The sequence below is a fragment of the Erpetoichthys calabaricus genome, chromosome 14, assembly GCF_900747795.2.
Source record: "Erpetoichthys calabaricus chromosome 14, fErpCal1.3, whole genome shotgun sequence".
Lineage (NCBI taxonomy): Eukaryota > Metazoa > Chordata > Cladistia > Polypteriformes > Polypteridae > Erpetoichthys > Erpetoichthys calabaricus.
In genome coordinates this window covers 94,348,936-94,421,024 of record NC_041407.2, presented here as the reverse complement: position 1 = coordinate 94,421,024, position 72,089 = coordinate 94,348,936, and the positions used below count along the sequence as shown (strand labels likewise).

At 39.7% G+C, this 72,089-nt stretch overlaps 1 protein-coding gene across 2 annotated transcripts; it reads right to left on the bottom strand.

The window, feature by feature from the left end:
• Positions 1-16,081: 16,081 nt before the first annotated feature.
• On the bottom strand, positions 16,082-66,786 carry LOC114664902 (junction plakoglobin-like). 2 transcript variants are annotated; one of them, XM_028819216.2, is made up of 17 exons: positions 66,621-66,747; positions 39,525-39,585; positions 28,974-29,024; positions 25,312-25,503; positions 24,965-25,218; positions 24,427-24,665; positions 23,335-23,536; positions 22,392-22,536; positions 21,696-21,799; positions 21,274-21,612; positions 21,007-21,156; positions 20,653-20,772; positions 20,375-20,525; positions 20,061-20,182; positions 19,354-19,387; positions 17,997-18,168; positions 16,082-17,766 (listed from the first exon to the last, which is right to left on the bottom strand). In XM_028819216.2, exons 3-16 carry the CDS (start codon positions 28,984-28,986, stop codon positions 18,020-18,022), a joined length of 2,214 nt encoding a protein of 737 aa, XP_028675049.1. In that variant the 5' UTR covers positions 28,987-29,024; positions 39,525-39,585; positions 66,621-66,747; the 3' UTR covers positions 16,082-17,766; positions 17,997-18,019. The 2 variants fall into 2 exon arrangements, with proteins under 2 accessions (XP_028675049.1, XP_028675048.1); XM_028819215.2 differs by lacking the exon at positions 39,525-39,585 and having other exon boundaries at positions 66,621-66,786.
• Positions 66,787-72,089: the final 5,303 nt, after the last annotated feature.

Here is a 72,089-nt window from a genome sequence, read left to right as displayed (position 1 = left end):
GTCACAGAAAGTCGTAAATAGCATCCCCTGACACGCTGGCCGTTTAGCTATTGCTTTCAAGCCTATTAATAAATGATAACTCGGAAGAGGTGTAGGCGGCCGCACGTCCTCTGGGGGCCTGAACGTCTGTTGCTCGGCGCTCTCTTTATTCATTCATTCACGATTAAAAGCTGAATGTGTCTTCCCTGTTCGTTTCCAAATAATCTCCCCCCCCCCCACCCCGATATGAATGTGAGGGTCCGCTGGCACACTCTGCTCTCCACTTGGCAATATGAACAGCTGAGCGCCGCTGCGAACGGATGGCCAGCATTAATCAGCGCCTTTGGTGGTGGAATGAGGACTCGAAAGGAGACAAGTCTCTGAGGGGTGTCACTGGCTCGCTGCTCCAGAGGGTCTCTGCTCCCTGAAGGTGCTGTTTCGTGTTCTCCTTGTATCTGAGTGACTAGTGGCCCTATAACACTTTTGTCTCATAAATGTTAGTTCTGAAGACTTCACGTTGTTGAAGAAAGAAAACCATGCAAGTTGAAAACCAGCAGAATTGTACATTGTGCTCTACAGGATGGAACATTTTCGATAATACTGGACTGGTGGACCTCCAGGGAGACCACACAGGTGAGGTCTGTGCAGCAGCTGAGAAAGGGCACGAAGCTGTGACATTAAAAGGGTCCAGAGTAGTTATCGGGCAGACCCCACGTGAAGAGCAGCTGCTAAGGAGAGACTGTGTGGTTGGAACTGCACTGCTGGATAGTGCCTGACCCTCAAAGCCTCCATCTCTGGAAGTGGCGTCCTCTGTGGCTGTACAAAGAGAACTTGACATGGCAGTTCAACATGCACAGCAGAGCAAGCAAATTAAGCAATCATTAGATGGCTGTAAATTTTTTGAATCTCAATCAGAGTAAGACTGAGGTTATTTGGACCAATGGCTCCTGATGGGGCTGTCAGGGATCAGCTCGGCTCATTAGCTGAGTTTTGCTAGATAGATAGATAGATAGATAGATAGATACTTTATTAATCCCAATGGGAAATTCACATTCTTCAGCAGCAGCATACTGATACAATAAATAATATTAAATTAAAGAATGATAATAATACAGGTGAAAAAAACAGACAATAACTATGTATAATGTTAAATATTAACGTTTACCCCCCCCTGGTGGAATTAAAGAGTCGCATAGTTTGGGGGAGGAACGATCTCCTCAATCTGTCTGTGGAGTAGGACAGTGACAGCAGTCTGTCACTGAAGCTGCTCTTCTGTCTGGAGATGACATTATTTAGTGGATGCAGTGGATTCTTCATAATTGATAGGAGCCTGCTGAGCGCCCTTCGCTCTGCCACAGATGTTAAACTGTCCAGCTCCATGCCAACAATAGAGCCTGCCTTCCTCACCAGTTTGTCCAGGCGTGAGGCGTCTTTCCTCTTAATGCTGCCTCCCCAGCACACCACTGCGTAGAAGAGGGCGATCGCCACAACTGTTTGATAGAACATCTGCAGCATCTTATTGCAGATGTTGAAGGAAGCCAGCCTTCTAAGGAAGTATAACCGGCTCTGTCCTTTCTTGCACAGCGCATCAGTATTGGCAGTCCAGTCCAATTTATCATCCAGCTGCACTCCCAGGTATTTATAGATCTGCACCATCTGCACACAGTCACCTCTGATGATCACTGGGTCTATGAGGGGTCTGGGCCTCCTAAAAAAAATCTTAAATAAATCTTGGGGTTATCCTTCATTCCGACTTTAATAAACAGATCTCATCCATTGTCAAGAGCTGCTTTTTCCAGCTTACGATTGCTTGCTAGAGTCAAACCGTTTCTGGGGCACTCAGATTTGAAGAAGGTACGCCATGCTTTTATTATATCGCACCTCAACTATTGTAATTCAGTAAATCTCTCATCTTTCTCGGCTGCAGATGGTTCAGAATGCTGGCTGCTCGTTTTCTTACTGGTTCTCAGGAAGTTGTGTCCATTACCCCAATTCTGGCCTTGCTTCTTTGGCTCCCAGTTGAATTTAGGATGACTTTTGGTTTTTAAGTCACTGAATGGTGCTGCCCCATCGTATCTGGCCGAGTTGCTGGTCCCGTATACACCCGTCCGCTCCCTACGTTCTTCTCAACAGGAATTGTTGGTTGTGCCAAAGTCTAAGATGAAGACTAGGGGAGATCGTGCCTTTGTAGTTCTAGCACCAGAGTTATGGAATGCTCTGCCAACTGAAATGAGGTCGGCATCATCAACCCGATTGTTGAAATCAAGACTTAAAACGCACCCGTCTACGATTGCCTTTAACTGTATATGCGTAACTCTGCTATCAATCTATTCATTTTCATATTCACTGTTTTTCTGTTAATTGTTTATCTGCTAATTGGTTCCTTTAGCTTGTTTGTTTTAATATTTATGTAATTTGTTTGCTTATTGATTTACTATTGAGATTTTTTGATTTTATTGTACAACACATTGGTTTACATTTATGGTGGTTTTTAAATTGTGCTTTATAAATAAATTTTGATTTGATTTTTTGATTTTGATTAGCAATTACCAGTGTCTCTTCAGTAGTGTCTCCTACCATTGGGTTGTTACATTGTTGGCAAATCGTGAGATAAAAACACAACAACAATACCAAGACAGAGGACTGGTTTAGCAGTAACACTGGCGGACCCCTCGATCACAATCACGGCAGGCGGGGCTGAGCAGGCGCCTCACAACTCCATAATGTTCTGGCGGCCGATGTTTGTATTAAACCTCAAAGAGTTTTCAGAGGAGGAGACACTACAACAAGTTCTGGGTCCAGACCTCAGAGGGACATGCTCCTCTGGTGGCGACCGACAGTCTGGGAAGGTGGGGATACCTGGAGGAGCCAGCGATAAAGCAGCGAGCGAGCAGCAAAGTAAATTGTGTGGACACGGCCATCAGAAGAGCACTTTGATCGGCCGTGTCCTCCTCAGACCGGACCCTACACTTGGGCATTTAGCACAGTCTATAGAGGTGCATCTCAATAAATTAGAATATCATTAAAAAGTTAATGTATCTCAGTAATTCAAAAAGTGAAACTCATATTATATAGATTCATTACACAGAGTGAGATATTTCAAGCGTTCATTTCTTTTTATTTTGCTGATTATGGCCTACAGGAAATGAAAACTCAAAATTCAGTATCTCAGAAAATTAGAATAATACATAAGACCAATAAAAAAGAAATGTTGGCCTACTGAAAAGTCTGTCCATGTATGCATTCGATACTAAGTCAGGGCTCCTTTTGCATGAATTATTGCATCAATGTGGCGTGGCATGGAGGCGATCAGCCTGTGGCACTACTGAGGTGTTATGTAAGCCCAGGATGCTTTGATCGCGGCCTTCAGCTCGTCTGCATTGTTGGCTCTGGTGTCTCTGTGGGGTTCAGGTCAGGCAAGTTTGCTGGCCAGTCAAGCACAGTGATACCATGGTCATTGGTACTTTTGGCAGTGTGGGCAGGTGCCAAGTCCTTCTGGAAAATGAAATCAGCATCTCCATAGAGATCTCCTGGTAGACAGCTATGCCAACTTTAGACTCGATAAAACACAGCGGACCAACACCAGCAGATGATGTGGCTCCCCCAAATCATCACTGACTGTGGAAACTTCACACTGGACCTCAAGCAACTTGGATTCTGTGCCTCTCCACTCTTCATCCAGACTTTGGACCACTGAGCCATTAACAGTCCAGTCCGTTTTCTCCTTTGCTCAGGTGTGGCTTGACACAAGGAATGCTGTGACAGTTGTAGCCCATGTCTTGGATACACACGTCTGTGTGTGGTGTCTCTTGAAGCACCGACTCCAGCTGCAGTCCACCCCTTGGGAATCTCCTCCAAATTCTTGAATGGGCTGTGCAGTTAGTCCTGTTGCTTGTGCACCTTTTTCTGTTGCCCCATTTTTTCCTTCCACTCAACTTTCCATTCATATGCTTGGATACAGCACTCTGAACAGCCAGCCTCTTTAGTGAAGACCCTTTGTGGCTTAGCCTCCTTGTGGAGGGTCTCAGTGATTGTCTTCTGGACAACCGTCAAGTCAGCAGTCTGACTGTGTGGCCTAATGAACCAGACTGAGAGACAACTTAAAGGCTCAGGACCCCTTTGCAGGTGTTTTTGGGTTAATTAGCTGAGTGGATTGGACACCAGGAGTCTACAATATTGAACTTGTTCACAATATTCTGATTTTCTGAGATACTGAATTTTGGGTTTTCTTTTCCTGTAGGCCATAATAAACGCTTGAAATGTATCACTCTGTATGCAATCAATCTTTATAATATACAAGTTTCACTTTTTGAATTACTGAAATAAATTAACTTTACGATGATATTCTAATTTATTGAGATGCACCTGTACATTCATTACTGCAATATTAAACCATAAAATAAAGGGGTTACACAAATACACACACTGCTTTACCCAGTCAACCATCCATCCATCCATTTTCCAACCCGCTGAATCCGAACACAGGGGTCTGCTGGAGCCAATCTCAGCCAACACAGGGCACAAGGCAGGAACCAATCCTGGGCAGGGTGCCAACCCACCACAGGACACACACAAACACACTCACACACCAAGCACACACTAGGGCCAATTTAGAATAGCCAATCCACCTAACCTGCATGTCTTTGGACTGTGGGAGGAAACCGGAGCGCCCGGAAGAAACCCACGCAGACACATGCAAACTCCACGCAGGGAGGACCCGGGAAGCGAACCCAGGTCCCCAGATCTCCCAACTGCGAGGCAGCAGCGCTACCCACTGCACCACCACCGTGCCGCAGTCAACCATCTATTTGAAAACATTACTATTTTTTAATAAAACATTTTCTGTCTACTTTCACTTTTACTTCACTACACTGTCCTGCGACGGACTGGCACCATGACCAGGGTTTGGAATGGATGAGCCGCTCCTTCAAGTGGGGAAAACCTGCTTTGTGCCCTGCGCTAGCTGGGATAGGCTCCAGCATCCCTGTGACCCTGGACTGGATTTATGGGGGTTAGAAAATCACACGACTCAACTACACTTTTAAACACAAATGGATTCTTTTACTCCAATATATTTTGCCGCATACATTAATTATTGCTGCACTAAATGAGAAAATAAAAGGGCAATACAAATAATACTCGTTTCCCCACATTAGGAAAATTCACGTTCCCAAAGCATAGAATCTGCATGGCTGCTACTAACCTGAGATCCACTAGGCCAGGGGTGTTGAACTCCAGGCCTGGTGGGCCGCAGTGGCTGCAGGTTTTCATCCATCCATTCTCCAACCTGCTATATCCTAACACAGGGTCACGGGGGTCTGCTGGAGCCAATCTCAGCCAACACAGGGCACAAGGCAGGAAACAAACCCTGGGTAGGGCACCACTGCAGGGCGCACACGCACACACACACACACAGACCAAGCACACACTAGGGGCCAATGCCCCTAACCTGCGTGACTTTGGACTGTGGGAGGAAACCCACGCAGACACGGGGAGAACATGCAAACTCCAGGTAGGGAGGACCCGGGAAGCGAATCTGGGTCTTCTAACTGCGAGGCAGCAGTGCTACCCACTGTGCCACTGCAGGTTTTTATTTGAACCCTTTTTCCTAATCAGTTTTCACTGTTAATTTTTTCCCTTCATTTTTAACAGCCCTGTTTTTAAGGATCCGGTCCTCTGATTTGATTCCTTTCTTCATTAAATGGCAGCCAAACAGAAATGAGATGTGAAACGAGCCGACAGATGACCAGCTAAACTGGGATTTCAAACTCCAGCCAATCTCTTAATGAAAAGCTGATTCTTGCTGTTAATTAAACCCGTTATTTAATTCAGTGACTTGTTGCTGCTCTCAATCTGCCACAGCAGACATTCCCTAAACTGTTGGTTTTCTGTTTTTTTTTTTTTTTTTTTTTTTAAGAACACCGTCAAGATGTTTTGGTGACCCGAGAGATCAGCCTCACTGAGACCTCCACCTTTCTTTATTTTCAGATATCGTGTGGTGGGCACAGGTGAGCTGGTCATGTGGCGGCGCGTTTTGTGTCTCATTATTATTTGGCTGTTAATTAAGGAAAACAAAACTATGGGGCCTGAGTCACGTCAATTAAAAACAAAAGAAGTTAATTAGCAGAAAAAAAAAAAACTGGTCACTAATGAAGAAGACGGTTAGAATGAAAACCTGCAGCCGCTGTGGCCCACCGGCACTGGAGTTAGACACCCGTGCTCTAGGCAGTCATTTCAGGTTAGGGCCGGATGTTGGCCCCATTATCTCCACAACTCCTGGAAGTGTCATTCACTCGCCGTCCTTAACAGCCGAGCTCGACTGCCAGGCTCCAGTGGGATGAGCTTGTGTGCCATTCAGCTGTGGGTCACTCCCTTATCGCTTATGTAACATCCTGGGCATCACAACTCCAAAACAAACCATGAAACACAGTTGAACAAGTCCAAGAAAATTCAAAAAGGCGATTCCTTTAAATCTGAAACTGGAATGGAATAGAAGTCTAAATAGATTTATTAAACATTTCCTGAATGGGAATGTCTTGTTTGGGCTTGTTGTGATGACTAATTTCATTATTAAGGTGCCAATATTCATGGTGTTATTTGAACAAAAATGACGGCCATTTTGAGGGCTAGGGAACACTAAAAACATTTTCAGTTTAGATGAATTGAATTCCCATGACAAAGCGTTTCTCAGGAATGGGTTAGGAAGGCCTATTAACCATCTGCCCAGTGAATATTGGACACAACCATTAAAAAAATGTCTGCTCATACTGCATGTCCCTGCTTCAAGCTGCACACACTTCACTGATAACTGAGTGACTGCGACTTGACTCGCAACCAAAAGGTGGCCTGACTTATTGCAGGTTTGTTAGAACTTTCCACTAATTTAGGTTTACATTTACTTATTTGGCTGACACCTTTATCCAAGGCATCTTCTTTTGGTTTTCCAATTGGAGTACAGGCAGGTCAAGCGACTTGCTCAGAGTCACACACCGGTGTCAGTAGGATTTGAACTGACAACGTCAGGGATTGAAGCCCAAAGCCTTAATCACTGCACCACACTGCCTGCCTATATATAACTAACACACACACACACACACAATCTCTCTTACAATAAAAAATCCTGAGACAAGACGTAACTTTTTCAGAGATGCACTTCCACATCCCGCAAGATAAGACTTTGTGCCCAGAGATTTAACAACGCCTAAGGCCAGAAATAAAAGACAAAGAGTAGATGACAAAGTAGAACGTCGTAAAGAATTCAAAAACGTTGGTGCGATAAACATGCAGAGCAGGTTAGACATAATGGAAGTACGAAAATTCGAAAGTCTCAAAAAACTGATTGTTTGTACAAACGGAAATTATTACTCGGTGAAATAACGTAACAACGAAAATAGATCGAATATATTGTTCGGATTTAAACTTTAAGTCGGAGACTTGTAGATCATACAATTCGTGTTGCCATCAGGGAAAAGTACTGTTTCTTCCCAATGAAGAGGTGTATCCGCAAGAATTAAAAGATTTGTTGGTTGGTGAAAGTGAAATCCACCTATGCGAGCGGCAGAGATGCGACGTTAGCGAGCAGGGGGCACAGCCCCCTAGTGTACGTATGTATATCCATACTTACATACACAGCTCTATAAGATGATCTATCAGGGGTGTTGAACTCCAGGCCTGCAGGTTTTCATTCTAACCCTTTTCCTAATCAGTGACCAAGTTTCAATGCTAATCAACTTCTTTTCCCTTCACTTTAATAGCCCTGTTTTTAAGGATTCGGTCCTTTAAATTGATTCTTTCCTTCATTAAATAACAGCCAAACAGAAACAAGACGTGAAACGAGCCAACAGATGACCGGCTAAATTGGGGATTTCAAACTCCAACCAGTTTCTTAATGAGAAGCCCATTTTCTTGCTGTTAATTAAACCCGTTATTTAATTGCACAGCTTGTTGCTGCTCTCATTCTGCCTCAGCACTTGATTTTCTGAGAACACCGTCAAGCTGTTTTGGTGACCTGAGAGATCAGCCTCGCTGAGACCTCCACCTTGCTTTATTTTCAGATATCATGTGGTGGGCACAGGTGGGCTGGTCATGTGGTGGCTCGTTTTGTGCCTCATTATTGTCTGGGTACTAATTAAGAAAAAAAGAAACAACTAAGGGGCCTGAGTCAAGTGAATTAAAACTAAAGAAAAAAAAGAAGTTAATTAGCAGCAAAAACTGGTCACTAATGAAGAAGATGGTTAGAATGAAAACCTGCAGCCACTGTGGCCCTCCAGGACCGGAATTTGACATCGGTGATCCATATAGTACTTCCACATAAACTTTAATGATACTGCAAGAAATCAGGTATTACAAATAATATTCAGTACAATCAAGTAAATTAACTTGAACTGTGTCCATAAATACATGTAGAGTGAAATGAACAGGAAACTTAATGCAGTGAACATCCATCCATTTTCCAACCCGCTGAATCCGAACACAGGGTCACGGGGGTCTGCTGGAGCCAACCCCAGCCAACACAGGGCACAAGGCAGGAACCAATCCCGGGCAGGGTGCCAACCTGCAGTGAACAACTTTAAAGATTTCATTTGAAACACTAAACTGAAGTAAACAAGCTGCACAGGTAAGACAGACTGATGCTGGGGCAGTTTAATGCCCTTATCATCCAGCATGTGCTCCAGTAGCCGTCAGCTACCTTTACTTAAATATTTTTTTCCATTGGGTGAGTGTACTGTACATCATTTATTTCAATAACTACTTGTTCAAAAAAAATGTACCTGGCCCTGCACTTAAAACTCCCAGTTAAACCATCTTGTATGGCAGTTGTCACTGTGTATTATTGGTCAAACTGTGTCTTGAAGGATATAATAATTAGTACTGGACCCAAACAACATGCTTGGTGCCTGTTACAAGACCATCATGATGCAACTTACTTGAAAACTGTTGGTGTTTCTAGATGTCATTATTGTTCAGTTTCCACACACACAGACCCCATCCTAAAATCGTGAACCTTTGACCCCATCATCAAACTTCCATTTACATCGACGTAAAACAGACACAGGCAGAGATCCTATATTTATTTGCACTTTGGATATTTAAGTACACTTAATATCAGATACATTTTTTTTTTTATGGTTACTTAAGTCCTTTTCCAAAATGGTAGTTCGACTCTTATTCATGTATGACCGTTAACATAGCACTGTTATGAGCCTTCAAAATGAGGCATGAAGTGTGAGAAAAGGATGTGACGGATAATAAAAACTCCCACCTCGCTCAACACCAAACTTGGCAGCAGATCTGGCTCCGATCACACAAGGTCATTTACACTAAAACTCAAATTAAATGGCAATTCGATGGCTTTGTTTGCACTTCCTGCCTTACCCCATCAGTTTACTTTTAAAACGGCAGACTTGACACTCGATTAGTTAAGGCTGCCACACCTTTTCAAATTTGCTTCACATCAACACAGCGCCAGGTTAAGTGTGACTGATTCATTCAGTCTCTCGACTGAAAAGTTTTATTTTCTCAGTCAGGCAGCAGGGACAATCATACGATCACCACAGCCCAGACAGGAGTTGCTATTTTGATGCAGAAAATGAGCGATTACTCAGCAATCCTAACCAGCTCAAATGGTCTTTAATGTAAAGCGTAATCAAATCCTACAGGGCAGCACCACAGCAGGCAGCTATCGGGACGCTTCAAGTTACCTTTCGTCATACTAACTGGTAGTTGTGGGGAGCACAAGGTCCTCCTGCAGTGGAGGCCTCCAAGTGTTTTTGGAAGGCAGGCAGGATTTCCAATTCACGAACATTCAATTTAGAGGCGAAAAACTGCTTTAATAGTATTGACCCCAACTTTAAAAAGAAATCTTTTCTGATATCCGGAGTCTCTAGGCCAGGAGTCCTGGAGGGTCGCAGTGGCTACGGGTTTTAATTACAACTCAGTCCTGGCTGATAATGAAAGCTGGGGTTTAACTCTATGCCTCGTTCGCGCCTTTATTCACCAAAGACAAATTTTAAGTTACTTTGTAGATCATCCATCCTCCAACCCGCTGAATCCGAACACAGGGTCACGGGGGTCTGCTGGAGCCAATCCCAGCCAACACAGGGCACAAGGCAGGAACCAATCCTAGGCAGGGTGCCAACCCACCGCAGGACACACACAAACACACCCACACACCAAGCACACACTAGGGCCAATTTAGAATCACCAATCCACCTAACCTGCATGTCTTTGGACTGTGGGAGGAAACCGGAGCGCCCAGAGGAAACCCACGCAGACACGGGGAGAACATGCAAACTCCACGCAGGGAGGACCCAGGAAGCGAACCCAGGTCCCCAGGTCTCCCAACTGCGAGGCAGCAGCGCTACCCACTGCGCCACCGTGCCGCCCTTTGTAGATCAGAGGTCCTCAATTACAGTCCTGTAGGTCTGCTTATGGCTTCAGGTTTTCACTTTAACCAATTTCTTAATTAGAACCCCTTTATTTACTACTAAAGCAATACGCCTCTCTTGCCTGTTACCATTCAGAACCCTTAATTGCCTATTTTAGAGTTTAGCAGCTGCATTTAAGTTTTAATTGCTGCCTGTTTTCTTAATCAGACAGTTAATAATGAGATGCAGATAACCAATAAACCAGCAGCTCTCCAGCTAACATGCATACCATTAAGTATCTGTGATAAAAAATGTTTAGAAATGAATGAGAGGACCATTAAGTTTAAATCTGTTCTGATCCTCAAAACACATGGATAATGTTCTCACAGAAGGAAACTCTACAGTGCAAATAAAATTGTTCTTGGATGAATGCAAACATTAGCAAGCTAAATAGTTCAATACCAAGGTTCATTATCAGCAAAGACTGCTTTCTAATTAGGAAACTAGTTGGAATAAAAAAACGTGCAGCCACTGCAGCCCTCCAGGACTGTGATTGAGGACCCCTGCTCTAGGCCAAGGGGTGTCAAACTCTGATCCAGGAGGGCTGAGGTTTTTGTTCCAGCCACTTTAAATTAGTTAATGTAAGTTGACTTTCATTTTACCAGATTCAGGTTTCCTTTAAACAGAAGCCAAACATAAACAGATAATAACTCGGAGGTGTCAAACCGTTCACTCACATCCTTGACCTTTCTCAGTCCAATTAGCCTCCTATTTAGCGGTTACTAAAACTTGCTTAATTCATCGGCTTGTTAATGTTTTCATTCTCCCACACCAGTCATTTCCAAAAATAAACCAGGATCACCTTTAAATGATTAACATTAGTAATTGGTTAATAATGGAGAAAGTGGCTGGAATGAAAACCTGCGACCACTGCGGCCCTCCAAGGACTGACTTTGACTCCCCTGCTCAAGGCCACTCTGTCTGCACACATAACCACTATCAAGATGATGCGATTGGTTTGGTAAAGGTCCTTTTCACCTAAGATTAGGTGTGTATCTGAATTTATCCAAAAGGGTCATAATACCCCTTTAGTACATCAGAAGGGCAAATAGTGTGTATTTAACAGAACAGCAATCTATATTACTAAATGACAGTTAATTTATGCACGGCGGATGCGCCGAAGTGCATGTGCACTGCGGCGCGGCGCCCCAGAGTCAGTTCAAAAACGCAGCGGCTTCGCTTTAGTTCAAATAGGGTTATTGAATTAAATGGACACTTTACCATGCCTACGACCTGTGAACTAAACCCGAGGTAAAGCATGCACACCAGGTTCTACAGCCACCTGGACGCGACCGCCCACACCACCGCATATATGACGACACAGCCATAAAAAAACAAAAATGAGACTGTATGAAGAAAGACAGTAACAGAAGCGCATTGAAATGAACTGTCCCAGGACGCACCCACCCTCCATGATATTTCATCACGCAGCGGCTTCCCACCGAGGCGCATACGTACTGCGTCGTGGCGCACGCCCCAGAGTCAAACGCAGCAGCTTCCCAGAGTCAGTAGGTGGCGCCCATACAACACAACCTGTTCACTACACTTGCTCTAATCCACTGTGCCAGTAATATAGATCACATAACGGTCACAGACTCAAACCCAGCGGCTTCCCAGACTCAGTGGCTGGCACACGAACACCACAACCTGTAAACTGAACTTGCTGTGCTCCACTCTGCCAGCAGTCGGTGTCAGCAAAGGCAACAGAATCACGTCTCCACAAAACGAAACTGCCTTAGTACAGATATGCTTATTTACTTAAATGACATTTCCCCAGACGCACCCACCCTCCATGATGTGTCATCCATCCAAATATCAGATGGAACAGAAACTGATTGCCATTCTTGGATTTACGATTCTCTAGAGAATCGCGGGCTTACTTGTTGTTAGATTTGGTTCAGCTAGACTTCATGTGCTCTTACTCTGTATGTTCACACATCTTACTACTGTACTGCTATGAAGAAGAAAACCTGAAGATTTCAATCAGTCACACATTTGTCAATGCACAGAGACAACTAAGCATGCATGTTACACAGCCTGTTGCTCATCTCCACATATTTTTACTTTCTCATATACATAATACACACAAAGTATAGGAATCATGAAAAAATTTGACCTTGAGATTTTGATGAATCTTGACTTTTTAGACCTTCTGTTGTCCGAAAAATATAATTTTTGAAATGATATATACGATATGTCTGTCTGTATGTGCATGTGAACACTATAACTCAAAATGCTCAGACCTCGGTCAATGGGATTTTGTACACCTGCTTTATATCAAAAATAAGGAATCCTATCAACTTTTGGGCCACTTACGGCGACAGGAAGTGGTACTTTACCTGAACACATTTCAGATTCTTTCTCGTAAACTATGGCTATAAATAAAGATATGATTCAAATGTTATATGGATATTAGAAATGACAAAAAATAAATAGATATAAAATTTGAGAAAAATCACGCAACCAGAAGTGGTACTTTAACTGAATACTTTGCTCAATTTTCAAGTAAACTATGGTTATAATTACAGATATATATACAAAATTTGAATCGTCTATTTATAATAATAAAAAGCAAACAGATATGAAATTTTAGAAAAATTACTCAACCGGAAGTAGTATTTTACTTAAAACAACCATCTGAATTTTTTGTATTATGCAAATGTAAATTATGTACACATTAAAAACTGCATTCAATATAACATTCTTTCAATAACTATTATTAATTTTAAGTTATACATAAGTTTAACAACAACAACATGTAAACATTGAACATGCCATGTAAATACAAAGATGTAATAAGAACAGAGCAATAAGCTGCTACGTCCCTGTCATGTTCCTGGTAATACTGTACATTTAAATTGTATGATTTTTTTTTTTTTTTTTTTTTTTAATTCCCGCCATCATTATCATAATTAAATGTCACTAAATGCAACAAATATTATATAATACTAACACTTTTTCTAGGTTTTTAGGTGACTATAACTCTTTTTACCTTGCATGTAATCGAGGTAATGCATATGTAATCATTAAAAAATTCCACCATCGTTTGACCTCCTTAAGTGCAAAAGTATTTTAATATACAGTTTGATTACAGAGATAAATGATTGTGTATCAATATTATCAATTAGCCATGACAAAGATATTTGAGAAATGCTGCTCAACTGGAAATGGTTCTGATGACCTTTTTCAGTATACAAGAAAGTCGAGGTGAGCGCACTACTGATTTCTATTTAATTAATCATACTGCCAATCAAAAGTTGCTGTTGGGACTTTTCATTCAGTTCTCAAGCTTCATTATTTTTTTGCTTTAACAAGCAAGTGGGTTGAGGATCAAAAATGTATCAAGGGCCTTTTAACCTCTTTGGCATAAACACTAAGCATGGCTCAGAATTCTATGCAATTACAGTTAACCACAAGTCAGACTGGAGGCAACATGTAGTGTAGTGATCTGCTTTACAGTTTTATGCCCAAATAATGCTCGGACAGTATTCTACTGCTATCTAGTGGATGAAATATCATGATGCAAAACGTCGAATATTTCTATGTATTTTGCCACTGTAAGATAACTCATCAATATCCATAAGTGGGGCACAGCCTCCAACTAAAGACAATGGCAAACAATGAGCCATAAAGGCAGTTTTAGAACGAAGAAATGGAACCATTCCATGAAATCAAGCTATAGTAATGACAATGTGAAATGGTTATCAGACATTGACATAGAAAGTGAAGCTGACGAATAACACGGCACTGTATGATCAAACTATCAGGATTTGTCCAGTGAATTTGGTTGTGTGGTGCAACCGTACCTGCATGATAAAAATGCAAAATAAATGAGATCAACTACAAGGACATGAAAGAAGTCAGCCAAAAGAAATGTGGAAGTAACTAAGCCTTTCACTGTGATAGCCTGCGATAACACAAGGGGCACATGAATTGTGCAGGTCAGGCATTGACATTCTACCCTATTTATCAATAGCACCTGATGACCCCGATTCTCTTGATTCACTAACACAATGTCTGACTTGTATTTCAGAATGGATGAATAGTAACTTTCTCAAGCTAAATAAAGAGAAAACTGATATCTTAGTGATTGGCAAAAATGGATACAATGAGGCTATTAGAAATAAACTGGATGCATTAGGATTAAAAGTCAAGACGGAGGTAAAAAGCTTAGGGGTAACTTGACTGTTATCTGAATTTTAAAATCGCATATTACATCACTAGGACAGCATTTTTTCACTTAAGAAACATAGCAAAAGTTAGACCTCTTATATCATTGAAAGATGCTGAGAAATTAGTTCATGTGTTTGTTTTCAGTCGGCTAGATTACTGTAACGCAATCCTCTCAGGACTCCCCAAAAAATTCATCAATCGTGTGCAACTAGTGCAGAATGCAGCTGCTAGAATCCTAACCACAAAAAGAAAATCCGAGCACATTTCTCCAGTTTTGATGTCACTACACTGGTTACCTGTGTCATTCAGGATTGACCTTAAAATTCTGCTTATGGTTTATAAAGCCTTAAATAATCTCGCTCCATCTTATATATCGGAATGTCTGACGTCTTATATTCCAAATTGCAACCTCAGATCCTCAACTGAGTGTCTCCTTAGAATTCCAAGAACAAAACTTAAAAGAAGTGGTGAGGCGGCGTTATGCACCTAAAATCTGGAATAGCCTGCCAATAGGAAAAAAACTGCTGAAAACTCATTACTTTAACATGGCCTTCTCATAACTTCACTGTAATTTAATCCTGATACTCTGTATATCCAATTCATTATAATTATTCATGGTGGCTCTAAAATCTGTACTAACCCCTACTCTCTCTTCCGTTTCCTTTTCCGGTGTCCTTTTGGTGGTATCTACTCAAAGCACCGTGATGTTCCAACAGTGATGGATTAAAAGCCATAAGTTTGTATGACCATCATCATCATCAAGTTCTTCCATGAGAACCCTAACTACAAAGAGGACTATTTCATTTATGTTAGGTAGAATGCCCAGAAGGGGATGGGTGGTCTCGTGGCCTGGAACCCCTACAGATTTTATTTTTTTTCTCCAGCCGTCTGGAGTTTTTTTTTTTTTTTTTTTTTCTGTCCCCCCCTGGTCATCGGACCTTACTCTTTTCTATGTTAATTAATGTTGTCTTATTTTAATTTCTTATTTTGTCTTTTATTTTTCTTTTCTTCATTATGTAAAGCACTTTGAGCTACTTTTTGTATGAAAATGTGCTATATAAATAAATGTTGATGTTATTCATATGCAAGCAACCAAAAACCTTAAGAAAAGCGTGCAAAGAAATGCGCTTCTTCTATCCCAAAAACAACCCTGGGCTGTGCATTGGTGATGGGAGGGAAAAAAAAAAACAAAGTTTTTGCCTCGTTTCTCCTGGAGTAAATAAAGCTAAGGAGGCAACTGAATCTCAATATCCTCCAGTGCAGAGTTGCATCTTGTTCAACACCCCCACCTCTTACAAAGGTTTCACCCTGAAAGGAGGATGACAGCAGCTATAAAATCCCTTAGGTCTTTGCTATATATAAAGAATGAGCCACCCTTCCATGTGAATAAGACTTTCTCAGTGGTGCTTGCTAGTACCTGTAAAGCAAAGTCCCAATATCTGGAAAAGGACAGAGGGTTGACAAGTACAGTGGGGAAAGGAAGATTCAAATTAAGCACTAAGTGACAGTTCAAGGACAGTTAATTTTATTATTTTTTTTTTTGTTTTACAGTTTTTCTATACAAATGAAAAAACATTCTCAAGGTTTCAAATTATTGCAGCTAATCTCACCCTTTCAAAGTAGGAGAGAATGGGTTTGGGAGAGAACTGTGTGTAAATTAGTAGAAATCATCTCTAAAGATGCACCTCTAAACAATCCCACACTGTCTCACAGTGAGACCCCCCTCCCCCCGCCAAAAAATAAAATTGTCAAATTTTGAAAAACCATTCCCCAAACAATCTATACAAAAGAAAAAAAAAAACTCACATAAAAAGCAAAAAGAAAAAAATATCCAACTCTAAAGACCAATCAGTATCAAGGACAGTTCTTCAGTATCCGCTTCATGGGAAGCAGAGGAAAACGAATGAATTAACCAATGGATGAGCAGTTCAGTTTCTAAACTTTGTAAATCATTGATGCCCGATCAAAACCAGCACCATTTGTCTGTATAATTCAAAAGATACTATTCTCTCCATGCACCACTCTAGATCTGCAGAGATCAGGAGCAATCCAACTCTGCGAGATGGGTGGTGCACAATCTCTGTGCAGCAATGGGAGAATGGCAGAAATTTACTGGATGGGCAGAACTTGGAACACACTGGTCATTTACAAATGATCAGGTATCATCTGGAAGTACAACGAATATCTGCATACACTCTACTCAAGACAGGAGTTTCAGAGCTGCACTTCACTTCCCTCAGAGCTTCCCAGTTCACAGTCCTATCTTTTGAAAAATCCTGCCATGACTGGTCTATTTTTTAAACACCTGTACACTTTGTAATTTAAAATTTCTTATTGGCATTAAACAAAAACAAAACACTTTGGAATAATTAATTTTATATATAAAATGCAGTGTAATAAAAAAAATCTCTTTGGAATACCAGGTCAACCATGCACACCACCAAGATCTGTCCTCAATAGAAACCATGACAGCAATTTCGCTCTATATTTAAACAAAAAAAAAAAAAATCTGTGATCAGCAAGATTGAAGTGGCTGATTAAGTCACACCAAGACCACAAATTCCTTTCCAAACACTTCCCGCACATATCTGTCATCTCACATTGCCTGCTGAATGGACTTGGTGCCAACTCAGACCTGCTTTGTGCTAGCTACGCCTAACTATGCTGCACCCTTGTTAATAAACATGGCCATGTTATACATCCAGCACCTCCACCACAAGGCAGATTAAAAAACACACACCCACGCACACACGCATACATACGGACACTCACGCCCAGTCTACAGGTGCTGGAACCTGCTAAAAAATAATTTAAAATGGCAATGCCAAATTTTAAATAGATGGTGTTCCTTTTTTAATATAAAGAGGACAGACAAATGTAGCATACATTTTCCTAAAACAAAACTGTAGATTAGCTGGAACTGAAACTGGATTATTACATTTAAGGATGTACGCTTTTAAAACCATAAAAAAAAATAGGTTTAAACCATATATATATATTTATATTTATATATAGGAAAATTACTTAATCTGCATTAAAATTCTCATGAAACGCAAAAAAATTTTTTTTTTTTTTTAAATAGTTCCCAAAAACTGCTTCTTATTCTGGCAGGCACTTCTCTGGCAAGCCTAATTCCTCAGTGGTCTAGGCAGCTCTTCTAGTTCTTTTGTGTTTGTAGAGAAAAAATCTGCAAGAAAGGGGAGGGAAAACAACTTCAATATACAAATTGTATGAAAACAACTATTATCCATTAATTACACATCTTTAATGGAGATGAGAGGGTTTATAATGACATGGTATATATAGGGGCTTGAAAGATACACAACTATAGTGAATATTCATTTGAACTGAATTGATTCTAATAATATGAACAGGACTTAAGAACCAGTTCTTGTTTCTCATTTTCAATCTGCATACCTGAATCAATGCTGAATTAAGGATTAAGCCATCCGGTGGTCTGGATAGTGCAGGCCATCATACCCATCTTGTGCAAAGTCTACATCTTCAATGTCATGCATATTATTGTCTAGGTGGTCCATACCCATGTCACCTGGGTAGCCATAGTTGACAGGGTATGCCGGATCCATTTCTGCAAGGGGAGGAATACTCATAATTATGTATCTACAGAAGTAAAGCTGGAATAGCCTGCCAGTAGGAATTCGCCAGGCTAATACAGTGGAGCACTTTAAAAAACTACTGAAAACACATTACTTTAACATGGCCTTCTCATAACTTCACTGTAATTTAATCCTGATACTCTGTATATCCAATTCATTATAATAACTATTCATTCAAAATCTGTACTAACCCCTACTCTCTCTTCTGTTTCCTTTTCCGGTGTCCTGTTGGTGGTGGCATGCGCCACCACCATCTACCCAAAGCACCATGATGTTCCAACAATGATGGATGGATTAAAAGCCAGAAGTCTGTATGACCATCAGCATCAAGTGACTCCGTGAAAAACCCGAACTACAAAGAGGACTATTTCATTTATGTTAGGTAGAATGCCCAAAGGGGACTGGGCGGTCTCGTGGCCTGGAACCCCTACAGATTTTATTTTTTTCTCCAGCCTTCTGGAGTTTTTTTTTTGTTTTTTCTGTCCACCCTGGCCATCGGACCTTACTCCTTTCTATGTTAACTAATGTTGTCTTATTTTAATTTCTTATTTTGTCTTTTATTTTTCTTCTCTTCATTATGTAAAGCACTTTGAGCTACTTTTTGTATGAAAATGTGCTATATAAATAAATGTTGTTGTTGTAAAGCAACACTGAGCAACTCTGTTTAAATACAGACAAGAAACATTAAAATAAGCCAGAGACCTTGGATCCTCAGCAGTCAATAAGTAGTGCTGTGTAATTACTGTGATACAGGAGAAAATGGTGCTGTTAAGCACCTGTTATAATTATGCTGGTTTGTCCTAGAGAGTAAGAATGGAATAGCACTCCAATTAATACTTCTCTAAGCCAGCCATCTTATCTGTGTAAAAAAAAAAAAAAAATCTAAAACCAACATCTCCCAGCAGTAATTGGGCCAGTTAGTCACATGAATAGGAAGAGGCGGACATCTTCATTTAAAATGTTCTTGGGAGAATACTGGACTGGAGAGTCGCCCACCTAGTTTTGAGGTAACAACTTTTTGGCAAATCAGACAGATTTTTAGCTAAATTAATAATTCCAAAAAAAAGTTAACACATATCATGAACCCATGATAAGTGTGCACTTAAGACTGTAGAAGGAAGAAATGAATCAAGTAAATTAATGGAGTTGGAACTTACCATCCTGATAATGATCCACATTCATATTGTGAGCCTAAGGGAAATAGAAAAAATCTTTAGTGACAATCTACACGTTTTTAGGATTACACTGAACTGCATACATGAAATCAATGGTGGCAACACACCATACACTACTATTGAAATGAAGAAAACAGTAAACATTTTACATTATGACACCTGTAACTACAGGGAAAAGGATAACCCTTTCTAAAAGGGCCTGATATTTTCTACAGCTGGCATCAAAGCTCTGGTCCAGTGGACTTTCTGTACCTAAGCCTACATGTCAGCCGCATTTTTCATAGTTAATTTGCTACCATGTATTTTAAAAGACAAAACCCTTCCACATTCAGGGATCATCATAATGAAGGTTCAAAATATAATTTTTCCTAAGAGTAGGAAGGCAGGATATTCAGTAGGGTGGTCCCAATGTTTGTCAACTGGAAAACAGCAATTGTACATAAATCGTAACCAAAGCAATTTCACTAACTTCTCATTTAATTGGTGTAAACACCAAGATCTATTAAAATGATAAAGGCCAGGGTTTACATATTACAGGTATACTGAACTCTACAGACAGAGTTTGAAGTTGCAGTAGAATGTGTTGATCTGGAATAACTGCAACACTGTCTATATCAACATGCCTCTTATTTACTTAAAGGGCTCAACAATAAATAAAGGTTTCTCAGAATTTGAAAAGTGTTACTTACTGCTTCCCAAGCAGAAGGATCATGTTTAAACAGAGAGTGGGTCAGCTCTACTGATACTCTCTTTTTGTAGTCCAAATTCTTGTCTTCAGAAATGCGGAAAAGCACAGCAGCAGCATAGGTAGCTATGAAGAAACAAGGAAAGATGCACAGGAAGAGCATTTGAGAGCAACAGGTCTGTTAGTTTAACATATGTTTTATCTTATGCAGAATTACCATGGAGACAACCAGGAGAGCAAGGTTAAAACATTTCACACTCCCCACCCAAATTAACAAACACACACTGATGAGTCCAAATATAAGACTGAAGAACTCACCAATGCCTTCATTGCTGGAATGCAGAAGCTCCATTAGTGGGGCCGAGGCACCTTCACTATCAATAATTTCAGCCGCTTTTTTGTCCAGAGAAAGCTCACAAAGAACCCCAGCAGCCACCCTCTTCACGTTCTCAATCGGAGAGTACAGGAGCTGTGCCACAGGATTCAGTTTAGAGTGGTGCATTTTTTTTTTTTTTTTTTTGTAAACCGTGATTCTTACTCAATTTTCAGGGACAGTGACAAAACAGGCTATAACAACAAGTAAAGAAGTCTCTTACCTGCACAAAAAGGGGAATAGTATTTAGGCTGGCAGTGGCAGTACGGTTGGTGGGATCCCGAGCAAGGATGTGTAATGCACCAGTGGAGCCTTCTACAATCTCTTCCATCCTCACTCCATCCTGCGTAGAAAGCAGCAAGTTAACAATCAACCAATAAGACAAGGCAAATTTCATCTTTTCCAACTGCCCCGAGCTCCTTGGTTCATGACTTTCCTGCAAAGTTCCTAGTTAGAGGACACTTATTTAATACTATGGAAAACAGAAAAGACCCCATTTACACAGGCCCCAATAAACATTTAACCTTGCACACAAAAACCACCAACCTCTGATGAACTGTAACCAAAGTTTTATTACCTGGTATGTCTGCTGTGTGGTGGTGTGACGCATCATATCCTGGTGGGACTTGACCAGCAGCTGAGTAATGTAAGATATTGCTCCAGCCTCTCTGAGTGGAGTTTGGTTAGATGGACACAATGCCAGGTTGCGAACCAGTCCTACGGTTGCCTAGAAACAGTGGGGTAGGGATTTGAGGGGGAAGGAATAAAAAAGTAAACAAGGTTAACAGACTAGCAACTTCTCACACTGCTGAATAAGGACTTGTATTTCACATTAGCATTTTACCTTGATCACTGGCCAATAATTTGGCTGCTGAAGGAGCTGGACAATGGCTGGGATACCATAGTGGATGCGAACAGCATTTTGAGCAATTTCAGCATCAGGATGGCGACTGGTTAGGTGTCGAAGGGCACAAACAGCTGGCTCAACAATATCCTGTTTTGATGAAGCACGCAAGATGGTGTGAATCAGTGCCTCAACTCCATTATACTGGGTAACCAAGGTTTTGTTGCGACTGTTGTTGCAGGTCAAGTTGGAAAGGATGCCCGTGGCACAGGTCAAAACATCCAAGTCACCCTTCTCCAGTTGATTAACCAACATCTGAAGCAAATTATCCAGGCCGTCCTTATAAAGCAAGAGGCAGAGTGATCAGTATGAGTGCACATGAAGAATTTGTGGTGAAACTATCTATATCCATCTTTTTGCACCTGTTTAGTGGCGGCATCAGAGAGATTCCTCATTGTCCACAGGCAGTTCTGTTGCAGTCTGGTCTTTGAATCTGTCACATGTTTCCCAAGAGCCTGCATGCCACCTGAATGATTTGGGTTAGACAAGATATCTTAGGAAAACAGGAACAAGCCTGGAGTTAAATACCTAAAATCCACGCTTCTCTCTAATTTCATACCACATCAGAACCACTTTGATTGTAATATAAATTCCTCCGAGGGGCATTATAACACGGCTGCTGTTTACATCAAGTACTTAATTCTTCTGTCCCATAGACTCTAAAGCAACTATAGCAAAGTCAGGCCACCCACAAGTAGACATTAAAACACATCCATCAATTTTTCTCCAGGAGACTGCTGCAGAGAGCCAGCTTCAATACCAGAATTATCAGGCATGAGGCTAAAACAAGTCAGTACCTTGCAGGACACATAAGGTCCAATTTAGTGTTAGCAGTCTACCTGAAAGAGTAAACTGTGTGGGAAAACAAGTGTCTCTGAAGGAAACACTCTTATGCATGGAATTTTTAGATTTCACACACTTACACGGAACTCTAGCCAAGAATCATTACTGGGTCCAGGCACTGTGAAGCCGTGGAACTGCCTACTGCACCATGTTACTTCTTGTTGAATAAAATGTTTTTCAGTTGACCAAAATAACACCTTTATAAATAGATTTACCAGCTTCAACGATGGCAGGTTTGTTGCTAGGGCACACAGACAACACTTTCAGCACTCTACTAGTTGTCCAGAGAAGCTTTTCATAATCAGAGTTGCGCATGATATGTACCAGGCCTTCAGGGCCTCCATTTGCCAGGATGATCAGCTAAAGAGACAAAGGCAGAAGAATGAAGCATTTATTACTGGTTCCAGGTTGGCAAAAAATGTCCCCCACTACTGAGAACTGTTTCATAATAAACACCTCCAGCAGTGTCTCAATTTTCATACTGCACATATGCTGGTAAACTTGAGGTTTAATGACATATGATCCCTGTCAAAACAAATCTACACCAAGACTTCCCGATCTCCTTAATATCACCACTTGCCTGCATCATTTCTATACATGTGGAAAGTTAAACATTCACCCTTTACACACACCACTCACCCCTATCACTCCAATTCAAAGTTAGCATATTTTACTTTTCTCAAGCATTTCAAAGGACACCTATATCACACAAATGCTACTACTGTTGAGGTTCTTAGTAAGTGACAAAGATGCAGTGGTTTGCTCCACTACCTCATAGCTTTTACGCCTTAGATTCAAATGGTTATCCACAAACTGTCAATGGAGGGTGCCTATGCCTACAAAGGCTTTTTCTAGTTACTCCAGTTTTCTTCCAAACCTCTAAAGCAGGTTACAGTGACATGTGGTCCTAAGATGGTCCTACAAGTGTATCATGTGATGGACTGGTGCCCCATCTAAAACTAGTATCTGCTTTACACCCAACGTAACTACGATGGAACCTAGCAAATCTCCCTACTTCCATCATTTACTGTCAAAATAAATTCAGTGAGGCAGAATTTTATCACAATATTACCCAAATTTATTTAAGACCATCCATTTTTTTTCAGCTTCATTAATCATTTACCCAAATTAAATACTAGATTTTTAACCCAGCCTTACCTTGCTTTCCTGGTTGCCAAAAGACAACAGCTGCAGGCAGTCTGTGGTGATAGCAAGGAATTTTGGATTGTTCTTCCTCAGTAGAGGTACCATCTTTTGGAGACCATCTGCCAAACGAACGGCCATCTTTGCTCCCTCCTGATGTAAAAGCAGGTTGTGTAGGGTAGTGATAGCATAGAAGAGCACCGCTTCAATTGGAGAACTGGTTCATAAAAAGGAAAAGGATGGATCATTAGTTGGACCATTAAATGAGAGTTGATAAAAAAAGGCTGCTTCCAAGGATGTATAACATCTCCTTCAGAAAAGATTAAGGATGCAAAAGAAAAAGCTTTTGTGTGAATGTCATATATGTTTCTGCAAATGCATTTGGTTCTGATGCTCTACATTATGCTACTCAAACTTAAAATACCAACATTAAAAAGCAATTCAGTCTTACTGGTTTTGAACATTACTACCAGAATTTATAGCATAGAAGAGCTATGGTGTAGAAAGTTGGATGCTGAACTTGAAAATCACAAGGTTGCAGATTCAAGTGTCGCTGTGTGATCCTGACTAAGTCACTTCTATGCTTATGCTCCATTATTGTATTGTTTTGAGCATCTCCACTGCACTGGCTTCTTGCTTTCCTGCATCCTGACAGTCTCCTTGTGTTGCACCTTATGCTGTTAGAATAGAATTCAGTTCCTCTAACCCAAAACTGGATTAAGCACATTTCAGAATGCACTTTCCCAAAATTGAGTACAAAAGGTAACAGCTTCTACTAAATAGTTAGTAATATTGTCATATATAGAGAGTTCAGTCATATTTTTTTTACTTTAATATCTAACCAATTCAATATTTTGAGATTTTCAAGCACCATGATAAACTAGAATGTATACTATATAAAATAATTCCAAGGACAAACCAAATTCATGGTGTAGGCATGACCTGTACTAAAACAAAACAGTTTTAAAATTGAGTCATGATAGCACAATAATTTATTGCTACCTAAAACTGACATTATAGACAATTCAGTGCTCAGCAATAGTTTTCCTGTGAGTTGTGAAGTTCTGTTGATATTGCCAGCAAGAAAAAGATTATGGAAAAGCATACCTCAGCATGCGCACAAGTGCAGGGATGCCACCCGATTTGAAAATTGACAGGAGGCCCTCACGATGATGGGAAAGGTTGTGAAGAATGCTTGCAGTGCAGCGAGAAGTCTCCATGTCGCTAGTGTTCTGCATGGTGCGTACCACAGCAGCCACCATCTGAGGGGACTGCATCAAAGCATGTCGTGAAGCTTGTTTCCGTGCTAGCTGATTAACAATCATTGCTGCCTTGTTGACCACCACCTGAAAGGCCAAGAGCAATTTAACTTCAGTCAGTCATACATTTCTGAATTCATAGTGTGCTCCTCCAACAAATGCATCCATCACGTTTGCATGCACAGAAACAGGCATTTGATTCTTGATAGCTTTACCATGTTCTTCCATAGGTTCTAGCCACACATACACGTTTAATAACCTGGATCCTATGCTACTAAAGTTCCACTCCACAAATACAATCTCATGTATAGTCAGGTTTAAATGACATGTGAAAACGGACTCTCACTCAAGGTTTTAGAGTATGCACATCCCTAACCACACTGTACCTGGTCCTCATCATTCAGCAGCTTGGTCAGTTCTGGTATGGCACGTGTTGCCAGCTCAGCATCATCTTGATAATTGATGAGATGAACGATGGCAGTTTTTAACATCTGGGAAGGTTCGGCCAGTCTCTGAACATTAGTTTGCTGGCTTAGGTCTAACTGAGTAGAAAGTATTTGTGTGCCTTCATCTAGAGTCTCTGGGTACATGGCAGCTCTCACTCTCTGAGCTCTGGTCATGGCATACTTGGTATCCATTTCTGTACAGTGAAAAAAAGAGTTAGCAAGAGACAAAACCTACTTTAAAGAAATTATTTCTGTTGAAACCTGCACAAAGACACAACAGGGCTTACCTGGTAGGGTATTTTGTGTATAGGTCGTTGTGGTATATGTGGTGTACTTCTGAGTGTAATCATCATCATCTGGTACACCATGCAGAGAATGGCTGGCAGTCTGGATCCCTGAATCATAGGCGTAAGTCTTCTGCCACTCACCTACTTTAACCGGACCCTCCAACACCATGTCCAGCTCTGCCATGTTCAGTCCTGGGATATAATAAAATAAAATAAAACCACACATAAAAGCTTATCCACCACCTACAAAAGAAGGATAGAAACAAAAAACAGTCTACGATGTAGAGGTCAAGTGCTCATTCAATTCCTTATCAAGTTTGTACAACTCAACTGTTAAGTGTGGTGGGGAGAACAAAACTTAACCTCGAATTGTCTTGCAATAACATTTATGATTCACAGGAATCCCCTTACTTTGAATCCAAAGTATGGTAGGCTATTTAATATATTGGATTGTTTCTTTGTACACATAGTAACTTTGTAACATACTCTTGTTAAACTGAACAAACTGAATTGCATACTGATATGCAAGTAAACAAAAAGATCCACACACAATGTTTGAAACTGGAAATAGTAAACTATATGTGGGAAAACACAACTTTGGGACTCTGCTTTAGTACCTCAGACTAGTGAACCATAGCATTTGCACACTTCTCCACATAAAAAATGAAGTAAATTTAGTTTTTTTCTTTGTACTGTTACATGCTACACATGACTACTGTTTATTCTGTGTTCTTTCATGTGCCATCTTTTGTGCTTCACTATGAATTAAGATTCGCATAGAATAGTGTCACAGACCCAAACTGCAGTACTTATCTGCAATCCAAAGAAATGTGACCACATTTTGCCCACAGTAAAACAAAAGTGATTGTTTAAAATAGCACACAGAGAAAAACTGGAATTTCTATGGATAAAAGATTCTTAGGAAAGTAAATTCAAAGGATTGCAGCTTACTGTAGTATAATTTGTACAGATTTTTCTAAATTGGTACATATATGTATAAACAAACTCAAAAAATTGCTGGGTAAAACATGCAAAGCTTCATGGAGTCATCATTTAAAACTCTGACATCCATGCAAAGCAATTACTGAAGGTTTGGAAAAGTTTTTTTCAACTGTTCAGTAGAACATTTTCTTGGTACTTATGCACCAATTGATTTGCCACCAATCTAAACTGGCTGATTTTCACTACAAAAGACTATCAGTGATCAGTATATTCCTCAATCTCAAAAACATTTCTCCAGCATCTTCCTTTCTAAGCTTTAATTTAGTTTTAGTGCTCCTTTACACAAGGTGTTATGAAGTTGAGCTCTCTCCTTTTGATGTGAACGTCCTATAAATAGAGAGCAGTAAGGCAGACTTTACCAGATAGAGAGAATACTGCAATATTTGCCTATTAGAGACAGTGGAGTAAAACTGAGAAAAATCAATCTAAGGAGCAGGGGCAAAGCTATGGTCACCCACCCTCCCCCAATTCAGAAACCAGGCCACCACATCCCAGTTTCATTTTCATTAATGTTAATCAACAATTGTCAATCATTTGAGCCAAACATATTCAAGGGAACTGTGGTGGGTTGGCGTCCTGCCCGGGATTGGTTCCTGCCTTGCGCCCTGTGTTGGCTGGGATTGGCTCCAGCAAACCCCCGTGACCGTGTGTTCGGATTCAGCGGGTTGGCAAATGGATGGATGGATATTCAAAGGAACCCCCACAAAACTTACCAAACATGAACGAAAGAAGCCAAGCTAAACTTAAAGACTAAAATTAACCCACCTTAAAAAAAAAAAAAAAAAAAAAAGAATAAAAACAATAGAGAGTGGTGATAAACAGAAAAATGGCTTTTGGGTTGCAAACCAAGTTATTTCCAAGCCTTCCCGCAGTAGAAAAAGTTGTCCTCTGCAATTAGATGAAAAGCTACTTTAATGAATTCAGACCTTTTTATTTTGTCCTATAATTAAGACAAACACTGCTTGTCTGACATTGGACGGTGAGTAAGCTTATGTTTTAGTACTGCAGCTCAAATTTTAAATAAGATGAAGAATTTGGAAAAGCTTAGTAAACAATAGGTTTGTTCGCTTAACAGCAAAATTTGCCTATTTTTCTCGCAAACTTGTTAAGCATGTTATGTTAGCTTTGTATCTTCTTGAGAAGCCCTTAATGAACATTTGAAAAAATTGCAATTTTTTTTTAATGTTTGTAGTGTGCATTTTTTTGTCTGTGTGTGTTGCTCATTATATTAAGAAACATCTATATTTATAATTACACCTCAAGAATCAGCAATGTCTAGTTGGTACACCTTGTGGGACCCTGTATAAATAAATTTAAATGTATATTTTAACAGCAAAAAACATTAATGCATTAATGATTAAAAACCAATTAAAACCTACAAGTGCATGTTTGTTTAAATGTAAGCAGTGCTTAAATGCCAATACCAATTAATTGAAACAATGTTGGTGAATGTGGTGGGCTGGCACCCTGCCCAGGGTGTGTTTCCTGCCTTGTGCCCTGTGTTGGCTGAGATTGGTTCCAGCAGAATCCCCGTGACCCTGTAGTTAGGATATACCAGGTTGGATAATGGATGGATGGATGTTGGTGAATCAATATTTTTTGTTAGTCAAATGGTGAAAGCTACTTTTTAAAGTAAGATTTGTTTCAGAAAAGAACATTACAGAAGAAATTAAGCAATATAACAGCTTGCAATTATTAGAAGCACTTTATTTTCTTTAAAATATTATGGATACATATTTTCTATACATATTTTATTAGTTAAAAAGTAAGTATTTTAAGGGAAATATTTTAATATTTTTATGATCACTGAATGGTAAGCCCAATTTCATTTTGTTAATGAAAAAGTGAAAGGTCTATAGAAAACAGTTATATATATATATATATATATATATATATATATTAAAGTTTATAAAATGTAAGAGGATGAAGTAATTCATAATACTGTTTTTGACGAGGCATTAATGTACTTTATTTACTTTTTATTGCGTTTCATTCTTTTAATTCTTTTTTTACTTTTAACTATGTTTAATTATTCATTGGTATTTAAAAAGAGTTGTGGTGAAAATGCACAATGGATTTTCTATCTATAATAACTAAAGACCAAACCATCTTCCTTCCACACCCCGCATTATCTTCTATATACCAACTCTTTAAATGCAATCGCTTTCTCTAATGGAAACGCATAGTCAGCAAGGGGCAGAGCCCCCAGTAGATTTTAAATGACAAAATGTGATGGGCATAGTTAAAGTCATAAATGAAAATGTTTTGACTGTAGCTCCTGTGTTAAACTTCGTATAGGTTAGATACTCTTCAACAATAACGCACCAAAAAACAGACAGCAAAACACCTAATTGAATTATACCAGCTTGAAAAGGAAAGACGAGAAACAGTTTGTGAATGGGCAATTCCAAACCACCAGGCAGAAATTAAAATGTAGTGGCATTTTTATGTTATTTATTTTTAAGAGAAGAATTACAGTACAATTTTTTCCTAAATTATTTGGAGAGCTGTACTGAATATACCTCAATGGAAAAAAGAGCATTTATGTTTTAAACACAGTATGCTTTCAGTAATGGATGTTCTTTGAAAAACTCTATTAGAACTCAGAACTTTAAACTTATTTTATTTACTCTTCACCAGATATATTTATCATTGCTTACCTTGTCCAGCCATGTGTCCCCTAGCAACTTCTGGTCAAGACTGTTCAAAGCCTGACAGAGAGAAAAAGATGAGGGCATGGAGAAACTGATGTAAAATATTGCCTTAAACAAAGCACAGCACTTTTGACCAATAAGCAATAGATAAATGCTGTAAAACACAAATACATAGATACATACAATTTTGGATTTTAATCCAATATTTTCAAGTGTATCCTAAGTATTAATTGGAATCTGGCAAAAATCAGTAAAGGAACACAGCAAACAAGATCTCTTATTACCTATAAATATTAAATTTAACAAAAACATCACAAGGCACCAGGGACAAGTGGACTGGTTTATGGACGCTTCCTGTTTTCATGTATTGCCAAGTCAGATCTCTCAGACTATAACTCAAGTATGATCGGGGACATTAATTCATACAAGCTTGTCATATCATTGAAGGTCATACAGATATCATGATATGATAAGCAGAGGTGGCCACCTCCACACTACACCTCCAAGTTAAATTTTACCGCTATTAGTTTTAGAGTATCACCTGCATGACCAGGGTAGATTAAATGTAACAAGTTTATGGTTGTGGGGGGGATGGGTTGCATCCATCACCATCCCCCAAAAATAGCTTGCGGAATCTGGAGGGCCTCTCATGGCTTTCCAGTTACAAGATTTGGTGCACCGGCACATTCCACAGCTGTCACCATATGACGGACATCTCCGCCGGCAGACTACGCTGGGAATTTATAAGTAGGAGGAACCCATCTCCAGCATGTGGGGGAGTCTGAAGAATACAGCCCAAAAGAGATCAGCGACACATTCTTTAACATTAGAAAAAACACACTGAGTGATGAGCATATTACTACAGCAGAGACATCCTGGCAAATGTAAAGCATGCAAATAAGGTTTTGTGAGAACTTAAACATTCTTATTCAGAGGCCGTAGGGTTAAAGCAGCACTTGTTAGCCTTGATGGTGCCAGAGTGCTTTTCCAGCATCCACGTGTGCAGAAACATGAAAAGAAGCCCGCAGCAGCTTAGCGCACAACACACCACAGCATTGCCCGTCTGCCTCAGAGAGAAGTGCATTTGTTGAAAATCCATTAGCAGCCTGGCTGGAGCCCTTCAATGTGTAGAAGGAGCACTTAGGGACAACACTTACAAAGCTGGGAGTCTGAGCAAAAGAAAACTGTTCCTCCCTTTCAACCCCCATCATGCTGAAGGCTAAACTAAACCACAAATGTTCAGGTGGCTATTTGGTAGGGACTACACTTCACAATCTGTTTCACACAAGACTACTATTACAAGAATGACAGATTTGGATTAAACTCTAAATTAATCCACAGGACAAATAGATTAGCAGATATCCCCCATTACTAATGGAAAATCATATGAACATCTTAAAGGTTACACATAGACTGAGCAAAAACGAGGGTTTGTTCGCCAAACCTGATAATCCTAGCTATGTAATGCAGGGCACTACCATCAAAATGCCAGAGGAATCCAATCCCAGGTTTGATAAATAGAGCACATGTAGCAATGAAACTTTTACTAAGAAAATGAAGTAGAATGGGGTTCTTAATGTTGTGTCCCTGTACTGAAATGACATTTCCCAGATTCTCAGGGTCATGTGCATTGGGAAGTGGGTTGGGGGGGTGGCAGGCTGATTACCCACCATGAGAAATTACTAGGCACTTTATCCTTCTTGATATGCCTAGCAAGGAAAATTGCTATCCAACAAACACATGCATGCTGACAAGTATTATTTTTTTTATATTTTAAAATAAAATAAAAATGCACACACATGTCTGGTATGAGAGACTGTGTCTAATCAGCTACCTTAAGATGAGCAGCAGTTTCAAAACAATAGATTTCAAGAGGCTTGACTGTTTCTTCCTTTAACTGCTGGACTCCTACCGTTCTTGCGCTGATGGGAGCCTCTAAGATAAGATTCTGGTTCCAAAAAATATTTAAAAAAACTGACTCACTATGCAGTCCAATAGCGTAACAATTCTAAAACTCTTCAGCTGTAACAAAACATTTTTGTTGTTTAAAATTGCATGGGTACAGAGATGGAGTTTCTTGCAAGAACTGCCTTTTTGCTATAGAAAATGGGTTATTTTGTCACAAAACAATGTGGTACATTTATCACTTGCAGCAATGTTTGACATTGCTGTGTGCATACATAAGTACAGGCAGTGTGGGACAACTACCTAAGGCACTGTATTGTAAAAAAGCAAAGCTGCTAGATCAGTCCTGATTATTGCCATAAAGTGAGTCAATTTTTCCGCTAGTTGTGGTAGGGTAAAACTATCAATACTGTGTCCTGTTCTTGTGAATTGTAAGCAAGTCACTTCTGAAATGGGTGGGAGTGAAAACGGGGGAGGGGACACGAAGGTCAGCTACATGGGTGTCAATATTATTGGCCAAAAGAATGCAATGTATTTTTAATTGCAATAATTCAGTTAGGTTTGCAATTTTTTTTTTTTTTTTTTTTTTTTTTAAAGAGGTGAATATTGTTGTGTCTACCCTGTGCAACCATAAGCAAAACACTTTTTTTGCTGTGAGTTATTGCTAACACTATAAAACTAAAAGGACATTTACACCATGCACTTGTGATGTTAAAGTCATTTAAAAAAAATATATATTTTTTTTTCTACTATTAAGCAAATTGAAATGAGGAATCTGTGATCAGTGGGGTGGGGATACAGAATCATATTTGGCCATTTTAGATTTAATATTATCTGATGCTCAATTAAAAGCTTCAATCATATTTTGAACCTACAATAAATCCAAAAGGCTCATTATGATGTAATGCACTCTACCAAATAAATTATCAGAATTAAACAGTATAAATTGTTCTTTTGGCAACTGCTATACAATAACAACCAAAACTGAATTAATGAGATTTAGATCAGTATAAATAATAAGAGGTATATAGTGTGGCAGATTAGCCTTATGTAGTTAATAGGATTTCTAACCAAAATCTTGTTAATGGAAAAAAAATAATCCTAAATTTGTCAGTTGTTGGTGGCTTTAGGATAATCTGTGCCAGGATACAATGTTCTCAAACCATGCTGAAAATACTATCTGAGGCAGAGCTGGCAGCAGGGATACACAAACATTGTTTGGCCAAAAGTGTCACTCTGGTAAAGGATGATTTTTGGATTTTCCACTAAGGTTAACAATATGGCCAAAATGGCTAAGCAGAGGAAAGTAAGATTTGGATTATTGAAATAAATAATGGGTTACGTACTCTAGATGAAAAGGCACGACTTTTCAATTAAAATACAATGCATGAAAATGCAGAATTAAAAAAAAAAAAAAAAAAAAACAAAAAAAAAAAAAAAAAACAGCAGGAATCCACCTATGCTTGAAAAAAATGAAACTGAATGCAAAAATAGTGTTATATTCACATGCTTATATATTAACACTTAATTGTATTCAACCTAATATTTCCTATAAATCAGTTGAATATATTTATATATATATACACACTGCCCAGAGGGGACTGGGCGGTCTCATGGCCTGGAACCCCTGCAGATTTAATTTTTTTCTCCAGCCGTCTGGAGTTTTTTTTTGTTTTTTCTGTCCCCCCTGGCCATCGGACCTTACTCTTTTCTATGTTAATTAATGTGGTCTTATTTTAATTTCTTATTTTGTCTTTTATTTTTCTTTTCTTCATTATGTAAAGCACTTTGAGCTACTTTTTGTGTGAAAATGTGCTATATAAATAAATGTTGTTGTTGTATATATAAAATATAAAACGAGGGGTACAAAGTCCAATTACTAATTATGATCTTTTTTTTTTTTTTTTTTTTTTTTTTTTTAAATATAAAACAAGTTTAAATGGAGCATTTCGATGACAACAGAGCGAATAAGTTGCTCTTACTAAGTGACATTGGCTCGCTAAATACTAACAAGGCACAACCCAAGTAACATTCAAAGATGGGAAGCATAACAGAGAATAGGAATTATGTTTTCACAGTGAGGAATGGGGGCCAGTCTACTACTGGTGGTAGTCAGAAAAGCAGACAGGAGGCAAGCAAACTGCATCAAAATAGCAAAATCTGAGAAGGTGGCTTTATGGGAATGCAAACAAAAGAGAAAGAGCAAGAGAGGTTAAGATACAAGGATACAAAGAAAAGGCATAGAAGGAGCGACGAGGGTGTACTGTACATATATAGCAAGAGAGGTTAAGACACAAGCTTCACAGACACACCTTTCAAAAAAAAAAGTGTTTGCACATGACCAAGCTATATGTAGCTCTACCATGAGTCAAGAGAAGGCAAGGTATGAAGATGATGAGAACTGGTGAGAAAAGTAATAAGTTGTACAAGAAAAATAGTGTGTGGACAGGTCCTATAAAGTTAGAAATGGAACATGGGATTAGGTAGCAAGGACCACTTTATTAGATGCAAATTTTTCCACGGACTTTTCAGTGGGGGGTGTGGCAGTTTTGTACACAATTTACATAACATTTCTATTATTATTAAGTTATTAAGCAGTTCGCATACGTTTGCAACCCGAGATTTTTCTTCTTTTTTTGCATATAACAAAGACATATGCTTTGCATTTGTCATTCCAACAGATTGCACATCACAAACATTAACACTGCTATCTTTCTTTCGTGTCTGCCGTTTCTATAGGAGGGCGACAATGAGTTAAATTCCAATGGATGTTTTTCAAATGTTGACAAGCAATAAGCAAAAGGTATCACTGAAAACCATAGAAAACAAAAACAGCAAAAAAAAAAAAAAAAATAGTACGAGGAAAGTTCGAAGAAAGATTTTTTTTTTTTTTACAATGTTTCTGTTTTGGGGATCGTTGTGCAAATGTGCACATCTGAGCTGTGACCACAGATCTAACTGCTCTGTGGATGATTTGTTCAAGCATTTCAAGGTCACTTCGTTGTAATGAAAGCATCTGCTGAATGTACTTCGTAGTAACACGATTTCTATAGACTCGTGTCATATGGGGAAACTGTCGGGACCATAAAAATACTTTGTTGTAATACTCTCTCACCTCGGTCTCTCTCCTCCCTCTGTGCTGCTGCAAAGCCCCGCCCACAAAGCGTTCTGAAAAGTCTGAGTGAGTCTCTGTTGCCGGCAGTTCTCTGTGTTGGGGACCCCTGTGGTAGAGGACTTGGTAGAAATATATTTTGGTGTCATTAATGTTACAGCTGTTAGTCTGATATAGAAGTAGTCATACAACCCTGTTTCCAAAAATCCTGGAAAGCTTTGCAAAATGCAAATAAAAATTGAAAGTGACAATTTGCAAATCCTTTAAAATGTGTATTTACCTGAAAACAAAAAACAAGTGCTGAAACTGAATTTATTGTTTTATGGAAAATATATACTAATTTTAAATAAGATGGCAGAAACACATTTTTAAAAAGTTGCGATGGGGCAACAAAAGACTGAAAAAACACCCGCACACACCTGTTGGAATAACTCAAAACTAATTAGGTTAATTGGCAACAGATCAGTAATAGGATTGGGTATAAAAAGTGCATTCCATAGAGGCAGTGTCTCTCATAAGTAAAGATGGGGAGGAGTTCACCACTCTCTGAAAGACTGCACAGGCAGGAAAAGCGTGCAACCATTTAAGAATAAAACTCCTCAACGTAAAATAGCAAAGAATTGAGATTTCCTAATCTACAGTACATAATATTACAAGATTCAGAGAATCTGAAGGAAATTCTGTACACAAGTGACAAGGTCGAAAACCAACAGTGGATGACAGTGATCTTTGGGCCCTCGGGTGGCACTGCACTACAAACCAGACACAATATTGCAAAGTAAGTTGCACTGGCTCAGGATCACTTCCTAAAGCAATTCTCTGAACAGTTTGTTGCTGCATCCACAAATACAAGTTAAAACTCTACCATGAAAAAAAGCAACTACTAGTATATATATGTATGATCCAGAAACATCACTGCCTTCTCTGGGCCTGAGCTCATTTAAGATGGACTAAGGGAAAGTGGAAAAACAGTCCTGGGGTGTGACAATCAAAATACAAAATTATCTTGGTACATAATGAGCAATGCATCGCTTGACCTAAAAAGGGGAGGGACCATCCAGCTTGTTATCATCAGTTCACAGATCAAAAGCCAGAATCCGTGATGGAATAGGGGTGCATTAGTGCACATGGAATGGGTAACTTGCACATCTAATAAGACACAATGATTGCCAAATGGCAAAGGTTTTGAGCAACATAAGTTGCCATCCAGACGGCATCTTTTTCAATGCCAAACTGTATTCTGTAAATATTATAACAGCATGCTCCATAGGCAGAATGTGAATTAACATACCTGTAAAAATTGGACAGACTACACTTAACCTTCACTTTTTACTTTTGGTAGCTCTAAAGCCAACATCACCACACATGACTCATCAGCCCTTCACTTGTTTGCCTGGAGTGTGCTTGAGCAGAATTTCATTCCATCAGCTCCTGTATATGGACTGAGTCCTCATGGAACATGCATTATATTCTTTGCAACATTGGGGCCCAGGGAATAAACTTTTGGATTAAAGTAGCTGGAGTCTCCTCCCATCAGCCAATGAGATAAGAGGGCATAACAGATGATTAGGAAGAAGTGTTCATCTCACAGGTGGCGCAGTGGTAGTGCTGCTGCTTTGCAGTGAGGAGACTGTGGAAGATTGCTTCCTGGTTCCTCCCTGTGTGGATAGCGCTTTGAGTACTGAGAAAAGCGCTATATAAATGTAATGAATTATTATTATTTTTATTATCATGGTCAAAAGCACACACACAAAAAAATGCCTATAACTTGGAAAAGGTTCTCAAAAATCACAACTTTATTTTCTTTTTATTTTAATGGAGTTAAAGAAAATCAGTCATATGCCAGTAATTGTCAATGGTCACCAATTAAAGAAGAAATCAGCTAATTTATTTGATGTTTATGTTTTTAACATGCAAGAAGCTGTAAGTCAGCTACAGTTCTTGTGTGTCACTATAAAGAAACTAAGCCAACATTTACAATAAACACACAAAAAGAGTGGGAATTAAAAAATATGAACTTTCTGGATATTCGACAATATAAATGTTTCTGAAAAACAATTTTACTGAATTTATCCAGGCTTGATTGATAATTAGATGCATATATCCTGATTGAAATTCTGTAGTTCTTACACAACATGAACCAATTCCTTCATAGAAGTATTAGTGCTGCAAATAACACTTGATTAAGTGTTTAAGTGAGCAGAATGAAATCGTTACAGCACAAATGGAAATGGGTTAAGGAGTATTTCCAAGCAGACCTCTTTATCGGGGGAAAAGCAAAACACCACAATCACAGGACTTTAAAATGTTTGATAATTATCATATTACCACCAAGGCCTGTGGCCAACTCAGGAGTTCTAAGCACTTATAACACAAATTGCTTACACCTCCCTAAAAAGGTAATGAAAAAATATTCTCTCTCTTTCTAGACAGGATGCACAAACAGGATTAAGATTTTCCAAGCACATGAATACCTGTGTAATTTAAAATTCAAATAGGAAACACCCAGGAAGTTGATTGATTCACCTCCATCCCAACCTCGTTCACACAGTTCATCAAGCTGTGCTTGTCTTTTTTTGGGATTTGTAAATCCACAGTGTGCAGAATTCTGACATTTAATGAGCAAGACTGTGGAAAGACTGGAAAAATATATACAGAACTTAATTATCAATTTGAAATAAAATGCATGAACAGGAGTACTCACAACAACCAAAAAAAACCTGAAGTGCAGGTTCACGTATGATTTGCGAGGCTTTCTTCAGACCAACAGCAAAAGGCATAAAATAATAAGGCTTGTTAGTCATTAGTAGTATTACTGCTTTAAAGGCAGCACCTATTGTTCTTAGATTTGCCTAATGTAATTGCCAGCTAGTACAGCAACACTAACATCTAAAGTAAAATGACCAGATAAGCAAAATGAATGACTGTCACTTTAGTATTTTATGATCTACTATATGTAAATATGTATCATGAAAAGTTTTGAGGTATACCGATCACTGAAAAGTACAAAAAACCCAAATCTTAAAATAGTATAGTACCATTTCAATACTGGAGGTAAACATCAGCTTTCCTCTCAATCTATCCCACCCCCTAAGCCCCATCCCTTGGCAATTGGTAGTGTAAATGTTTATTAAAAAAAAAAAAAACGTTGGTGATGTGTCATTCTTGAAACAAACCCACAGGCTTCAACAAGATCAGGACTTCATAGGAAATTTTATTGCTTTGAGGATTGCACACCTCATGCTACCAAGAGGAAAGCAGTGTGCACCCTGGAGACTGGAGTAAGAAGGGGGAGTGATACTTGGGGGGGAATTGGAGTTACCCATTAATTGCTTTGGAACTGTTTTGGTAGCTGCACTGAGATCTGAATGCTAGTATCATAATCAAAGTCAAACTTTTAGTACTGTTCCAACACAAACACCTAGAAACACCATCCAAAAGAATGTCCATTCATGAGCAAAATCTCAATTTAAATTTTGATGGTCATCACCTTAACTATTGGCTATAATTTATGCCTCCATTATACCCTCTTATCTAAAAAAAGGGTTTGAAAGAGGTACCTTACTTACAAGTGAATTCTATAGGAACCAGTTAACAAGAACATTAAGCTAGAAGTCAGCTTCTTCATCTTACAAGAGGCAACTTGCCTCTTCAGTTGGTCTGGGTCTCGTCACACACGCTGTAGCTGCATGTTTAAGTAATTTCCACAATCCCAGCATTTTTTTTTTTTTTTTTTTGAAGTTTGTGTAAAATTCAAAGCAAAACAGTTCACACAAAAATAAAGAAAAGTTCTTCTTTAAAAAAAAGTTCTATTTAAGGTTTACTTGTCTGGTTTAATTTCTGTCAAAGTTTGGTCATACAGTCATATTACGTGTAGAATGGTCAGCTTAGTCAGAAAACTGTATGCCAATGTCCTATTTGTAAACTAACAGTCCATGCTTCAAAAGGTGAGACTATTTTCCAACTGCCTTATTATTCTGTTTTTACAGGTATATATGTTAACTTACAGGGATTAAAATATTATACTATAATCTAAGTAGCTAATGAGACTTAGAAACCAGGAAGGCCCTTTGGCATTTGACATTTAACTGTTCGACATGTTTTGCTGCAAGCTATTTTTTCAATCTATGCAAGCTTTCTCATTTGTAGTAGATGTAGATTACAGATTTGTATTTGTACACAAAAATCATGATTACTTCACTGTCCAACTCCAACTGCTTAGCAAGTTTTGCTTTAAACATAAATGTAGATTCTCCCAATCATTCTCCAAGGAGTTCCTTTCCAACAAGCATGAGAAAAAAGTGATTCTAATGAACAATTCAAGCTATTTCTGCAAGTTAACCTTTCGGCCTAACCATAGTGCATCAAAAGTAATTCATAGACAAGCCCCATGTTTACCAAGATTAAGGATCTGATTGTCTATGTGGCCATGTGCATTTTCAACAGCAATAACTTTAAATACAGTCATGTTTTGTGTTAAGGCAGATCAAGGGTGTTGCACAGGGTCACATACTCATCTAGTGACAAGATTTAAATCTATAACTTTACGGTTTTACGTCAACCAATGTTGGATGTGGAAAAGGTACTGTTAAAAAGACCATTTAAATAGCATGCATATGGTCATCAGAAAACCATTTCCTGTTTTAATTTAGCCTGACAGAGGGATTTTAAAAATCAGAACAGCTTTGTCCTTTGTTCGAGACACAAAGCATACAAACACACAGATCTGTCTGGGGGAAAGAATAAGAAAAGGAGGAGGAAAAAAAAACCACAGTGAGTAATTTCTCACTCATCCACAATTCATATTTTTGAAACTTTGATCAGACTGTCAGGAATTCAGATGCTTCTGAACAGCAAGAGACATTCCACACTTCCTTGTGAGTAGCAGACACAGCAAGGATATAACCACAATGTACTGTGGGCGTCTCTCTTATGTAAGGGAACAGAGGGGTCCCTTCAGAAAAGCAATTTAGAGAAGCCTCTTGACATTATGGTTCCAATGGAATTAACTGATCAATAAACATTAAAAAGCAGTCAATCCAACTCCATACAACAGCAAAACAGATTTTTCATCATTAGCACTATTTTATATGGTGTGCATAAAAGTGCAACAGACTGATGACTAGTCCTCAGAAGCGGTTTTACATGAGTCTAACATATCCTCATTTACAAAAAGATCTAATTGTAAGCCAATCACATGCTCAACATTATACATATTTCTATTCTTATGAACATGACTCTGCAACAGGTGGAAAGTGACATTTTATTTTAATTCATGTCTTCTCCCTTGACAGCATCTAAACCTTTGCAAGTGGACAGAAAGTCTAATAAATTAATGGAAACACATTTTGAGTAGTGCAAAACTTTTAATCATAAAAACACATCTCCTTTGCACGTTACTTGCACATAAAAGTTCAAATATGTGTCCTTGCTCACTCCAAGTTTGTAAAGAGAGAGCAAAATAGCAAAAAGACCATGTTCAAGTAAAATGGGGATCGACAGCTCACAGGCAAATAAAAAAAAAAAAAAAAAATCCTCACCAATTAACTCAGGATGAATCTGGATGCTCCTGGAGCCAGTGCTTCCTCAGCAACTGCAGAGCTAATGAAACACAGGCACCACAGATTCAATTATGATTTTGAGTAACATTGGCAACCAGTAAAATGCCCCCCTCCCTTCTTTTTTTTTTTTTTTTTTAAAAAACAGATTTCTTCTTAAGACTAGATGTTCCCTCTTTTACTTCTGTTAAAATAGCAAGGAAATTTTACAATAAAAATAAGAACATTTCCTTTCAAAATGGTTTTGCCTACATTTGCATAATAAAAAAATCAATGAATGGATGTACTTCAGATACGCTATAATTCCAGATGCTTTAAAGCAGATTAGCAGGTGGAAGTCAAAAACAACATCTAATTTGCATATCAACAACCAGAAGCTAGAGGAAGAAATACTGAAGAGGCTGAAGTGCTTTAAACTTGCATTGATAACCAAACTAACATGTAAATAGCAGCATGCATGCAACTCCACACAAGCAATAATCCATTAAAGCACTCAGTTAACTGTGCCTAAAGCTAGTCACTCAGGTGGTCACCTGGATGGGTGGTACTGGTGGATTTAGTGAGACAGCTCTCAACAACAAATGTAGCTGACGTGAGGCTTATTCTAAAATATTATTGATTAGATCCTGCCAGGTTTTGAAAAAGTTCTGCACAGATCCTCAAACTGAGAATTTGATTTTTTCCAATTTCAAATAGTATACAACATCAGTTACCCACTGACTTAAAAGAGGAGAGTTAGGATTCTTCCAGTTTAGCAAAATAAGTCTGTGTGCCAATAGTGTAGTGAAGGCAATCAGTTTGTTTGTCCTTCTCCACTTTAAGCCCATATGGAAGAACACCAAACACACCTGTTAATGGGTTAGGAGGGATTGTGACAGCAAGGCTGTCAGAAAGGCACTTAAATTTTTGTCCAGGATGATGTTAATTTGGTGCAGGCCCAAAACATGTGACCCAGTGATGCTGGAACTTGATTGTAAAATAATTTTAAATATTGCAGAAATTCTGTCCGAGTCCTCGAAACTGAGCAATATTTTTTCCAGCATGCTTGTATGTTTGATGCCCAGAAATAAAACTGAAAGTTAGGTAGAGCCATGCCACCTTCTGCCTATGGTCTTTGTAGGGTCACTCTTGGATATGTATATATAAATAATAAATGAGGTCATGGTTGAATCTAATTGATTAAAAATGATTTATTGGATGTATATAGGAATGTTTTGAAATAAAAAGAGAAGATTAGGAAGGATATTCATCTTAACATTAATTCTTCCAGCTAGAGTGAGATGAAGGGTTGACCATCTATGCAAGTCTTGCTTAATTTTTTCCATACAGACGGCGAAGTTTTGTTGATAAAGAGCTTTATGTTTACTTGTGATATTTACCCCTAGGTATTTAAACTGATCTGCAATAATAAAAGGGAAGGTGTCCAATCCAATATTGTATGCTTGAGAATTCACTGGAAAGAGCACACTTTTATTCAAATTAATTCTGAGACCAGAGATCTTTTGAAATTCTGTAAGTGCTGTTAAGACTGCAGGCACAGTATTTTGTGGGTCTGATATATACAGTACCATATCATCTGCATATAGAGAAATTTTCTGTTCAAGTCCTTCTCTAATAATCCCCTTTATCTGATAAGCATTTCGACAGTGAACTGCCAGTGGTTCAATGGCGATTGCAAATAACAGTGGTGACAAGGGGCATCCTTGTCTGGTACCACATTCTAGTTTAAAGTAGTCTGAATAAATATTGTTAATACAAACTGAAGCTTCTGGTTTGGTATACAGTAGTTTGACCCATGCACAAATGTTCGGGCCAGACCCAAATTTCTCTAATGCAGTGAAAAGGTAGCTCCATTCAATCATATCAAATGCTTTTTCTGCATCCAATGATATCATCTCTGGAGTGCTTGACTTTGCAGGTGAATATATTCGCTTCCAATCTTCGACGCCTGTTAATATAAGTGTCTGCCTTTAATAAATCTAGTTTGATCTTGTGATATTACCGAAGGCAGCACTTTCTCCATCCTTCTAGCTAGGACTTTAGAGTATCTTAACTCTTTTAGGGCGGATGTTGACTTTTGTCGACAGGAGGGGTTGAAGGCGAATGTCGACAAAAGTCGACATCCAGGGATAGAGGGCGACAATCAGCTGTTAATGGCGACAAATCTCACTGTCACGTCACAGGCATTCCCTCTGTGCTTGGAGGAATGCTAGACTCGTTGACTCGGCAAATAAACATTGCGTGTGCGTGAGTTGCGAAATGTAAACAAAGGCAAGATGGCACCGACATGTGAAAAGGCAGCGAAGCAAGTGCAGAAAAGAAAACACTTGGCAGACGTTGTTTTGCGCATTATCGCGGAGTCGGACTCTTGATTTTTCAGAATCGGACTTTATTGGCAGTGATCAGGAGATCGAGCAAGAGAGTTAGAAGCAGGCATCAGCTGATCAGAAACCAGCCGATGCCGCGCCAGCGGATCTGCTGCCAGTTGAGTGCCTTCGCGCAGCCGATGCATCTATGGCAAGGTTCGCATGGGATAAATACACATACATTGATCCGTTGAGAGCCGATCTGGCTACCGGAGTTTACAAGACGGCATGGCTTGCTTTTGGACACGACAGATCACCAGCTGCTGTACTTCAGGCTGCTCTCTCCTGATGCTGCTTTTCAGCTACTGTCAGACGAGACAAACAGGTAGGCAGAGATTTTTTTTGAATCGCGGGCTGCGTTTGCATCGCATTCTCGTTTTTCAAAGTGGAAACCCACAACGAAAGACGAGATGAAGCGCGCTGTGGCATTACAAATAGAGATGGGACAGAACTGGTGATATAATTTCAGGGAGCATTGGTCCAAACGTGTTTTGTCCCCTGGTGGCTTAGGTACGTGCTGCTGCAAAGTTTTATTCACTTCTGTAATAAACAGAAGCAAATCCCATGGGGTGAGCCAGGCTATAATGCCATACATAAAGTTCATAAAGTTTCAGAAGATGAAAAGAGGTGACAATACGGTTTTCATGCAGGCAGAAAACTTGGTGGCAGTGGCATGGCACGATGGCAAATGGGTGACTTGTCTCTCTACAGTACACACTAACAATATATGTTAGAAAATGCAGCAACAGACAATTGAAAAATAGGCATCAAAACAACACATATTGTAAGGAGTGCAATGTGGCAATGACTGAAATTGGCTGCTTTGAGCGAGATCAGACTTTGCTGTGTAAAATGTATGTGATATGTATGTGAAATCATAGAGTATGCAGGCTCATACAATATGCAAGACAGTAACATTTGTCAAAAGTAAATATTTTTTGTTGATTTGATATGTTAAACAATTGCTTTGTGTTCTTTTTTAAAAAATGTTAGTTTTTGGAAAAATATTCAGCCCTGGGAGAAAAGAAACAAAAAAAAAATTAGCCCTAAAAGAGTTAACATCATTATTCAGAAGTGAAATTGGTCTGTATGATGCACATCGTAATAAGTCCTTGTTTTGTTTGGGAAAGACGGTGATTAATACTTTGCGAAAAGTGTAAGGTAGAATTTGATTGTCTCTAGTTTCTGTAAATGTTGCTAATAAGAGAGGAATTTTCTTTTAAAATTCTACACGGTAGCCATCAGTGCCTGCTGCTTTCCCGCTCTGAAGCGACTTTATAGCATCTAGTAATTCTGATAGCGCCAGAGGTTTATCCAGTTTTTCTGCACTAAAAGTATCTATTTGTGGTATCTGTAATGTATCCAGAAATGCATTAGATTGTGCATTGTCTTCTTTAAACTCAGTAGAATATAAGGATTTATAGTAGTCTCTAAATGTGCCCATTATATTTTTATGGTCAATGATTTTATCTCCGTTCGTGTTGGGGATTGCTGGGATTGCATTGCCAACTTCTTGCTTGTGGATTTGTTGAGCTAAGAGCTTTTTAGCTTTCTCTCCGTGTTAATAGTAATGATGTCTTGATTTAAAAATAAGTTGTTCAGTTTCTTTGGTTGATAAAAGGTTGAGCTCTGAATGCAGAGCCTGCTTTTTTCCTAAGAAGAGCCTCACTTGGACACCTGACATGTTCTTGATCTATTCTAGTAATTTCGCTGGTTAGCTCCGATTCCTTCTTGGTTTCCCAGAGTATTCCTGCAGAGACCTCTAAGGATGTATTTGTCTCTAGGAAGAAACTGATTTGTTTTGATATAAATTCTGTACAGTTCTCGTCTGCTAATAGAAGTGTGTTAAGACGCTATCTGCAAGAAGAGTATGTGAGGCATAATGATTGTAGCTCCAAGATCAGAGGGGCATGGTCGGAAATAACAATAGCGTAGTACTTGAAAGATTTAATCATAGACAAGAAATTATTATCTATAAAAAAATCAATTCTTGAGTAGCAATGATGCACTGGTGAGTAAAAGGAATATGTTCTTGAGTTTGGGTTTAGAAACCTCCAGGGGTCCGATATGTTGTGGTCAGTTAAAAACTAATTGTCTTTGCAGTGTTAGATGTCATCACCCCTATGACAGGAGACCTATCTAAGAGTGGATTTAAGACACAATTACAGTCTTCAGCCATTATAATTTTATGAGTGTTCACACTGGGAATGGATGCAAATACATTTTGCATTAATTCCCTATTATCGACATTGGGTGCATAAACATTTATCAAAATCACTTTACAGTTAAATAAATTGCCCATGAAAATCACATACCTCCCTTCAGGATCAGATACTACATCTGATACCACAAATGAGACTGTTCTATGTATGAGAATTCCCACACCTATAGTTTTCTTTGTAAAGCTGGAATGGAACATTTGGCCAGTCCAGTCTTTTTTCAGCCGGAAATGATCCTTGCTTATTAGTAAGTGGGTCTCCTGTAAAAATGCTATTGTAGCGTTTAGACCTGTTAGGTGAGTGAATACTTTCTCTCTTTAATTCGTGATTCAGGCCTTTAACATTCCAGCTCACAAAGTTAACTGTCCTATCATGGAGACATTGATTCTGAATTTATGTCATTTTGTAGTCTTAACTGGAAGGAAGACAGCTTTAACCTTAATTTCCAATTTTCCCACAAGTTATTGCTATGCAGCCTATTGTTACATTGGTAGTTATAAGGATTAAAAGGATAGATTAGATATTGCTTGCTCTCTTTCTCTCCCCCCCTTATCCCCCACCCCCCATTTTGCCTCCCAACGTGAGGCGGACCCCACTTCACAAAATCCCAGTCCTCTGACATACCTAGAGACAGAGCACATCCGAAACAAAACAAGCCCCCCAGCAGCGGCATTTGATGATTAAAAAGTAGAGATGATATCTATTGCCTATAAAGTCTAAATACTAGAAGCATCTATATCTATAATTCTCTAAGCCACCGCTAGAGCGGGCAAGACACCCATGAAAGTACGCAGGAAGGAGCCACGCCCACACCCATGAAAGCACGCAGGAAGGAGCCACGCCCACCAACTCTAAGACCATTGGATACGACAAAAACTCGCAGAGCCACGCCCACCAACTCGGACGCGACGCCTCGGAAAACACGCCGTCATTTCTGTTTGTCTGTGCTACAGTCCACATGCAGCTCTGAGCCACGTTGACTTTTCGGTTACGACGCACGACCGCGTGCAACATCGCCAACTGTTTTACATGCTACATACAGCAATTCGCATCCGCGACAAACATGCGTCTTCTTAGATGGTCCTGCAGGAACACGGAAAACGTTTCCCCGCCCACCAACACTCCTTATTCCCCGGCCCGCATCCACCCTCGCTCTCTAGGCATTCCCACTGCCTGCTCATGTGCCCGGACGCAACAACTCACCGACCACCCCATAAATCGCTTTAGTCTGTGCTAGGAGTCCACATGCACCTCTGAGACACGTTGACTTTTCATTATTCTTTCCGGTTATGACGCACGCACCACCATCGCAAACTGTTTTACACGCCATGGTCTTAGAGTTGGTGGGCGGGTCTCCGTGAGTTGCTCTTGCGAGCGGGCACATGACCAGGCGGTGTGTATGCTTTGAGAACGAGGGTGAACGCGGCAGGACCATGTAAGAAGAGGCATGTTTGTCGCTGATGTGAATTGCTGAATGCAGCGTCTAAATCAGTTTGCGAGGGGTATCCCATGGGATCCTTAAAACAATCCTTCAAAACTGAGGTTAAAAACACAATGAAGGAAGCAGTCTTTAAAAACCAATAAGCCCTGTTCCATTAGCGTCTCACCTGCTTTACCAATGCAGGCCCTGCAACAGTCGAGACGCTCTCTCAGCAGCTGACCTTCTCTGTGCCTGACTCCACTATAGGCTGCAACAAAATTATGAAAGTACGGGCGCATTTGTTTCACAGAAGCTGTGTGTGTGGGTGGGTTGGTGTTAGTTAGTTAATTAGTTACTCGAAGGATTTCAAGATTTAATATGCACAAGCGGTAACACTGCAAAAGCAGCCCAAACCAGAAAAGACAGCTGGCAAAAAGTGGCCGTCAAATTAAACGTGTGTGCATTGTACTTACTGAAAGCAGAGTTACAGATTTTGCAAATGTTCATTTTTTTCCCTCTGCTTAAAAAACATTTAAAAAGCGGTGTGATTATGCGGCGTATACTACGCCACGGGTTGGTATGCAGCGTGTAAAACAGTTTGTTTGTCGCGGATAATTTGCCTTTTACTATTACACAAAGACAATTTCCTGTTAATACTTCATTACATTGATATAGCGGTGTTCTCAGTATTCAAAGCGCTATCCACACAGGGAGGAACCCGGGAAGCGAAACCACAATCTTCCACAGTCTCCTTACTGCAAAGCAGCAGCACTACTACAGCGCCACAATGCAGTTAAAGAATACACCGGGCTCGATTTTGTTTTCACTTCTGTTTACAGAGATCGGGTCATAGATAGCATTGTTACAATGTTACTTTTCTTGGTGGCTTATCACATTACGGATGTTTCACATGTTCATTTTTTCCCCTGTGCTTAAAAGACATTAAAAAAGTGTTTCTCAACTGTGACTCTGGAACATCTCAGTACGCAAGCTATATTAAGCGTCAACAACGAAGACTCGCTACACCTTAATCTGCAAGTACTGACACTTATCCCTACCAACGAAGTAACTTTCACCAGCGTGGACTTCTTCGTCACAGACGATCCCGCTTTCAGTCACGAACAATTATATGTTGCTCTCTCCAGAGGTCTATCTTTTCATTCACTCACAGTGGTATCCACAAACCCACCCCATTTGGACAACTGTGTCGTTCAGGAAGTGTTCACCCATCAATACATAATTATGCAGCGTATGCTACGCCGCGGGTTGGCTAGTAAAATTTAATCTTCAACCATCTTGAAATATTAAGACAGTAAACCCAGGGAATGGTGTTAAAAAGTGGCCCTGGATAAGCATAGTAAACCCTAATGCAATAATAACAAAAACAATAAACCAAGGGTATGATGTTAAACAGTTTCCTTTAGAACAGTTATATATTTAAAAAAAAAAAAAACTATTTTAATTTCTTCCACACATACGCTTATAATTGTAATTAAAACAAACAAAAAGTGTCAGAGAAAAAGATGTATAATTATGGTACCCGTATCCTTAACAAGTGGATCAGACAGCGCATATAAACTTAAGAAGCCAATGTTATTTAACATAAAATCTGCTTGTATGGAGAAAACACAATAGATAAAAGTAGTAGTTCACCTCACCTGCACCTCTCAATTGGCCGTATTACAAATGTGTGTGCTGTGTTTGTCCAAGTTTGCCCTACATTGGATGTGCACCACATCAAGGGCTGACTTAGGTCTCATGGTGACAGGATATTTTATATACATATAAAATGAGATTTGGTGAAAACCTGTTACAAAAGAATGCAGTTGGTGCAGATGACATGATTACAGTTTAAAGGATGTGTCTCTTGCCTTGTTCTGCCATTTACACTGAAGTGACAACACATTTTGTCTTGTTAACTTGGGGACAATTAGATTCCACAAAAGACATAAATGGGGTAAATGGACATCCAAGGTTCAAGATAAACACTGTGCACATTTTAAGGCAACCTTACTAATTTTATATGATACTGAAGGATGGATTACCTGAAAAATGACCATTGCAAAAAGTATTTCCAATGGAAACATCTCTCCTCCTATTTTCTAAACCCTTTTTTCTCCATCAGTGTCATGGAGACATGCACAAAAACCTTTAGGGGGACAAGGCAGATCATGTGACTTAATCTTACAATCCACGAAAAGGAAGTCAAACTGTGCATAGTCAGAGTGATATTGAATTTGCAGAGCATCATCTCAAAATATTTTTTAATTGCTTTGCACAAAAAGAAAGCTTTTGCCCTGTGCATCATGACTTTGAGATGTAACCTTCTGCACAAGTAATACATGTCACTTTGATGAAGCGCACAAAGCAAACATGACTGCACGTGTCTTTCACACGCATCAGCAGGCACCCTGACACACACACACTGGAGGCACTCAGCCACTCCATCCCCCCCAAAGTCAACTTCCAGCTTAGTTTTGTACCCATGAAAACAGTAGCTAAATGGGAGACAACCAAGAAGTGTATAGCAGGGCCTCAATGCCTTTAATCACAACTTACATTGAAAAATAGCATGGAATAACGTTTGTCAAAATTTTTCTTCACAAACAAGTATAGGCTATGTTCAAACTGGCTAGAAGCCAATTTCCAACACCTCCTCTTGCTGCCCATTTAGCAACTGACGGGGCAGGGAAGCAGGTAATTTCTGCTCAAAAAGTTTGCTACTGTAAATTTCCAGTCTTCAGAATTCAACATTACGTGAAAAATCCATGTATGCTGAAATAATCCAAATTCTCCTGTTTTGGATAAGAGACTTCATACAAAGCTGGCATTTCAACTTCTTGCATTGGGAACCAACTTGCAAGAGTAGGTAGTTTCCTTTGCTACCCCAAATTTTGCAGTGATATAACTGATATGCAAAGGACTAGTAGCACAATATTTTGAATGGCAAGAAACAGAGTAATTAAAGCCTGTAAACTGTGTCCGAAATTTGATACAAAACAGGTGACCTGCCACAGACCTACACCAAAATTAGAAAATACAGGTGCATTTCCAAGGATAAAAAAAATCTTCATAAAAGTCTACAGTATATTAATTTAATATGGTGGGTATTATAAAACTGGCTCAAACAATTCATGCTCTCCTCCTCTCTACGTAAATGGTTGACATTTCCTCTTTGTTAGGCTACTGCACTTTTTTTTTGTTCTTGTGCCAAGGTCATTTCCTTCAAATCAGCATTGTTTTCTGGCCGTTTACTCCTCATTTTAATGACATCATGAAACTGATAACAATGAAGGCAGGGGAACATGTACCAGGAAGGTTTCTATAGTCACACCCTTTTTGCAATGGGGGCTGATCTGCAAGTATATAAACATAGTTCACATGCCAGCACATTTTGCATTCCAGGAGCTCATTTCAGAAAAGTGTAGAAGACAGAAAGCAGGTAGGTACACCACCCTCCACTGAAATCCATACAGGTGCTGGTCATAAAATTAGAATATCATGACAAAGTTGATTTATTTCAGTAATTCCATTCAAAAAGTGAAACTTGTATATTAGATTCATTCATTACACACAGACTGATGTATTCCAAATGTTTATTTCTTTTAATGTTGATGATTACAACTGACAACTAATGAAAGTCCCAAATTCAGTATCTCGGAAAATTAGAATATTGTGAAAAGGTTCAATATTGAAGACACCTGGTGCCACACTCTAATCAGCTAATTAACTCAAAACACCAGCAAAAGCCTTTAAATGGTCTCTCAGTCTAGTTCTGTAGGCTACACAATCATGGGGAAGACTGTTGACTTGACAGTTGTCCAAAAGACGACCATTGACACCTTGCACAAGGAGGGCAAGACACAAAAGGTCATTGCTAAAGAGGCTGGCTGTTCACAGAGCTCTGTGTCCAAGCACATTAATAGAGAGGCGAAGGGAAGGACAAGATGTGGTAGAAAAAAGTGTACAAGCAATAGGGATAACCGCACCCTGGAGAGGATTGTGAAACAAAACCCATTCAAAAATGTGGGGGAGATTCACAAAGAGTGGACTGCAGCTGGAGTCAGTGCTTCAAGAACCACCACCACACACAGACGTATGCAAGACATGGGTTTCAGCTGTCGCATTCCTTGTGTCAAGCCACACTTGAACAAGAGACAGCATCAGAAGCGTCTCGCCTGGGCTAAAGACAAAAAGGACTGGACTGCTGCCGAGTGGTCCAAAGTTATGTTCTCCGATGAAAGTAAATTTTGCATTTCCTTTGGAAATCAAGGTCCCAGAGTCTGGAGGAAGAGAGGAGAGGCACAGAATCCACGTTGCTTGAGGTCCAGTGTAAAGTTTCCACAGTCAGTGATGGTTTGGGGTGCCATGTCATCTGCTGGTGTTGGTATATTGTGTTTTCTGAGGTCCAAGGTCAACGCAGCCATCTACCAGGAAGTTTTAGAGCACTTCATGCTTCCTGCTGCTGACGAACTTTATGGAGATGCAGATTTCATTTTCCAACAGGACCTGGCACCTGCACACAGTGCCAAAGCTACCAGTACCTGGTTTAAGGACCATGGTATCCCTGTTCTTGATTGGCCAGCAAACTCGCCTGACCTTAAACCCATAGAAAATCTATGGGGTATTGTGAAGAGGAAGATGCAATACGCCAGACCCAACAATTCAGAAGAGCTGAAGGCCACCATCAGAGCAACATGGGCTCTCATAACACCTGAGCAGTGCCACAGACTGATCAACTCCATGCCACGCCGCATTGCTGCAGTGATCCAGGCCAAAGGAGCCCCAACTAAATATTGAGTGCTGTACATGCTCATACTTTTCATGTTCACACCTTTCAGTTGGCCAACATTTCTAAAAATCTTTTTTGCATTGGTCTTAATTGATATTCTAATTTATAATCATCAACATTAAAAGAAATAAAACATTTGAAATACATCAGTCTGTGTGTAATGAATGAATCTAATATACAAGTTTCACTTTTTGAATGGAATTACTGAAATAAATCAACTTTGTCATGATATTCTAATTTTATGACCAGCACCTGTATGTTGCATCTCAAAACCATAAAAGAAGCTCTTGAATTCAAATATCAGCAAGAGACTTAGGACACAGATTACATTATACCAGCGGTCGGCAACCTTTCAGCGGTGTCGTGCCGAACTTATGTTACAATGTTATTCTGCGTTCTGACATAATTCTACCAATTTTGTTATATATAGTATCAAAATTGGTCCAGTTACAACAGGCTTCAAAAGTATATACTTTAGAAGCCCATTATAACCAGATCGTATATTATTGGTTATTCAGGATTTTAAAATACATAGGATATGTGAAAAGAATGTTTTGTCATTTTTTTTTTTTTTTTTTTATAACTACACTCCATGGCTTTATTTTTGGTTCCAATTATTTGACTAAAATTGTTTCTTAAAGCCAGAAACAGATGTTTTTATAGCTTTACTTTTCTCAGAGTTTTTAAATGTGGACTGATGTTTAGTTTGATAATGTCTTTGTACACTTGACATATGACACTCAACACTTTCACAGCATAACGCACAAATTATCGTATCATGGCCTGCACTGAACACATGGTTTCTCTTTACATGTGAGTTGCATGTACAAAACGTAGGTGGGTATGCAGAGCGGGAACGCATACACTAGAATTAAAATATAAGAACAAGAGGTTTGATTTAACATACCACGGCCTGCACTGAACACATGGTTTCCCTTTGTATGCGAGTCTCATACGCAAAACATAGGGGAGGGTGCAAACGCATGCACTATATATTTTTTTTTTTTTTTTTACTGTATTTCAATTCAATCAGAGTCCCACTGAAAATCGTTGTGTGGAAAAGGTTGCCAACCCCTGCATTATACTATACTGAGGGGAAAAGGGTACAGGGTTACTAAATGTCCCAATATATAAAATTTGGGAAATGCCAAACTAGTAGTGCTAATAAGTGGATAATATAGTACAATGTTGCATAAACAAAAATCTTAAAAAGAGCAAATGCTTAAGCATCTTAACTAAGTATGAATAGCACTAATGCTTTATTTCACCACAAATGCACAAACATTTACATTTACTTACTTGGCTGATACCTTTATCTAAGGCAACTTACAACATTCATGATACAATTGGTAAATTGTTTTTGGTTCTCCAATTAAAGCACAAGCTGGTGAAGTAACACCATGTCAGTGTCAGGATTAAACTCACAAATACATGTCTGCATGAAATATGAGGGGTGGGATAATGGCGGACTTGTGGGTTTCAATCTTTGCAAAGTTCAGTCATTGATCACGTGTAGTTTTCACATTTTCTGGGTCCTAATGGTTTTTTATCCCACATCACCAAAGATGTGGATGCCCGGTCAATTGGCAATCTGGGAAAGTGACTGGGCACTGAAATGGACTGGTACTGGTTTAAGTTGGGTTCCTCCCTTGATCCCAGTGCTGCAAGGAGCATAGCCCTTGCGAGACCTGCATTGTATAAAGCATGTTGTGTTAGTACAAAATATTAGGGAAGCTTTAAAGAGCAGAGGGCACAAGATTTTTACCCAAGTGGTCTTAGAGAACCATCATTCTACCACAAGGTCTATGTCAAATCAAGGTAGCAATGGTCTCTTACTCTAGGAAGACTCCGTCAGAGTATTTATTGCAACTAATGTCTTAAGGCACTTCTCCACTAACAAGCCAAGCAGAGAGAACATGTACAGACAAGCTGTTTTTTCTACTAACTCATAATAAGAATCTGCAATGAAAAAATAAATAAAAATAAACCTACTACCCCAGTCCCACATGATACCAGGGACTAAACTAATTAAAGGATGCAGAGGGGAGACCTGTAACCAGCAGACACACAAGTATAAGAAGGGGGGATTTTTGAAAATTCTCATTAAGAGCGACATAACTAGATGAGCTATCCAACATTATGCTTTTTAATATTTTCACAGGTCACAGTCCTCAACACACTGGACTCCTAGCACTGCTGTCACTGCATGAAGTAGTTCGGTCTGCAATAACATGCCCTGTAAAAGTACAAGATCACAGAAAATAGCTTTTCTGCTCACTGCTTTGACCACTTTCAAAAGCAAACACAACCATGACCTTAAACAATGAATGATCAACTATGAGCAAGGACAGACCACTTATCCACTTGCATTCTGTTGCCAGATAATGCATGTCTCCTCTTCGCATCCCAGATACAGATTGGGGGTGGGGGAATAGAGGGGTGACAAAAAAATTAAATACATCCAGGGATCATGACAAGATAAGTGACTCTCAGCCAAACTGTATGGCTAAGGTGTAGCTAAAAAGTAGAAATTTTGCATCCAATTGTATTTAATGGTAGATTACATTTTTTCCTCAGTTACTAGTTTCTGCAATCCTATTATGTGTTCACTGCATCAACATGTAGAGGCAACACACTTTGTTGACAGAATCTGATAAAAACTTAGTGTTAATATATTCAAATTAGTTTACCAGGTGTAAATAAATACTCCTGGTGCTTGTATTAAAAATGAAAAACACAACCAACCAAGAATCTGTGTGGAAAAAGAATGTTGATATTGCTAAAATGTTGTGTCAATATTAATTCTGCCCCAACACTTAAAGTGCATACACAGGAAAACAGATGCTCTAAAGAGGAGAAAAATTCAGGTCACAGCACGAGTTAATCTGATTAGTGATAGAGGATTAATTTCAAAATTATATCAATGTTTACTCCACAGCGCACCAACAGACTCCTTAAAACTCCGCTAGGAGGAACATCTTATTTTCACTAAAAAAAAAACAGGTGAGCAGAAAGTACTCTTCAAAGGATACATTCTTCCTCCTCCTTGACACAGATTACATCTGAGTGCACCCATTTAATATCAGGCTTTACAAAATCTGCCCAAGATTAGATTCTCACCAATGAGATGTGTAGCTTTGTTATTAAAGACTGGTACCCAATAGTACATTTGCCTTTGACTTCTGGACTTTTATTCTGAATGCCATCTGAGACCTTGGGCACACATAGATCCTGAACTCCATGACCCTGCATGGAATGCTGATACAGTAAATTATTAAACTCTAATGCCTTGTTTACACTGTTAACTCACTTCTTAATGTTGTTCAGTAAGAAAAATACAGCATCTATTTTAAAGTGGCTTTGACGTTTCCAATATTAACTCTTTGAGGGCTGAATATTTTCCCCACACAAAGCAATGGCTTCACACCAAGATCAGCATAACACATCGGTCGCTGTGTGTGCTGTCGGTGCCGGTTTGCCATTGCTGGTAGTATTGGCTGCACGTGGGGTTGTTGCCATTGGGGCTCGACAGCCAGCAGGAATGCGTGGTGGGCTGGATACCTGGCTGTCTTTGTGCGACGCAATCTGATTTGTATCTCGTCATCGTACGTGGCTGTTCTTCCAGGCGAACGTTGCCATTGGCGCATCAGCTACATGAACGTGTTGAGCATCACAATCAGCTTATGCTGGTACCTCACTTTCATTAGAATCAAAATTGGAGTCCGACAATTCAGAGTCTGATTCAACGATAATATGCTAAACGTCATCCACGGAGTACTGTGCTTTGCGCATTCACTTTGGTCTCTCGCCAGATGTTGATGCCATTGTAGAGGCTGTTTGCTCCTTGCTACTCATGCATGCAGAGGGAATCGAAATCAAATCAATGAAGCAAACTTTCCTTCGAGCAAAGAGAGTTGAACTAAAATTTAACAATAAATTTTGTCGTAGTTTACAGCAGATTATCGTCCTCTGCCCCTGAATTTCGAGAAAAGTCGACACCCACCCTGAAAGAGTTAAGTAAACCTACAGAAAACTCTGTGGGGATCAACCCCACCTGTCTTATAAAATATGGCAGCCCATTCTAGGCAACAGCTTCTTTTCGGAATAATCCTACACCTCTGACCCTCCTAATTAAGGCCTCAGTACCTCATTTTTTCCTTTTCTGAGGAAAAAACATTTGCACTCTTGTTTCAGTTTTGAATAATGTTTACACCAGTACATTATCCGATTGCTCCAAAATAGATCATGGAAATTTCAGCAATTAATGTTTCAATGTATGTGACTACAGGACAACCAACAAAGACAAACCCAAGTCACAATACTTATCCCTTCTTCAATATTAACCCATGTAGAAGATCAGCCCGGACACAGACAGACACGGACTTAAAATGTCCAAAACAACACACGTTTTATTCTTACAAATGTCCCGCACACAACACAGTGCTCCAATCGACAATACTCTGTCCTTTGTTCTGCCACCTCCACTCCTCACTCGCAACCTCGTCCTCCTCTACCCGACTCTGGCTTCCTTGCTGGAGTGAGGTGGCCTCTTTTATACCTCACCTGGAAGTGCTCCAGGTGCTCTCTGATCACGTTCCAGCAGCACTTCCGGGTGTGGCGGAAGTGCCACAAGAGAATCCGGCTCCTCTACTGGTAGCACCGCCAGGTGTGGTGGAAGTGCTGTAGACCACGACTCCAGAACTGTCCAGGCACCCCCTGGTGGTGGCCAAGGGCCCGCGCAGGGTGGAGCTTCTAAGATCCAGTCACGTGACCCGATGCAACCCAGGGGGGCTGCCCTCTCATGTCCCGGGGTAGGTACTGCTGGTGAAATGTCCACTCCCCCGGTCCTCTCCTCAAAAGGGCGTCCCGGCCTGGCAAAGTTCCCGGCCACCTATCACACCCATTATGAACCCAAACTTAACTGACAACTTGTTTACAAAATTTTACATTTTCAAAGGGACCCTAAAATGTTAGTAAATACTTGAAGTAAAATTCCACTTTTCATCTTAACACATGCAGCACAATCAGGAGAGCAGTAGGGAAACATGTGAAAAGCAAGGCGTGTTAAGTATAGTTCGATTAGTTTTTCAAGTAACCTAACACAAAACGTAATTTAACGAATTAAAAATTCCTGTATTGTTATCACAGAAACACGTGTGCTGCTGCCCTGTTCCTTTGTGGCGCTCAATCGCACAGCCAAGCAGGAAAGAGTGTGCTGCCTGCAATCTAGTAACAGAAAAATATTGAAGTGTCAGTTTAGTTTTAATCCTGCCATTTGCTATAGATATGTTGAAACAGTGGTATCAGATGACAAACAGCCAATGGTCATACATCTAATCTTCAGGGGCTCAGGTCAAGGATATATAAAGCAGATAAATGTTATTTACTTCACAGTACATGAAGGACTAAACATATTTATAAAACACAAGAAAATTACCATGGGCTCAGCGCTTGTTTTCGGATCCACGGAAACTCTTTGTGCAGTTTAATGACTTGAGTGTTCTTCTAGAGAAGAACTCCAGAAGATTACTGGAACAGTTAAAACCGATTTTTATGAAACTGTGTTTCAGCCTTAACTGAGTTACTTTCCTTATCCATGTTATGTGTCTTTATGTAAATGCACAAATTGATGACACTAGAAACTTATATGACAAAAAGGGTAAAAATTCCCCATGGAGATGCCAAGACAGATAATACAACACTCAGTTTAAAAGTATAGGTGCTTACCAATTCAATACTTTCTCCACCTTACAACCAAAACAAGGTTGAGCTGACATTCCACTGTAATTGAGTCCCCAAGGTACATTTTTTAATTTGTTCGGATTTCATTTTCCCAATGCCCAAGTTCTCCAACTCTTTCCCCATACACAGAACATTAAATTTAACAGACCATTCAGCCCAACAAAGCTGACCAACGCAATCTACCAAATTTCTCCAAAATAACACCAAGTCGAGGTTTGAATGTCACTCAAGTCCCACCCTCTACCATACTACTTGGTCATTTACTCAATATTTCTAGTATTTTTTTTTCTTTCACACAGAGAACCATATTGCTTGTGCAAAAGTTACCCTTAACAAGTTTCTAACAGTTTCCCTGTGTTCTTGAACTCATTTAAACTGTCTAGATCTACTGTACTAATAATTCCTTACAAAATTTAAATCATGTCACCTCTTAAGCTCCATTTGCTTATATGCATGCATCTTGATTAAACAAGTCAGCGTTAATGATGATAATTACCCAAAAATAGCTTTAAAGTCCTATGCCTAAAACAAATATGCAAACAAAACCCTGTGACTGAGACCGTTTAACACTGAGACTCCACTTTTTCCCTTCCTTTATCTATGAAGGCATCTTTAATAGGAAAAGGAAAAATACACAACTGTTTTGGCCATCAGCCGGAGATAAGACAAGGACACACCCTTGCCAGCCAAATCTAATTAGATATCAGTGTCCCCTTCAATTCTTAGTTTGATTAGAAGTTATATCTGACTTATAGGTTCACCCCAAAATGTAACACAAACTATCAAGTTATTGACCCTAATAAAAACAAATGAGCTTTAGAAGGCCTATTATTAGTATTTTTCTTACAGTTGATGTTGAACTGGGAGCATTAAGAAATTCAGCTATACTTTATATTTTATTCAATACCTTGCATTATTAAAACAAAATCAGCCAGGTACCTTTCATGAGGACAGAGATTCTGAAACTGTAATGTTGTGGGGGGAAAAAAAATATATATTATATAATATATATATATATATATATATATATATATATATATATATATATATATATATTATATATATATATATATATATACAGTGGTGTGAAAAACTATTTGCCCCCTTCCTGATTTCTTATTCTTTTGCATGTTTGTCACACAAAATGTTTCTGATCATCAAACACATTTAACCATTAGTCAAATATAACACAAGTAAACACAAAATGCAGTTTGTAAATGGTGGTTTTTATTATTTAGGGAGAAAAAAAATCCAAACCTACATGGCCCTGTGTGAAAAAGTAATTGCCCCCCTGAACCTAATAACTGGTTGGGCCACCCTTAGCAACAATAACTGCAATCAAGCGTTTGCGATAACTTGCAATGAGTCTATTACAGCGCTCTGGAGGAATTTTGGCCCACTCATCTTTGCAAAATTGTTGTAATTCAGCTTTATTTGAGGGTTTTCTAGCATGAACCGCCTTTTTAAGGTCATGCCATAGCATCTCAATTGGATTCAGGTCAGGACTTTGACTAGGCCACTCCAAAGTCTTCATTTTGTTTTTCTTCAGCCATTCAGAGATGGATTTGCTGGTGTGTTTTGGGTCATTGTCCTGTTGCAGCACCCAAGATCGCTTCAGCTTGAGTTGACGAACAGATGGCCGGACATTCTCCTTCAGGATTTTTTGTTAGACAGTAGAATTCATGGTTCCATCTATCACAGCAAGCCTTCCAGGTCCTGAAGCAGCAAAACAACCCCAGACCATCACACTACCACCACCATATTTTACTGTTGGTATGATGTTCTTTTTCTGAAATGCTGTGTTCCTTTTACGCCAGATGTAATGGGACATTTGCCTTCCAAAAAGTTCAACTTTTGTCTCATCAGTCCACAAGGTATTTTCCCAAAAGTCTTGGCAATCATTGAGATGTTTCTTAGCAAAATTGAGACGAGCCCTAATGTTCTTTTTGCTTAACAGTGGTTTGCGTCTTGGAAATCTGCCATGCAGGCCGTTTTTGCCCAGTCTCTTTCTTATGGTGGAGTCGTGAACACTGACCTTAATTGAGGCAAGTGAGGCCTGCAGTTCTTTAGACGTTGTCCTGGGGTCTTTTGTGACCTCTCGGATGAGTCGTCTCTGCGCTCTTGGGGTAATTTTGGTCGGCCGGCCACTCCTGGGAAGGTTCACCACTGTTCCATGTTTTTGCCATTTGTGGATAATGGCTCTCACTGTGGTTCGCTGGAGTCCCAAAGCTTTAGAAATGGCTTTATAACCTTTACCAGACTGATAGATCTCAATGACTTCTGTTCTCATTTGTTCCTGAATTTCTTTGGATCTTGGCATGATGTCTAGCTTTTGAGGTGCTTTTGGTCTACTTCTCTGTGTCAGGCAGCTCCTATTTAAGTGATTTCTTGATTGAAACAGGTGTGGCAGTAATCAGGCCTGGGGGTGGCTACGGAAATTGAACTCAGGTGTGATACACCACAGTTAGGTTATTTTTTAACAAGGGGGCAATTACTTTTTCACACAGGGCCATATAGGTTTGGATTTTTTTTCTCCCTAAATAATAAAAACCATCATTTAAAAACTGCATTTTGTGTTTACTTGTGTTATATTTGACTAATGGTTAAATGTGTTTGATGATCAGAAACATTTTGTGTGACAAACATGCAAAAGAATAAGAAATCAGGAAGGGGGCAAATAGTTTTTCACACCACTGTATATATAGCCACCTACAACTCTGGAGGGTCTTGGGACTACACTGCCTTCTTGCTGGTAATTTCGTTACAGTAACTCGTCCCTTTTCCAAGACATAAAGAAAGTAATCATTCTACAGCTCTACTATTATCACCTATCCTACTCCCAGTGCAAGCATCAATCTGGACTACTGAAGGACTGCCATGTCCAGTCTAAACAGATTGGCAGTGGTTTCACACCACTAGCCCAAAGAAACAGACATAAAACCAAACCAAAAAAACATGGGTTTTTAGACTGCATTTAGCTTAATTGAATTTTGCCATGTTACGGCATTAAAATAAATCTTTTACCATGTTGTGGTATCTCAAAGAATTTAATTAGCTTTGTCAATGAAGTTCATCAACATTAAGGAGAGATTTTCAGAGAAAGAGTAAGGTTAGAAGAGAGTAGTGCAGCTGCTGGAATTTGTGCCTCCTTTAAACTCTCAAGACTTGACTGGTCATTCTTTAAATGCCTTGTGGAGCAGCTGTAAGAAAAACCCAGCTCTACACTTCTCTGTCTGCTAGCACATTACCACTAAGATGGAAAATGTAAATGACTTTTGCTCCTATATGTTAAATACGTGTCTTTACTGACTGTTGTGGGCTATGCAGACTTGCCTTTATTCAGTTTCACAGATTTCACACAATATACCAACACACCATTCCAAAAAAGTGAGTGTTCATTATGACTTTAAAAGAGAAAGGACATGGTGGCAGCATAAATCACGGAAAAGAAAATGATTCCAGAGCCAAGATGCCAATCATAAACCATCAGTAAGACAACCAATGTGGACCAAGGACAAATGAAACAGCCTACATGATAGTCCAAAATCTGTCTTGAGAGGGGATAAGAGACAAAAACAAAAAGCACAAGATAGCAAGGAAAATCATAAATACAAAAATCAAGCAGAATGGTATACTTTTCTTACATAATCAACCTTGTGTTCCCATGTTCAAATGTTCTATTTTTAAATAATGTTATCTTACTTGTAGTAAAAATGTAACTTGTTTGCACATAATAGGTAGTGATTGGAGGGGGAAAAGGAGGTGTACAGGGAATTCACAAGGAGCTGATAGCTTAGTCAAAAATAAATAAAAATTACACACAAACACATCCTACCAAAACTCTACAGTTACATGCCATTTTAACCAAACAACAGGTGAACTACAGCGAATGTACAGCTAAGTCAGTCAACAAATGTAGGACTAGCAAAAGTGATGTGCAAGTACTGATGCAGCGCAATGCCTTTAGATGAGATTTCGATAAGGAACAGCTCCCTTCCTGCATGACATGAGCACTTCCTGCGCACCAATGTGTCGCCTCCATTATCCTGAAAAATAAAATGACGCTTTCTGAAGTTTACAAACATTATAAAGATTGGAGATGTAAAGGGTGTTCCTGGAATCTATGCTTCTTAGTTTTGGTAAGCGGTCACCACTGGCAATGCATTCCCAAGACTTTTCTAGGATTCTAGTGTAAGTAGTACTGAAGGATTTCAGGGGGTAAACTTTCCACCCAACTTTCTGTTCATTCTCCAAAACAAAGTATGCAGCACATTCTAATGAGTATATTGATTGAGAGAAATTAGACAACTATACCTTTGGATTATTTAGAAGTTATGCTTGCTATAGTTTGTCAACATAAGAGAAATGAGCTAAAATAGCTTGGTCACATGTACTGAAATATTTTTCACCTAGGCAGCACCTTTCCAAAATTGAAAAAAATGCTGTCCTCAAACAACAATCAGATAAACACAACTGCAGATCTCCATGGTAGTATCCAAAGCAGACATGGGAAGTTGCAGATGCCTGCACCAAAGACCTTCAATAAGCTTCAAAGTGCCAATACTTTCCAAAAATCAACAAATGAACACATTCAAGTACATGCCTACCTGTTAATGAGAACTGATGGGACCACATGCAATCAGAACCATGGAAGGAGGCAATAGACAGATGTTATTACTGCAAAGAAGTATTGCTCAAATTTAGAGAGGGGACAAGGATGACAGAATTCTGTTGAAAAAGGAAAGGGTAGATTATACACAAAAGGGGGAACTGGTCTCAAAATGAGAAAGGAGCTTGAGACAAAGCAATGTACAAAAATGCTTTTGAAAGTTCTTACAATTACAGCTGACCAATATCATTCTCCTCTAATACTAAGACAAAACTTGGAAAGTTTATTTTTACTCGTCTTTGTCTTCTGGCCATTTGGCTCATCTAAGCAACTCTCCAACAGAGGATTATAGCTTTTGGAGGATAAGGAGTAACTGAGTGGCTAGCAATCCCCAATCCCTTGGCATATCATTGGCAGCTTGTTCTTCTCTGTATAGCAGTCATTCAACCAGAAGCCCTCTATCCTAATAATGGGATTACACAACAACTGTAAGAGAGCCAGGGTCAACTGAGTGGATGTGGTGAAATTTAAATGCAGCATAGAACTTATTTTCCTTGTTCAGTGGGCTAAAAGGACAAGAACCAAATATCTCCAAATCTCTTCAGCCATGACACACCATAGCACAAATACATACTAGTCCATTTTCCACCATATCAGCTACCCAAGGTGTGCGTCACAGAGAACAGAGCCTTGGTTCCTTGAGAACCAGCTTTCAAAATTAATATAGTCACCAAGTCTCTTGGGGACAGAGAAAGAGGGATATTGCAAATACACCGCAGATAGGAGTGAAAAAAAAGGGATTTGTTAAATGTAAAAACTATGTACTAGACAAAAAACGGGCTTTGTGAACAATTGAACATAATAAGATCAAACAGAACATCATTTAGGTAGAACTGAACCACAATCCCATTATGCCAAAATCTGGATATGCAGCAATAAAGTCAGGCAAGACTTGCAAAAGCTCTAGTATCTATATCTATATTTTCCAGCTAAATAGTAAGACCTGCCTCACTTTGGCTCCTTTGCATGTGGGAAAGCTTTAAACCTCTTCCATGATGTAAACTGTTGGTGTTGAGCAGACCCATTCAAGAACCTAAGATATTGCAAATTTGAGCTCTCTCACATTTCATCCAAGAGGCATTGTAATATCGGGTGACAATCGCCAGAAGCAGTGTATGCAGAACTATGCTGCAAGCCACCTGCTTACTCACAACTAGCCTGGACAGCCGCCAGGGGCTCTCAAGAAAATGGAACACTGGTGCGCCATGTGGTGCATTCAACATCAGAGTATGCACAGGCTGCTCATGCAGCACTGTCTGGTTAGCTGACGGATCTGCCCAAGAGGTTACTATTTTCATTTATAATTCAATTGAACTCCAATATTAGTCACTGGAGAGCTAAAAGACAATTTTGAACTAAGCAGTGCAAAAAAATGAAAAGCGCTACATACTGTGTTATTTATCCATCAGTTACCTTACATTGCCCAGGCACCTTTGTATTATTACTTTAATAGCAATAAAAACCTTGCATTGCACTTTAAGTGCCGGTATGACTGTAGGTACAGTAAAAGCTAGTTTGTGATGTAGGACGTCCTTCAAAACAAAGAGGGGAAAATAAGAAAAAGAATTCAAGGACAATGCAAACCTCTTTGAACGTCTGGGCAATTGTGTAACCAGAATTTTAGTTTTGGCCACAGTCAGCATTGTTATCCTTCTGCTTTCAGTTGGGAGTACGGACATGTTTTGGGGAAGCCCCCAGTTCTCTCAGCTATTCCTTGAGAATTGCTTTTGGAGACATTCCAATATTTAATCAAATGGATTAATGCATTAACTATACCTGACAAATACTCTTTTTCGCACCACACCAACTTGTACATTTTTTGCCCTTATCTGCAGTTACTAAGATAGCTTCCATCCTTAGATTTACACATATCAAATCAACAAAGCTTTAACATGAATGTCCTAAGAAGCATTCTTGGTCACCATTTGGCTGAGGTTCCTCAAATTCAAAGTAGAGCTTTAAGCAACTAGTCATCAGCATTAGTGGTGAATTGAGTGCAGTAATAGTTACACTTATAGCGCTCTTTCATAATAATCTGTTGCAAACAGACATTTCATCACATAAGGGGGTATCCCAAGCCTATTTCCATGGGCAAGGTCAACCAATGTGAAACTATCCATGAAGGCAGTTGTGCCAATGATTGCCCATTCCTGAAAGAATCAAAATAAATATATTAGATGGCTGGGGGGTGGAGGTGCATGAGAAACCAGCGAGATCAGGCCCCTTTACGAAAAGTGATCTGAATACCATGCAGACTGCTACCCTTTGCGATCATCTTATCAGAAGGGCCTTGAACAAGGTTCTGCCTGAAACCATAGTGATTACCATGAGACTAAGCTCTGCTCAAACATGCAATGTAACAGTGCATTCCAGACCCGGCTGTCAGTTGATTAAAAACATTTGCCTTAAAATGTCATGTTAAGCAGCTTTTGAGTGGTAATGGGGCTTCAGAAGACAACAAAATACCTTATTAAAGTGGGGGAGGTGGGGTGTTATCTGGTATTCACAGTATCATAGCAGAAAACAAACACAATGCAGGATAATTCTTTTTGCAATAGCATTATTACAGAGCGAGCAGGCGGTGAACACAAAGTGCATTCCTTTGAAGTTTTCATTAGGGCTAACTGCCCCCCACCCCCAAAAGTAATTTAAATAAACTTCCTGCATGGTTGTCAAATAAGTTTTAACAGCAGCATCAGGAAGCTCCATGCAGGAAGTTGTGCCTCTGGCCATTGCTTTTACATTAAGGCTTTGGGGGAGGGGGAGGGGGGGGCAAAAAAAAAAAAAACGAAACAAAAAACACAACCACAACATGCAGGTCGGGTGGGGCAGCAGCACACTGGACTGAAAACCAGTCAAGTCTGTAGCCTGGGCCTACACTCATAATGACTGCCACAGTTTTATAAATAACCTGCACAGACAGTAAAGCAAGTGTATGGGCACTGAGGTACAGTATGTGTTCCACTCTCATTGACAACACCTCCACCAGCACCCCCACAAGCTTTTAAAACAACTCATTGACTATGCCAGTGATTATTGCTCATGTGTCTTAACCTTCCCTCCTCCACCAAAAATTTCTAGAAGCCCCAAACAGTATAAATGGAATGACACCAAAAACCGCCATTTAAAAAAGGTGTGGCACTGTGCTCTGCTAGTTTATGCAGATTGACTACAAAGAATTAACAAGAGCTGGCAGGCTGTGCACAGTGGAATACCTAACCCATCATCAATTCAAACAATTATGTACCTAATTTACTACCAAAAATATATAAATCATCCATTCTCTAAAGATATGTTGTGTGAGCATCCGCATAAACAGCTATATGAAGCCACACCCCATTTGTAATATTCATTAAGGCAGTTCCATTTTCTGACAAAAGGCGACAGGTGGAAAGTTTGCAGAGGATTATCAAAATTAAGAGAAATGTTCTGACCACACTTCAAATAGCCATTTACTTTTATTAATGGTTTAGGCTCACAAAATATTGCTCACCTGTATTCTCGTACATAGTATCCCTTTCCATTTTGTAGTGTCAATCATTCCTGGACTATATACTCTTGCACACTTTACAGGTCAACAACACATTGAAACAATGGGAATAGTTAATGTTTTGACCTAATCATCATGGATATACTCAAGGAGTATCATTACACATATATAAATAAATGAACATTCCCATAAAAAAAATTTAATTAGGTTTCAAATATTCCTCAGACCCAAGGTTACCAGAGGTCTCTGAAGTGGGCAAATAGCACTTCATCAAGCACTCTGGTTCATGGGTCACCTTTGCCTCTGTAATGACAGCAGTAGTAAGAGTGTCATTTGCACAGAGTGTTGTGAGAAGTCAAGCAATATGACACCAACTTTTATTGGCCAACTAAAAAGATTTCAATATTCACGCTTTCGAGGCAACTCGGGCCCCTTCTTCAAGCAAGATCTTGCCTGAAGAAGGTGTTTGAGTTGCCTCAAAAGCTTGAATATTGTAAACTTTTTAGTTAGTCGAGAAAATGTGTCATTTTGTTTGACTTCTCACTACATCCATTATGGTTAACACAGTACAACACCCTAAGTAGCACAGAGTGTTAAAATTCTTCCATGTCAAGCCAACACACAAGGATGCCCAATACTCAGCTGTACCATCTTAGCAATGTTAAGATACCTTGGACCGAAATCTTCTCTTGACCTGAACAGTCTGCAAAATGTTTTCACCAGTACACAGAAACACTAAAATTCCAATGGTGTATTTGGCAGCACTGGTAGTTTTCGACCAGGACAGTGGTACAAAAAATGCACATTCATGCAAGAAACAATGGACTCATTTTCTCGTGGTATTGTTGAATTCAAATTAATTCAGTCGCTACAGCAAATTGGGGGTACCATTTTAAAGAACAATGCGATAAAAAAAAATCCAAATATGAACGAGAGCAGAAATAAAAGATCCAATTTGGTAAAGGAAATCAATATATCTACATGTTTCTACAAATTCAGGAGATGCACTTTCCATTGGTCAAGGCTGAGATAAACATTTGCATAATGTTTGCAAATACTGGCTGAATCTCTCAGCAATTTGGCTGAAGTTACGATGATTCGTCTCTGCAACCACAACTCTATAACTCAAACTTCTTATGAAAACAATCATTGGGGTTATTCAACAATGAGGTACTCCAGACTGAAGAGAAACCAGGTTCACTGCAACTCTACATTGTCTTCTCTATGCCTTTGCACTCTGTACCCCTCCCAAGATCCCAGCTACATACTTTTCACTCTAGGTTTTGTTTCTCTTCTTGTTTGTTTGAAAGACAGAAATGTGAAAACCTGGCATAGTACCAAAAGCGAGACTCAGGCTTTCTGTTTGAACTGTGATTACTGCTACTCAGCCCTCTCATGGATAAAATATCTGGATTAACAAAGCTGCAGATGCTAAGATAGCAGCTCTGCCAGATTTACCCTATTCACCCCCCCTACCCAACCCCGCATGTGTCTCTCACTCTCCATTACAGTAAAAACTGCAGTAACCTTTAAAATTTCACTAATGCAGCTGCTAAATAAAATGTTGCCATCTGCTATATAAAACTTCACCTGACTTGTTTATCATATCATAAACCATCAGGGAAAGACAAAATGAAAGTTTAAACTGCCATCCCCCCCCCCCGCCTTTTCAGCCCCATGGGCTCAGGCGTTATATGTTAAGATCAAGACGACTACGAAGGGCTCATGTCATTCCCAACCAGGTGTTTTCTGGCAGTTGGTGGATTACTATGTAGACTCAGCACTTGGCTACAACCCAACCCTACCTTTCTTTAAAGATGTTGGGCGGAATGGTTGTAAGGGACAGAGCTGGTGTATACAAGGCCTTCGCCACTATAAAAGGTGAAGACAGCAAAGGACAGCAATCCATCGACCCCACCCCTGTCCCTCTCTCGCTCTCTCCGAAAGCCCGAGGCGTGGGATGGGAACTTCTCACAATAAACATCTTTCTCTTTTAAACAGACAAACAAGTGAACTTTGCGCTGGGCGCAGCTCACCTCCGAACGAATAAACCTCGGCAACAAAAACTTTTCTTCAACGTTTAAAAACCAACCCTTGGCCACCGGTAACCGTCCTGAACAAACACCACACTCTTCTCAAAGCTCCCGACCTGTATGAATATCAGCCGGCACCCCAGATCAACTGGGCTGACTTTCTATGCCATATATTAGGTACGAAGCAACAGTATTCGGCCAAATCAATGACGACCAGCGTCAATCCGCCCTGACTAGCAGGCAGCCTCACCTCTGTTCCAAAGGACAGTACTAAACACCTGACCTAATGTTTCGACACGCTTCCAGCCCACTTAAATGGCAACACGCCGACAAAAAAAAAACGTTACCTGCTCCGAAGTGCTCCCGCGATGACTCTGCTCGAAGCAGTCCACAACACAAACAAACGTAAAACCCGCTTCCGCACACCAAGTCCAGCTCCGTCCACCAACTCCTCACCAGACTTAATGAACAATAGCTGAGTGACAGCCAGCTCCCATTCAGCGAGCCTCCCCATGCCAGGTCATTGGCTCCAAACGAGCTTGGAGGCGGTGCTACGGTGCTGTGAGCGACACGTGCTTCACCAATCAGCTTAACGCACTGATAGAGTTTGTCTGTAACTGGATCAGAGCGGGAACGAAAGCAGAATTTCAGTGTGCCCCGCCCATTTTGGGTGTGACACTTCACAAAGGTAAGAGCCGCACCTGCAAGTCGCGGCGCCTCTTCCTGTTGTGGGGCATGTGTTTGAATTTCCTACAGTACGCACTTAAAAGCTTTGAATTGTTTCGATTGGATCTCAACAACACACTACTGGAAAGCTTGACAGACCTCGTCTGTTAAGCAGGTTAAAGTTCTGCACACGATGAGTTGGTTAGGCGCTAGACGGGGACATTCCATTATTTGATTGTCGTTGTAGTACAACAAAAGCACTATAGAATGCTGAATGGGAACACTATAGAATGCTGAATGGGAACTTTGCAACTTGAGACCACATCAATAGTTTTATTGTAAAGTATGGTATAGATTGCAGCATTGAATACTGCAGATTTATACATTTATAGCCAGCAATGAGAGAGAATGGCAACATATAAAATCTATTTAGTGGTTTGTTTGGCAGGCAATTGATTAAGGAAGTCTTTGACTTGGAGAAAAATAAAACTGAATATCGTAGCCAAGAGATCAGTGAACAACTGTTCCGAAAAACATTACAGTACTTGTTTTTTTTTTCCTACACGCAGTAACCGTGAACGGTTATGATCAGTCAGTTTCTTGTTAGTGTGACTCATTTAGTTCTGTACCCTTTGGGTTCATTCTGTTCTTATATTAAGTAATTAATGGAAAAGACATTAAGGCTGCCGAGCCATTTTAAACCACGACGGGGGCAATATATCAATCCACAATCCTTATGACGACGTAAACATGTAATGCAGACTGGCTTGTTTTCCTCCAAAATAAATTAGGCAGTGAATGACGTATTACATCACATTCTGTAACCCAGGGTTTGATAATGTAAAATAAAAGTCTTTTATCTACTGTGTTGTACTGTATTCTATGACATGTATCAGAAAGCCATAATGACGGCCACAGGGGGTTTGTTACAGCACACACCAAGCCATTTTGAACCAGAAATCAGTTTAAACAAGGCTGAATGATGATGACAGGCCATGTGGCTTATAGAAAGGTAGGCTAGGACATAGCATGTATAGCGGATTAGACTGACAAAAACACCTTTACTACCCATAGCAGGGAGGGTATATCATTTGCCAGAATTCTTTAAAAAGCTGTTTTCATAGTGCTACCCACATATTTATTAAGATAAGCTTTCATAATAATAATAATAGACTTGACAGTCTAATAGAAGACTTTTGTGACATAATACACTGGTTTCTCCGCTTCAGATGCACATAGAAGGAATGCTGTGTGACTCAGCAGCTATCATTCAAATATATTTCCATAGCATGCTTCAGACACCAGTTGAGTAAAGCTTTTATGATCTATAAACATGATCTATGAGGAGGCAGAGTTTGGCTCATCTACTAAACATTAACACATAGTTGTTAATTGTGCCACATGATGCATGAGCTTGTCCGTCATATAGGCTTTACAAGGTAAAACGGAAAGAAGGTCAAAATTAATAAAATGCAAAGCTGAGCTATTCAGGTTACAACTGTGAGTACTGGAAATGCATGGGCTGACAGCTGGTATAAGAAATATTGAGGGTGGGAGTATTAAATGTTAAAATGAGTAGGTCACAATTAGGTGTGTCTAGCACCTCCAAATTATATTGTAATTTAATTTCAAAGTACCATATAAATCTGACAGTCACCACACACGTACAGCTTGAAAATGAAATGTCTCCATTTTTGAAGCCCTGTTTCATCCATGCATTTTTCTAAACTGTTTAATATTGAGTAGTCTAAAGTGGCACAGTGCACTACCATACACTATCACCATATCGCATGAGAGACGTATTATTATGTACATCAAATGAAGGAAAAAAAGTAAATCCTTCTAGATTATGTCGTCTATTTCCTACCAGACCTGGGGGAAAACTTCATACTAATAAGTAGAACTTCACTACTTACTGTTCATTTACAAGTAAATCCAGTGCCTTTATCAACTTCATTTTGGCCGTAGCCCGGGTCGAATAAATAAAGCTTTGTTTACTGAGTGAAAGAGTGAGAATTTATCAGAGAATGCCAAGGTAGTTTCTGCTGTATCATCACTAGCTTGAGTGAGCTGTTAAAAATTAAACTTTGAGGGGCTTATTTGGACGCTGCTTTCTGTTTACATGAAAGAGGCACATTAACTCTTGTGTAGTTTTCTTTGTTCATTTGTACACTATCCAGTTCAGCTCCTACCGTTTGAAGGCTTTGGCCTCATCATTTATCTGCAGCAGACCTCTGTTATTGAGCTGTATCACAAAAATGGTTAGAAAGAAGGCCAACTCAATTCTGTCAAGACAGTCGCCATCCTTCTTTTTTTAAATTTCAGCTGTTGCTATCAGGCTGCAGATTTAGGTTCCCAAGGGTAAATAGAAAGAGATTTAAGAACTCTTTTATTCCTATGACCTTAGAGATGTTGCTGAATTCTGAATTGTCATTTTGTGTACTGTTAAAGGTAAATATTCCTATTTGCATTAATCTTGAGTGTGTGTACTTACTGTATGATAACATTAGTCTTCCGTTGTTGTTTCTTTACTTATTTTGTTGCATCTGTGCAACAATGCCTTATGTTTTGTGTTTTACAGCTGCAAACAAATCTACCTATTGACCTACCTACCTACCTATTATATGTCAATGTGTGCTGCTCAAAGCCCCGTGACCCTTTGAACTGAGAAAATTAAATGGTTTTTAGTCAAAAAACAAAAGAAACAAAAATAAGATGATGGTGCCAACAAGTTACCTGTGCACATGAATGAAACATATATACTACAAACGGTTACAAGATGCCAATATTGAACTCTCATGCCACTTCGACAAAAGGATAACAGAGAGGTAATGTGCAATGACCAGGTAACAGAACATCAAAATGACACTTGGATAGGTAATTGGGCATTTGAACAAAAGGCACACAAAAGTGACGACTGGAATGAAATGGGGATGCCCCTCAGGTAACTGGATGGCAGAATAAAATGTACTTACCCCACAAGTTCCTGGACACCAGAATGAGACCAGTACACTGTTTAGATAACTGAGAATTACAGTAAGGCATGCTTACTAAACAGTTTACCAGGGACTAAATGGCCACTTCCAAGCAGTGTGATAAATGCACATTAGAACTAGCCATGTTCACGCTGTACATTAAGGGCTGCTAAAATGAGACATGTACACCATTTAGATAAATGAACAGCAGAATGAAATACACTAAAAATGGAGCACCGAAAAGAAATGTGTAAGCATTGCAAGCAACCAAGCAACAACATTAGATCTAAATACTGCCCCAATAAGTGGTCAGCACAATGGCATTTGTTTACCATACAGATTCCTGTGCCTCTCCTTGTTACTGGGTGCTAAATGGCAAACTGCAAGCCACTTGATGAATACCTCTCAGATGGAGAGATGTGTGCAGCAGAATGATAGTTGTACAGCTCAAAGAAAACTGTACAGTAGAACTGTACTCTGCAAGGAGCAGGGCATAAAAATTAGATATGAATGCCACCCAGATAAAGGGATACAAAAATGTATTGTGCTTACCATACAAATATTTGTATACCAGAATGAGGCCTACATAGTGTACACATTACTGTGTTCCCAAGCAAGAGCTGCATGCATGGGCAACAGAAGGGAAAATTCACATCACCAAGAAAACAGCACGCCAACATGAGGAGAGCGTGCTGTTCAAGAAAGTGAGCACCAAAAATGAGGACTGCTAATTGGACACCAGAAATATATGTGCTTACCATACAGTTTCCTGAGCACGAGACAACAGGCTTTGTACATCTTGCCAATGGCAGAACATTAGAATGAATTCTGGCCACTAGTATGTAATCTGGTCAGTCAATCTTTGTCAACAATGATAGTTTTTTATCACCATCCCAAAGCTCTTTAAATGTATAATGATATAGTACAATTGTCTAGATGTTCTTTTTTAGAACTTGAGCTCAGGCAATTTAGGTTACTTCAACAGTGAGAACTGAACCTTCAACCTTGTGCCTTAAAATCCAGTGACTTAGTCACAACACTTCACTCATCTTATCTCATTTTCTCAAACTGCTTTTCCTGGTGAGGGTCACAGTGGCACCAGGCCAAGCAGTTCAGCCCAGACTTCCCCATCCAAAGCAACATATTACAGCTTTTCCTGGGGAATTCCCAGGTGTTCCCAAGCCAGCTGAGAGATACAGTCGCTTCAGCACATCCTGGATCTGATGCAGGGCCTGAGTACAGTGGAACACACCTGGAGAACCTCTAGGGGGAGCCACCCAGGGCATCCTTATGACATGCTCAAATCACCTCAACTGGCTCCTGTCTACCTGGAGCAGCAGCAACTATATTCTGGAGTTTCCCAGAATCAGTGAGCTTCTCACCCTATAACATTCTATGGCCCTGCACAGAAACCTAATTTCTGCTGCTTATATCCATCCATCCATCCAGTTTCCAACCCGCTGAATCCGAACACAGGGTCACGGGGGTCTGCTGGAGCCAATCCCAGCCAACACAGGGCACAAGGCAGGAAACAATCCTGGGCAGGGTGCCAACCCACCGCAGGACACACACAAACACACCCACACACCAAGCACACACTAGGGACAATTTAGAATCGCCAATCCACCTAACCTGCATGTCTTTGGAATGTGGGAGGAAACCGGAGCGCCCGGAGGAAACCCACACAGACACGGGGAGAACATGCAAACTCCACGCAGGGAGGACCCGGGAATCGAACCCAGGTCCGCAGATCTCCCAACTGCGAGGCAGCAGCGCTACCCACTGCGCCACCGTGCCGCCCTGCTGCTTATATTCACAATCTCATTCTTTGGGTCATTACCTACAGCTGTTGACCATAGGTGAGTGTAGAGATGTAGATAGATAAATGAAAGTTTTGTCTTTAGACTCAGCTTCACCACCATGGACTGGTACAGCACATGCTAAACTACTGCCGTCACTCCAACCCGCTTGTTGATCTTCCTTTGTCTTTTTCTATCTTTCACCTCCTGTCTTAATCATCTATTTTAATTATTACAACAATAAGCATTACCAGTTTAATGATTATACAGAAAATGCATGGTGCTTTTTCCAAAAAGAAGATTAAATGAACAAGTGTATTTCTAGGAGTGAGTATGTGACCACAAAAAGCATAGCAGACAAGCTTTAGGATCCCAG

Coding starts and splice junctions, on each gene's coding strand:
- LOC114664902 (XM_028819215.2), bottom strand. Junction 25,219..25,311: donor TACACAAAATACCCTACCAG/GTAAGCCCTGTT, acceptor TTCACTGTACAG/AAATGGATACCAAGTATGCC. Junction 20,773..21,006: donor CCACACAGCAGACATACCAG/GTAATAAAACTT, acceptor CTTTCTACGCAG/GATGGAGTGAGGATGGAAGA.